We start from the raw sequence: 72,089 nt of genomic DNA on the forward strand, positions 1-72,089 counted from the left end.
TTTCAAAATTAGCAAAAGTGTTATACACGAATCGCGTTCATCTCCTCGTTCTCTATCCATTGGTATAAACAATTTTGTGATCTAAGGTATATTTAGCTAAACCCTAACTCTTGAAATCTAATTTTCATGTGAGTTTCATAGTTATGTTGTCAATTGCTCAAGTCTATACGCGTACGCCTTGAGCACAAAGGACAGAGAACCCATTCGAGTAAAAGCTATGAATATAATGATTCACACTAACCTTACTACTCAAATAAAGGAGGCGCAACAAGGAGTTTTTAAAGAGGGAAATTTAAAGGATGAAATACCCAAAGGATCGTAGAAGCATCTTAATATTCGGGAAGACGGAACCCGGTATAGGGCTGAAAGGATTTGGGTACCAAAATTTGGAGATATGAGAGAAATGGTACTTAGGGAAGTTCATAAAACCAGATACTCAATACATCCTGGAACGGGGAAGATGTACAAGGATCTCAAGAAACATTTTTGGTGGCCGGGTATAAAAGCCGATGTTGCTAAATACGTAGGAGAATGTTTGACGTGTTCTAAGGTCAAAGCTGAGCATCAGAAACCATCAGGTCTACTTCAACAACCTGAAATCCCGGAATGGAAATGGGAAAACATTACCATGGATTTCATCACTAATTTGCCAAGGACTGCAAGTGGTTTTGATACTATTTGGGTAATAGTTGATCATCTCACCAAATCAGCACACTTCCTGCCAATAAGAGAAGATGACAAGATGGAGAAGTTAGCACGACTGTATCTGAAGGAAGTCGTCTCCAGACATGGAATACCAATCTCTATTATCTCTGATAGGGATGACAGATTTATTTCAAGATTCTGGCAGACATTACAGCAAGCATTAGGAACTCGTCTAGACATGAGTACTGCCTATCATCCACAAACTGATGGGCAGAGCGAAAGGACGATACAAACGCTTGAAGACATGCTACGAGCATGTGTTATTGATTTCGGAAACAGTTGGGATCGGCATCTACCGTTAGCAGAATTTTCCTACAACAACAGCTACCATTCAAGCATTGAGATGGCGCCGTTTGAAGCACTTTATGGTAAAAAGTGCAGGTCTCCGATTTGTTGGAGTGAAGTGGGGGATAGACAGATTACGGGTCCGGAGATAATACAAGAAACTACCGAGAAGATCATCCAAATTCAACAGCGGTTGAAAACCGCAAAAGTCGACAAACGAGCTATGCCGACATTAAAAGAAAAGGTATAGAATATGAAATTGGAGAGATGGTATGCTTAAGGTTGCACCTTGGAAAGGTGTTGTTCGATTTGGTAAACGAGGGAAATTAAATTCAAGGTATATTGGACCATTCAAGATTATTGATCGTGTCGGACCATTAGCTTACCGACTTGAATTACCACAACAACTCGCGGCTGTACATAACACTTTCCACGTCTCAAATTTGAAGAAATGTTTTGCTAAAGAAGATCTCACTATTCCGTTAGACGAAATCCAAATCAACGAAAAACTTCAATTCGTCGAAGAACCCGTCGAAATAATGGATCGTGAGGTTAAAAGACTTAAGCAAAACAAGATACCAATTGTTAAAGTTTGATGGAATGCTCGTAGAGGACCCGAGTTCACCTGGGAATGAGAAGATCAGATGAAGAAGAAATACCCGCACTTATTTCCAGAAGATACGTCAACACCTCCAACTGCTTAAAATTTCGGGACGAAATTTATTTAACGGGTAGGTACTGTAGTGACCCGAACTTTTCCATGTTTATATATATTAAATGAAATTGATATTTACATGATTAAGTATTTCCAACATGTTAAGCAATCAAACTTGTTAAGACTTGATTAATTGAAATAGGTTTCATATAGACAATTGACCACCCAAGTTGACCGGTGATTCACGAATGTTAAAACTTGTAAAATCTATATGATGACATATATATGATTATATATATAGTTAACATGATATTATGATAAGTAAGTATCTCATTAGGTATTTTAACAATGAGTTATATACATAAAATTGTGTTTATTGAATTAAGAAACTCGAAACGATATATATAACGATTATCGTTATAACAACGTCTTACTAATTACATATGAATCATATTAAGATATTGTTACACTATGTTTAATCATGATAAATGATAAGTAAACATGTCATTATGTATATTAACAATGAACTACATATGTAAAACAAGACTACTAACTTAAGAATTTCGAAACGAGACATATATGTAACGATTATCGTTGTAACAACATTTAACTGTATATATATATCATACTAAGATATATTAATATATCATAATATCATGATAATGTAATAATTTAACATCTCTTTAGATATAATAAACATTGGGTTAACAACATTTAACAAGATCGTTAACTTAAAGGTTTCAAATCAACATTTACATGTAACGACTAACGATGACTTAACGACTCAGTTAAAATGTATATACATGTAGTGTTTTAATATGTATTCATACACTTTTGAAAGACTTCAATACACTTATCAAAATACTTCTACTTAACAAAAATTCTTACAATTACATCCTCGTTCAGTTTCATCAACAATTCTACTCGTATGCACCCGTATTCGTACTCGTACAATACACAGCTTCTAAATGTATGTACTATTGATATATACACTCCAATGATCAGATCTTAGTAGCCCATATGAGTCACCTAACACATGTGGGAACCATCATTTGGCAACTAGCATGAAATATCTCATAAAATTACAAAAATATTAGTAATCATTCATGACTTATTTACATGAAAATAAAATTACATATCCTTTATATCTAATCCATATAACAACGACCAAAAACACCTACAAACACTTTCATTCTTCAATTTTCTTCATCTTATTGATCTCTCTCAAGTTCCATCTTCAAGTTCTAAGTGTTCTTCATAAATTCTACAAGTTCTAGTTTCATAAAATCAAGAATACTTCCAAGTTTACTAGCTCACTTCCAATCTTGTAAAGTGATCATCCAACCTCAAGAAATCCTTGTTGTTTACAATAATATATCATTATAAATCAATGTAATACTCATATACAAACTTTGATGCAATTCCTATAACTATAACTATCTTAATTCGAGTGATAATTTTACTTGAACTTGTTTTCGTGTCATGATTCTACTTCAAGAACTTTCAAGCCATCCAAGATCCTTTGAAGCTAGATCATTTCTTGTCACTTCCAGTAGGTTTACCTACTAAACTTGAGGTAGTAATGATGTTCATAACATCATTCGATTCATACATATAAAACTATCTTATTCGAAGATTTGAACATGTAATCACTAGAACATAGTTTAGTTAATTTTAAACTTGTTCGCAAACAAAAGTTAATTCTTCTAACTTGACTTTTAAAATCAACTAAACACATGTTCTATATCTATATGATATGATAACTTAATGATTTAAAACCGAAAAACACGAAAAACACCGTAAAACCGGATATACGCCGTCGTAGTAACACCGCGGGCTGTTTTGGGTTAGTTAATTAAAAACTATGATAAACTTTGATTTAAAAGTTGTTCTTCTGGGAAAATGATTTTCTTATGAACATGAAACTATATCCAAAAATCATGGTTAAACTCAAAGTGGAAGTATGTTTTAGAAAATGGTCATCTAGACGTCGTTCTTTCGACTGAAATGACTACCTTTACAAAAACGACTTGTAACTTATTTTTCTGACTATAAACCTATACTTTTTATGTTTAGATTCATAAAATAGAGTTCAATATGAAACCATAGCAATTTTATTCACTCAAATCGGATTTAAAACGAAGAAGTTATGGGTAAAACAAGATTGGATATTTTTTGATTGTTGTAGCTACGGGAAATATTGTAATAATTCTATATAAATCATATCCTAGCTAACTTATATTGTATTATACATGTATTCTAATGTAATCTTGGGATACCATAGACACGTATGCAAATGTTTTGACATATCATATCGACCCATGTATATATTTTATTTGGAACAACCATAGACACTCTATATGCAGTAATGTTGGAGTTACCTATACAGGGTTGAGGTTGATTCCAAAAATATATATACTTTGAGTTGTGATCTAGCCTGAGACATGTATACACTGGATCGTAGATTGATTCAAGATAATATATATATATATATATATATATATATATATATATATATATATATATATATATATATATATATATATATATATATATATATATATATATATATATATATATATATATATATATCGATTTATTTCTGTACATCTAATTGTGGACAACTAGTTGTAGATTACTAACGAGGACAGCTGACTTAATAAACTTAAAACATTAAAACGTATTAAAAATGGTGTAAATATATTTTGAACATACTTTGATATATATGTACATATTTGTTATAGGTTCGTGAATCGACCAGTGGCCAAGTCTTACTTCCCGACGAAGTAAAAATCTGTGAAAGTGAGTTATAGTCCCACTTTTAAAATCTAATATTTTGGGATGAGAATACATGCAGTTTTATAAATGTTTTACGAAATAGACACAAGTAATTGAAACTACATTATATGGGTGAATGATCAAAGCCGAATATGCCCCTTTTGCTTGGTAACCTAAGAATTAGTAAACCGATCTACTAATTGACGCGAATCCTAAAGATAGATCTATTGGGCCTAACGAACCACATCCAAAGTACCGGATGCTTTAGTACTTCGAATTCGTTTATATCATGTCCGAAGGATTTCCCGGAATGATAGGGGATATTCTTATATGCATCTTGTTAATGTCGGTTACCAGGTGTTCACCATATGAATGAATTTTATCTCTATGTATGGGATGTATATTGAAATATGAAATCTTGTGGTCTATTATTATGATTTGATAATATATAGGTTAAACCTATAACTCACCAACATTTTTGTTGACGTTTTAAGCATGTTTATTCTCAGGTGATTATTAAGAGCTTCCGCTGTTGCATACTAAAATAAGGACAAGATTTGGAGTCCATGCTTGTATGATATTATGTAAAAACTGCATTCAAGAAACTTATTTTTGATGTAATATATTCTTATTGTAAACCATTATGTAATGGTCGTGTGTAAACGGTATATTTTAGATTATCATTATTTGATAATCTACGTAATGCTTTTTAAACCTTTATCGATAAAATAAAGGTTATGGTTATTTTAAAAATGAATACAATCTTTGAAAAACGTCTCATATAGAGGTCAAAACCTCGCGACGAAATCAATTAATATGAAACGTTTATAATCAATATGAACGGGACATTTCATGCTCCGCATCGGATACCTAACCATCCCGTGAACCTTTATGCATTGGATTTGGTTCATACTAACCGTAACAGGAATATTGTTGATCGTGTTAACACCGTGAGCGATATTTCTAGGACATATTAGCACCCCGATGATCTTGAGAGAATGGAGGAAAGAGTCACGGGTATAAATACTTATACGTACGAGGCTGAAGCGAGGTTCGTGGAGATGGCGAGATTGATAGCAGCCTTAACTGCCAGGGTTGCTGCGTTAGAGGCAGAACGTAATAGGCCGAGGAATGATGGACCTGCCTTCCATACCCGACAGAAGAGGAAGTGAAGGGTCGTCGACCATGAGCTTCTTTTTCTTTTTCATCCGCCATACTTTCTTTATATAAGACTTACCGGGTGTTATAAACCGGGCTATTAGCACATTATGTTTATTGTTTGGTTTACTAATTTGGAATTTGGTTTATCACTCTTGGATTTTATTTATAGTAATGGTGGATTATGCTATTAGTAACTATTATCTTTTATTGCATGCGGTAATATTCTATATTTAGTAAATTTGTATGATCATAATACTTGTGTTATGTTATACTACTACTATTGCCATTAATGTTACTACTTAGTGTTACTATCACTACATAACACTAGTACCACTACTACTACCACTAGTGTCACTACTATCACTACTATCACTACTTACACTACTTCTCACTACTAGCGAATCTTTTCGTACTATTATTTACTAGTCTTCAACACTCGTTGCTAGTATATTTTTTTTAGTAACTCTATTTTTCATTGATCTTACCTCGATGTATCGTTTGTGTAGAAGGAGACCATGTTTACTATTGAAATGCTCGAGGCTCAACTGGAAGAACTCGTTAACCATCGTGTGACGGAAGCTCTTATAGCTGCAGGTTTTGATTGAACGATTGAGAAATACTGTCCCCGACGAGAGCGGATAAGGTGGGAAAATGAACTTCTGAACCTAAGGGTCATTGGAAACAACATTGCTAGTTACACTAACCGATTCCGGGAGCTATCGTTGCTTTGCCCACATTTGGTCTCATCAGTGGAAAGAGCAATCGAGAGGTACATGTCGGGATTACCAATGGAAGTGTTTGGTTTTGTCCTTTCCCATCAACCAAAGACAATACTCGGAGTCATTAACATGGCGATAAATAGAATGAAGCAAGTTAGCCGATCGGAAGGAAAAGAGATGCCTGTTACAGGAAATGAAGTTAATGGGAAAAGGAAACGATGTGAGAATTATGTTGGAAATCTCGCACAGAACCGAGGTGAGAAGCAAGAGATGCCCCGTAACTTCGAGAAAGGATCTTTATCCAACACGAATTACAAGGGAAAACTACCATTGTGTGGAAAATGTGGAAAGCACCACCATAGGGGATGCAAAATGCTGGTTTACACCAAGTGTCAAAAGAAGGGTCACCTGGCCCAAGATTGTAAGGTCAACACCAATAAGAATAGGTGTTTTATGTGTGGCGAAGCAGGCCATTACGCGAAGGACTGCCCGAGGAAGAAGAAAGATGGACCCACTCAGGGAACTGCAACCACCCATCACCCCAGTGGGACATGCAATGACCTTAACTCAGTTAAATGTACATTCTCACCCAACTATTTTAGTGTTTATGTTTTGTTTGATACTGGCGCCGATAGAAGTTTTATATCTAAGGATATTTGTCACAATGTTAAGAAACCTGTTTCTTCCTTAGATAACGTGTATTCCATAGAACTAGGGAATGGTAACTTGATGAGAGCTGATAAGATTTATCGTGATTGTACTTTGACGTTAGAAAGTAATCCCTTTAGCATTAATGTGATACCTATTAAACTGAGAAGTTTTGACCTTGTGGTTGGAATGGACTGGTTAGCTGATAACAAAGCCGAGGTGGTCTGTGACCTAAAGGCTATTCGTATTCCTATTGCTGACGGTGAACCTATGATGATTTATGGTGAAAAGAATGGCTCATAATTACATCTCATTAACTGCTTGAAAGTCCAGAAGTACGTGAGAAAAGGATGTATCGCGTTCTTGGCTCATGTAAGCCAAATTGTACCAGAAGAAAGGAGACCCGAAGATGTTACTATAGTTAAGGAATTTCTTGAAGTTTTTCCGGAGGAATTACCTGGTCTCCCACCGCATCGAGAAATTGAGTTTCAGATAGACTTAGTGCCAGGAGCGGCACCGGTGGCTCGCGCACCGTACAGACTTGCACCCCCAGAACTTCAAGAGTTGTTTAGTCAATTGCAAGAGTTGTTAGACAAGGGGTTTATTCGACCGAGTTCTTTGCCTTGGGGAGCTCCGGTCCTATTTGTTAAGAAGAAGGATGGGTCGATGAGATTGTGTATCGACTACAAAGAATCGAACAAGCTGACAATCAAGAATCGGTATCCGCTACCGAGGATTGATTACTTATTTGATCAGCTACAGGGATCCAGTTGTTATTCAAAGATTGATTTGAGATCCGGGTATCATCAATTGAGAGTCAAAGAAGCTGATGTCCTGAAGACAGCGTTTAGAACACGTTATGGGCATTATGAGTTTACAGTGATGTCGTTTGGTTTGACAAATGCACCAGCAGTGTTCATGGACCTCATGAACCGTGTGTGTAAGCCATACCTAGATAAATTCGTCATTGTGTTCATTGATGATATATTGGTGTACTCCAAGAACAGAGAAGAGCACGAGCAGCATCTACGTTCGATATTGACTATGCTTAGAGAAGAGCAGTTGTATGCAAAGTTCTCTAAGTGTGACTTTTGGTTACCAGAAGTATAATTTCTTGGCCATGTTGTAGGGGCCAATGGAATACAGGTCGATCCAGCAAAGATTGAGTCGGTTAAGAATTGAGAAACTCCAAATACGCCAACGCAGATTAGGCAATTTTTGGGTCTAGCTGGTTACTACCAGAGATTCATTGAAGGATTCTCTAAGATCGCCCGACCATTAACCGTGTTGACTCATAAGGGCAAGAAGTTTGAGTGATCAGAACCGCAAGAGACTACCTTTAAGTTGTTGAAAGAGAAGTTAACAACTGCACCAGTATTGTCTCTACCCGAGGGAAGTGAAGATTTTGTTGTTTATTGTGATACCTCACGTCAAGGAATGGGTTGCGTGCTTATGCAATGAAACAAAGTTATTGCTTAGGGATCGCGTCAGTTAAAGATACACGAGCAGAACTACACTACGCACGATCTTGAGTTAGGAGCTGTTGTCTTTGCACTTAAAATGTGGAGACACTACCTGTTTGGAACCAAGTTCACTATCTTCACTGACCATAAGAGTTTACAGCACATATTCGATCAGAAACAGCTTAACATGAGACAACGACGTTGGATGGAACTACTTAACGATTATAACTGCGAACTTCAATACCATCCGGGCAAGGCGAATGTTGTGGCAGATGCCTTAAGCAGAAAGGAGCAAGAGAAACCTCTTAGGGTTAAAGCGCTTAACATAGTTGTCCGTACTAATCTCACATCACAAATCCGTGAAGCACAACAAGAAGCCATGAAACAAGAGAATGTTGATGTTGAATTTCTGAAAGGGATGGATAAGAAGTTTGACATCAAGGAGGACGGAACACGGTACTTTGCTAACCGAATTTGGGTACCAAATTTCGGTAGATTGAGAGAACTAGTGTTGGAGGAAGCACACAAGTCAAGATACTCAATTCATCCGGGATCAGATAAAATGTACCAGGATTTGAAGGCATTTTATTGGTGGCCAAATTTGAAAGCTGACATTGCTACCTATGTCGAGAAGTGTTTGACTTGCGCTAAAGTCAAGTCTGAGCATCAGAAGCCATCATGATTATTAACTCAACCAGAGATTCCCCAGTGGAAGTGGGAAGGTATTTCCATGGACTTCATTACGAAACTGCCGAGAACGGCGGGAGGTCACGATACTATTTGGGTTATCGTAGATCGTCTCAATAGGTCCGCACACTTCTTACCGATAAGGGAAACTGATAAAATGGAGAAGTTGGCTCAGATCTACATTAAAGAAGTCGTCTCTAGGCATGGAGTGCCTATATCCATTATATGCGACCGCGACAGTAGATTTACTTCCAGGTTTTGGCAATCATTGCAGAAAGCAATGGGAACTCGTTTAGATATGAGTACAGCATATCACCCCCAGACGGATGGCCAGAGCGAACGAACTATTCAGACTTTTGAGGACATGCTGAGAGCGTGTGTCATTGATTTCGGAAACGGATGGGATAAGTATTTACCACTAGCTGAGTTCTCATACAATAACAGCTACCATGCGAGCATTAAAGCTGCACCATTCGAAGCGTTGTATGGAAGGAAGTGTAGGTCTCCCGTTTGTTGGAGCGAGTTGGGAGATAGTCAGTTGACAGGTCCTGAGATTATTTAGGAGACAACTGAGAAAGATCTACAGATTCATGAATGATTGAGAACGGCTCGAAGTCGTCAAAAGAGTTACGTCGATGTTAGGCGGAAGGACATAGAGTTCCAAATTGGTGACAAGGTTATGCTTAAGGTATCACCTTGGAAGGGTGTTGTACGATTTGGGAAACGAGGTAAACTGAGTCCTAGATATGTTGGACCGTTTGAGATAACTGAAAGAGTTGGACTAGTAGCTTACAGATTGGAACTGCCACAAGCACTCAGCGGTATTCATGATGTTTTCCATGTATCCAATCTAAAGAAGTGCCTAGCCGATGATAATTTGATTATTCCTTTAGAGGAACTACGTATCGACGACAAACTTCATTTCATTGAGGAACCTGTTGAAATCTTGGGCCGTGAGGTCAAACAGTTGAAGCAGAGCAGAATTCCTATCGTTAAGGTTCGGTGGAACGCGAGAAGAGGACCATAGTTCACGTGGGAGCGTGAAGACCAGATGAGGCTGAAATATCCGCAACTGTTTCCCGAGGAAACTACTTCAGCGGACGATCACTAAAATTTCGGGACAAAATTTTCAATAACAGGTGGGTAATGTAACAACCCTGATTTTTCCGTTACTTCTGTTAACCTTCCGTTAGTTTATTTAACGGTGATTATTTAACTTTTATGTGTTTACGTGTATTAAATGCGTACTTGATCTTCGGAGGGTTTCAATAATTAATATGGGTTGATATTAATTCAAATAAATATTTCGGATAATGAAATACGATAAAAATGATACGATTTTGATCATAGCTTTTTGAGCAACGAAACGCTCGGGTTTATTTTAATAATTAATTTTATTAATTATTAACTTTTAAAAATATTTAATTTATAGGGTTTTTAATAAATTAAACAATTGGTTGTGTTTAACGATCGGGTTAGCGTTTCGGGCCTTCGGTACGACTAAACGGCACTTAAAACGGACCACGATTACACGGGATTGCAAAACGAGAGCCCGGGAACCCCATGAGGGCCCCATTCGGCCGAACCCCCTCCCCTCCCCCTTATTTTGTTAATTTTTGGCTAATGGAGGGACTTAAGTGCAATTAGGGGTATTTAATCCATGTATAAATTAACTAGTACTTGTATTCTTTACCCTAAACCTAATTAGAAACAAAGAACGCAGCTTTTCCCTCCTCCCTCTCCTCCCATCGTCGACCATCACCATCACCACCATACCTTCATCTTTCAAAATTAACAAAAGTGTTATACACCAATCGCGTTCATCTCCTCGTTCTCTATCCATTGGTATAAACAATTTTGTGATCTAAGGTATATTTAGCTAAACCCTAACTCTTGAAATCTGATTTTCATGTGAGTTTCATAGTTATGTTGTCAATTGCTCAAGTCTATACGCGTACGTGTTAATTGTGATCGTTATTTTGATTGTTTGATGCGCTAGGGTTTAAAAACGAATTTGTATTTGCTTGATCAGAAAAATTAAGTTTTTCAAATTTTAATTATTATGTTATAATCAGATTCCTTGCGAAAAACTATTGAGTTTAGGCTTTGGATTCGCTTGATTTCGTTTCCGTATGATTAAGTTATGTCGATTTGAATTATCGTTGTGTTTTTGTTACTTGATCAGAAATCTGGTATTGATAGAAAACGAATTGGAATGTGAGAATTATACCACTGGAAAGAAAATTTAAAAACACTCAAGTTAGACTTGGATATCGTGTCGTTTGCTTATGTATAGCCCAAGATATGCTAGAATTAGTGTAAAAGTAGTTTTGTACATCACTTGCATGAAAATAACCTTGTATAAAAATGTGTTAAATTCTGTGATTAAAGCTTTGCATATTTGAAAATTAGATAAAAAGTACTTCATATTTCATGTGGATATCATAGGCTAATTGTATGTAGATCTTCGGATAATCGTGTGCGAATGTGACTAACTAAATGAGAATCGAATCTGTAAATTGAACACGGTTTTGTACTCTGTGGATTTGGTATATTGATTGAGCATGTACGCTTCTGAAAAATGAAACTTAACATGATATGTGACTTATTGTTAGTTTATGCCAATCTCTGAAAACTTATGCATTGGGCACAATAGATCCATACTTTATGTGAATTCTGATTTGAGTTGAAAACTGAATGTTCAACTTGCACGAATAAACTGTACCAATTGGCTAAACAAAAGTTGCTAGATTTTTGATATGTGTTACTTTGATTTGTCCTTGAACTATGGCCACTGGTCTTGTATCAATTGCATGTTCCTAACTCCGGTTATAGCCAAAATGAAATTAGTGCGTGGTCAGAAACTGACCTGGCAAACCCCAAATGTATACCTTCTGATTCCTGACTTTTAATTGTCGTATGAGTCCCTGGCCAAACTTTTTGGAATTGATTTTAAGTATATTTATGATCTGGAGTTTGTCATATTTACTTGAATTTTTTACTATGAGATAATGTGCTAAGTATGCTACGTGTTCATAAATTTTGTGCATGACGATAAACTGAAATTGTGAAAATGATCATTCATGACCTAAAACGTATTGTTTGACTTAGGTTTGACATGTTGACCAATATTTGACATGAACCTACTGATGTTGACTTTAGTTGACCACATTGACCAAGTTTGACTTTTGGTTTGACTTCGGTTGACTTTGTTTGACTTGTATGATATAGTTGACTTTTACTTTGAAACGCGTCGAGTCGAGCAATAAGACAACGCACACTATGAAACCACACTTATTTAAGATACATATATTGACCAACCTACATACGTATACTTAGGTTGCATTACTCGGCTATAAACCATACAAGTTAATTGTTCACTTTTCATTCCGAGCTTATTCAAAGGTGAGTCTACAGTCCCGCTTTTTTACATTTTTCAGGAATGAGAATACACGCTATTATATCTACATTTTTAAATACTTTTATGTTGACATGAGTACTACACATATGCATAATGAGTTTGTTCAAAAAGCCTCTAGCTTGAATACTTTTAATACCATCAGTGTAAGCACAATTTAGATGGACGAATCCGTTAGGTTGACAACCTCACCCGCTATAAAAACTGTGTTGCATTTACTTTGAACATTAAATACATTTGAACAAGTATATAACATTTTACGAGGTAAGTTCGGGTATAGTGGCTTCTATACTCGGGTCATTGCTAGTATTCAGGTGCTCGGTTTATGCAAACGATAGAATCTCGTGGTCAAGGAAATTAAACTATTTTTCTGATAACTGTTTTTCAGATACTGTTACATTACTTTAAACCTGTAGATTCACCAACATTATTTGTTGACCTGTTTTTGCGTGTTGTTATTCTCAGGTCCTTAAGAGGTATGCTTCCGCTGTGTTTGCTGCATGACTGGCCGTGGAGTCAGCATTTGATTTTAAAGAACATTATTACTTTCGCATTTAAAACTTTTATATTGTTTAAATACTGTTGGCTTGTGGTTACGATCACAACAGTGTTTCTATTTTGGGATTATTGACTTGTGTTTTTGAAAGTTAATTTTTGAATAAAATTAAATGCGATTGCTTTAAACGTCTTATATAGAAGGCGTAACTGTTAACTGTGAGACCGGAATTAACACGCCGTCAGATGGTAATTTGGCGGGGTGTTATATCGACCATGTCACACACATTTTTCAACCTTGCCTAAAAGATGTTAAGCAAAATAATGTACAAGTTTAAAGTACTTTACCGGAGTACTATTTCTCTAATTTTATTCCTTGTTAAATATGTTTGGTACACGAAGATCTTATAAGGAAAATGAGATAAGTAGATGTTATAGATTCACTATTTTTGAGCATCCGTAGTGAACCATATTTTACATTGTTGTACACTATCTCATCACTCGCGACAACATTCCCATTGACATCTTGGAGCAGCGACTTCTGCTTTGTTTGATTTTTTCTTTCTTTATATTATTGGCTAAAAACTATTTTGTGACACTTTTTAAATAACGCTTAAAAATGTGACATGTAAGTTGGAATTGTGAAAATATGAAGAAGAAAAAAAATAAGTGTCGGAAAATATGGTGTCAATATTTTTAAGAGGTATTAAGTTTTTGACACATTTAAGTGTAATTGGTTTTTCCTTTTTAACACTTTTAAGTGTTAGTTTTTTTTTTGACAGACATAAGTGTCAAAAACATTTTAAAGTATTCATATTCTAAAGTGCTAACTATAATGAAAGTGTCAAAAATGAAAATTTTGTTAGCTGTTTTAACTCTACAATACGATACTTCAGCATTTATACTTCTTCAACAATGAAGTTATCCTAAAACATAATCTGATAGTCAATCACCATTTCTTTCTGCATTAAGTTTTGAAAAGTTGCTACCTTTTTGTATAAAATGTTGTGACGTGAATCAAATTAAAAGTTATAAATGATGACACAAAAGTTCATAATATTAGCTAGTAAATATATTTCACAATGTCCCCATCGCCATTTGCTAACTTATGGAGGCCCCACTTTTCTATCTTAATAGCTACATCTTTTTTAAATGTTAATAGGAACTTAATAACTTACTAACACGTACGTAACTTAATTGTTGTAACTACAACAATCATTTTCCCAGACTAGAAACTAGTAATAGTTTTCATGGCGTTAATTTTTACGTTTTGTAGATAAAATTACTCTATATTTCTAAAATTGATTTTAAAATATACTCGTATATTTTTATAAGCTATATAGTTTACAAGATGACGAGGATGATGCATATATGATATATGCTGGGCAGTGACCACCAAATGGAATCGGTGTAAATGAAAAGGAATCGTGAAAGCTTTGGTAAAGCAGCATCCATCAGCATGAGTGGGCATCACAATTCACAACAACACAAAAGATGATACTGCAAAAGTAACCCATTATCCCCCTTTTTCACTTTTACTTCCATTTTTAAAAAAATTTAAATTAATTATAATACTTAATATATGCCCCGGCCCGACTCTCAAGATGAACCCGAAACTGTAAACACATTACGGAGTAACATTTACGGAGTATTATTTATCTATTTTTTTTTTTGTTGATAGAGGTGAGCATTTTCATTTTAAGATAGCATTGCATTTTGGGAAATAAATAGTTGAATATTGAATCAATTTGTTATCTGTGCTTCAATAAATTATTAAGTCTATTTTTATTAAAATTGTGTGTCACCGGGAAAAAAAGTCATGTTATTAATTTTAAATATACTAAAGTTAAATATACTAAAAGAGGTGGCAACTTTGATCGTTTAAACCAAAGTACCACTACCCAGCGACAATGGCTACAAAAAAATAATACCTCTCAAACTTATCCATCCTTAAAACAGGGACCTTAAACATAAAATTCCTATTTTAATTAAAATACTAAAACATATTCCACCTAAACTTTAAACCGGTGATATCTTTCAGCTTGCCACCCGTTAAAATTTTCCACTTTCACCTCGAAATAATTTTACGAACACAACGAAACTTATTGTACGCAAAACAGACACTTTTTAAAAAACGCTTAATATTTCGGGTTTTTTTCATACATAACACACTCGTACCAACACGTTTTTTATTCTGTAAATACATAACGCTATTAAATATGAGTATGCAACCCGAAAGGCCCCGTCACATCGCGCGTGCCGATTCTAACTAGTATTACCTAAAGCAATCCATGTTAACAAGTATATATTACAAGTTTTAAAATTTTTTTATTCTTTCTTTGATACAATGCTACTAACTTATTAGTCACATTGGTTTTTAATTTGTACTTGAAAGTTTAATAAGAAAAAGTTTTTACTTCTTCTAAGAAAGTGTCTTTAGGTCGTTAATAACTTGTTAGTCACACCTTAAGGTTTTTTTTTTTTTTTTTTTTTTTTTGTTTTTTTTTTTTTTTTTAATAACTATTGTACTTAAGTTGTACTGTATTGTTTAGGTCCTTAATGCTTGCTTGCTGGAAAAAGTCCCATCAATTAAATATGTTTTGGAAGTTGCGATGTGGTCCAGTGGTCGGGGTCTGCCTCCTTTAGGGGAGGTCAGGAGTTCGACTCCCGTTGGTTACATATTTAAAACACAATTTCATCTCTGCCATGAAGTATCCACCCATGGCACCTTTTCCGTATCGTTTGGGGGGTAAAGGGGAAAGAGGTTTTACTTGGCCGTGCCCTTGGATCGGTTTCAAGATTTCCTCCCGGGCATCGATGGGGGCGGGGTTATTATCGCTGATCGGCATAATCGAAACGGGAGATGATCGCAACGGGTGGTTTAGTCCCCTCGAGTGATCCTATTCGTTGTCAAAAAAAAAAAAAAATTAAATATGTTTTGGAAAAGTGAACAATGACATAATCGCTTAAGGTTCAGGCCTACCAACTAATGAAAAGGAACAATGTACATGCACTTCAAGTTTTTGCAACTAAAACCAACTTTCAAAAATCACGATCTTAATGGCCCAATATCTTCACCTTTTTCGGCCCATCTCATTTTATTTGAATATGTACGTTCTAAATGGCCCAAAATTTAAGCCCTGATCAGAGTTGAACATACTCCCCGTGTCTACAAACCACCCCCAATAAATCAAAATCCAAAAAACAAATATTTCACAACTTTCATAAAAAGAAGAAAAAAAAAATCACGAAAAAACGGGAAAAGAATCTAAACGACGATCAAGTTTCTTCAATGAAAGAAGCGTTCACGCTTTTCGACACCGACGGTGACGGTAAAATAGCGCCGTCGGAGCTCGGAATCCTGATGAGATCACTCGGTGGAAACCCTACACAAGCTCAATTAAAATCTATAATCGCTGAAGAGAAACTCAATTCACCGTTCGATTTTACTCGATTTATTGATTTGATGTCGAAACATCTGAAACCTGAGCCGTTCGATCGACAATTAAGAGATGCGTTTAAAGTGATTGATAAAGATGGAACTGGATACGTCGTCGTTGCGGATCTGAAACATATATTGACGAGTATTGGGGAAAAATTAGAACCGGGTGAGTTTGATGAGTGGATCCGAGAAGTTGATGTTGGATCCGATGGTAAAATTAAGTATGAAGACTTCATTGCTAGAATGGTTGCTAAATGATTTTGTAAGTTCTGTATTTGTGTAAACTTATTATTCTTTGCTTTGTTTAGGGAGTGTTTGGGTGGGGCTTATAATGTTAGTTTATTTGCTTAATGTAACATACTGCTAAGCTAGATATTTGGTGTTTGGATAACCTTAGTTGGTTTAGGTTAATTTGCCTACTTATTTGATTTCATAAGCCCACCCAAACACCCCTTTTAGAATTTAGATACCAGGTATTGAACATCAACAAAGAATGGATGTAGTATGAAGTATGAACTTGAGTTGAGTTGTATGAACTTTTAAGTGATGGTGCATTTACAGCATTTCATAGTATCTAAGTGTCAATATATCCTCACTTAGGCACTTAGTACACCAGATTAATTGTTGAAACTGTGCATATCTTGCTTTCAAATGATTTTTAGACTCCATAAAGCTAATAAACGTATCACTGCTGTGTAGGCCGCAAGGTGATTATTAGTTCTGAAGTAGTCTTAATTGTCAAGTTGGTGTTATATGGTCTTGAACTATTTAATCAGTACTGAATTCGTCCATTTTTTGTAATAATACACTGATATTCGAGGATGACTGTTAATGATAATGTTTGTTTAAGATTGGAGAATAGATTTTAATTATTTCTTTTTTAAAATATGCTGAAATGAAAAGGATTTTATGCATTTTTTTCCCGTTCCTTGTAGTCCTATCCAATATACTCAACAAAACACACCCTTATTGCAATTGTTGGTAATGTTATTATTATAAATTATAAATACTGGAGAGAGTTCTAAGTAGAAATTTAGGAAACAAATTTCATAAAAAATAATCATAAGTTGCTTATATTTTACCTGATGTTGATGTGGTGCAAAATGCATAACTATTCTGGAAGGAATGTTTATGTTGTTAGCCACGAGGTTCAGTAGTAGTAAGTTAGCACGATTTTGGGTAAAATCTACATAGTTGTTGAAAACCTTGAAATGCTTATTCCAGAATTTATGGTGGCTGCGTTGTTATCTCTGTTTTTTTTTCTTAGTCCAGTAACTAGGGTTTATTGACCATGATGGCAAATTCTTATGCAGGCTGTTTTCATCTGATTGGAGGTGGACTGATTACTTGACTTCCTCTCAGGTTTCTCTTATTAAGCAGCCCTTTTCATGTGGTAATGTTCTACCTTTTTTATTTGAGTATCATGTTTACTAGGTTTCAAAAACAGTTTGTACTTGATGGGTAACAAATCATGGAAGGGTTATTGCCGTATCTTGAATGTTTGTGAATAGACTAAGCAGAGTATCTTGTTATCTAAAACAATTGATCTCCCTCCGTTTGTTCATATTCTAAATGTAACACGAAGAGATTAGTGCCTTTGTTTCAAGGAAATCCAGGGGAATGTGATCAAAATTGAAACTTTAACTGAGTCATGAAAGGCTTATTGCCTCATCTTTAATGTTTGTGAATACCCTAATTGGATATCTTCATATGTAAAAATTGCACATATCAAGTCCCTCATGACGCGAATTGATTATCGCCTTTGATTTTGTTTAAAGAAAAGACTTTTTTGTGTCGTTGGTCCCTCCATTATACACCAAAAAGCTAACATCATCCCTCCGTTTTTTTTGGCTAACGACATCCTTCTATTATCCCATTTAAACATATTGAGTCCCTCCGTCAACTATCCTTTTAAATTGGACGTTAAGTGCCATCATTTGCGTTGCATGTAAGGGTAAATTCGTCCTTTTAGTCTTCTTTATCTGAATCTAAATTTGAAGCCTTCTCTTGCTCAATTTGTTCTTCCCCAAAATTGCAAACCCTAATTTTTAAGAAAATATTAGACATAAATCAACACAATTAACATCTGCAACCCCTATAAAATATTCTACTGAAATGCTCCTTGTCAACAAGATATATACGCGGTAGTCTGCATTTAGCTGCAATCTCTTGAGCTCGTAAATGGATATGAATACAAAAACTAAAAGAACCATTGATGTGATGATGATGATGAATTTGTTGTAGTTGATTTTACAGTCTTCATTAAAAACCCTAACATTCTGGTTCCACTAATACACCCCCGTATCTACTACTGTATAATTTCCTCTTTATTTTTAATCCATATACGGATACAGATACAGAGTATATTTTTATATGTAGTGAGTACTTGATTAGCACGAGGGAATATGGATAACAAGTGAGTTGTGTTGTGTTGATTTATGTTTAATATTTTTTTAAAAAAATTAGGGTTTTTAATTTTGGGGAAGAACAAGTTGAGCAAGAAGAAGGCTAAAAAGATGAATTTACCCTCACATGCAACACACATGATGACACTTAACGTCCAATTTAAATGGATGGTTGACGGAGGGACTCGCTATGTTTAAATGGGATAATGGAAGGATGCTGTTAGCAAAAAAAAAAAAAAAAAAAAACACGGAGGGATGTTGTTAATTTTTTTTATGTATAATGGAGGAACCAATGGCACAAAAAAGTCTCAAGAAAATCAAGGAAATAAGGTCAACTTTGAAATTTCAGTGAATATTATGCGCATGTTCTAACACATTGTCATGAATTTATATATTGTTATATGTGATTTTTCGTAGCCTAAGTTGTTTAAAAAAAGTTGCACTTAAGTGACGAAAGAGATCAGCGATATGCTTAAGTTGTGATCTATGGATTCTTTTCATATCAAACATGACTGGACTAAATCCGAAACTACAGGATTAAGAATTGTAGAGTATTGGAATCGACCGCTTAAAAGGGTTAGTTGTTATAGACCGCAAACCTCTTATTTTGAGTGGGGGTTTGTGGTTTGAAAAATATGAATATTGTTTGAAATTTTGAAGCATTGTTATTGAAAACATATTAAACCGTGTAACTTTTATTACTATTATTTTTTTTTCCCTCAACTTTCATGAACATTACTATTTGCCGGTGTTGGTCTGGAATGATCTTGGTTCCTACAGTCAAAATCGATTGTTGCACACTATAGTGCCACTATCTTGCAAGTGTGAATGAGATCAGCAAGTTCATTTGTGGCGTAAAAATATACTTGGCAATTAAGATACATACTCTCAAATTTGGGTCAATTGGGTCTTGTTAGAAATTAGGCCTAGTAATGTAAATCAAAACTTAAAAAAAGTCCAATGAGTTTCCTTCCGATCATTGGGTCCTATACAATATATAAAGAAACATGTCTAAGGCTATTTCTAACGCAGCGTTAGATGCTTTCATCAAATGACATAGAATCCTATTTGTCACCTCTTTGTCGCCCTAATGCGGCATCAAAATTTGATGCCCAATGGCGTCACTTAGAAAGTTGACGGAAAAAAGAGGGTGTCAAATTTTGGTCAGCCAATCAGATTTTGGTAAAATATATGAAAGCATTCATGGTTATATCATTTATTATGTATTTTAATATTTCTTATATATATATAATATGTAATAATAATTAAAATAATATAATAAATGTAAAAGTATATGACCTGTTTGGAACCATTTGACCCATCTGACATGTGATCCGTTTCGACCCGATACCCAAATTGACCCATTTGGGCTCATTTAAAATTTTTATCGGTTTGAACCATGATCCATTTCAACTCAAAACCATTTTGACCTAATACTCAAAACCATTTTACCCGATACCCAAACTGACCTAACCTAACCCGTTTGTCAGATATACGTAAAACAATGTTTTGTTAAATTTGAACCTTTTGCTAACCGGCTAAGTCCCATTCAAGTCTACTTTAACTACTACAGTACTTATTTTCCAACATAGGTAGGTAGGTACGTTACGTACATACCATCAATTTGAAGTTTGAAACTGGCTTGTGGATTAACTGTAGATATTTTCCAAGCTACGAAAATTCTACATATGTAATTGGAGGGAGGTATTGTAGAAAATTTGAAAATTATTTTTTGAGGACAGATTGAAGATTATTCTTATTGCACTTTACATCGACACTATTTTAATTGGCAGGGATTAAGCTACCCCAAATTGCATTTATCTTGTAGTGATATGATAACTATATAACTATAGTATATGATTTTCGACACTATCTATTCTATGATTTAAGACATTATTCGGCTAAACTTTACAGCGGTAAATCACATTTTATTTTATTTTGACATATTATAAAAAGTTTCTCCACCGCGTAAGCACGGGTATCCTATTAGTCATATGTAATGATTATGATGTCGTATCAAATCAAATATTGCAAAAGGTAAAATAGCTCCTCTTCTATAGGAAAAAGAAAATATTGATTGATTAAGATTTTGTTGCAATGAATGTAGATTACACCCATCATTCAGGCCCATAACATCAAAATCATGATGACTCGATATTATTGAGGTTTGGCTTTAAAGTTCTTTTACCCTTCATGTATGATCCCTACTTTTATCTTCGGGGCCAAGCTTAAAATATGACCCCACATGTTTCATCGCATTCTAAACTACGTGAGATATTTTATCTGATTTAATAGTTATATAAAATATAAAATACTACTGTTTAGGTTTGATGAAAGACCGTGGTAGTCGTAGGCTATCAGCTGGCAATGATGGTTAACTTCTAGGTTGATTAGGGTGTTTCAGTGACAGGATAAGATGACCGAGAAAGTGACATGACCAAGTGAGAGGGTGAAGATGATTTTTGTGTCCGGTCACTAGCAAAAAATATGAGCTTTGTAAGGGAATATGGTAAAATCTCGAAAAATTTTAATCAATTCAAGTGTTACCCACCAAATAGCTATTACCTTATTTCATATTTCATTATGTTTGTAAGAAACCAAAACCATATTATGGTAATCTAAATTGATAGTTATGTATTGAAGTGCTTCACTAAAGAAGGTAATACAAACACTCTAACCTTCATGTTAGATACCAAGATAGAAGGAAAGTTAGGGGGTAAATTGTAAGAAATGGAATGTTAAAGGTGTGATTTGTGGCCCTGACAAAAGGTGGTGTCCATATGGGTCTGTCCTTGTTGAAAATAATTCCCCCTACAGGAAAGGTAATTGGGTCCCAAAAGTTACCTGCTTCTTGGTGTTTGGGAGGTGGAATACACGCGCCTTATCCTGTGCAGACTTTGTAGTCTATTTACTCTTCATGGACCCCAATATTCTCGCAAATATGTCTCATCCATCAACACATTATGGGAGCGCAATAGGTACCTGGTGTAAGCTCAATGGCACCGGTAATCTTAAAATTTGTATGTCTTCAAGTGAAATAGGAATAGCTACATCATCTTAAACAAAATGTTATGGAAACATCACTTAATAATAATAATAAAAAAAAAAACAGCCTCTAAGTAATTCACTGAAATACGACTAAATATGATTCCGCATTAGATGTAGTCTTGGTTAAATTCGCCGAAACACGACTAAATATGATTCCATATTAGATGTGGTGACCAGTGGCGAATCCAGGATGAAAACCTAATGGGGTCCTAATTTTTTTTTATCGAACCTAATTATATTTTAAGGGTACTTTAGTGGTTGTTTACCTTTGAAAATCATAAATTTTTAAAATATATGAGGTCCTATAGTTAAATTTAGTGGTGTCCCGTACAATTTGAAGAGTAGATAGTGTAAAAAAAAATTTATTTAATGGGGTCATGGGACCCCACTTCTCATGGAGTGGAGTCGCCACTGGTGGTGACGCCCTCAGCTTAGCATCCGAGGTGAGACGTAACTTCATTTGGCGGGAAGGCAAATTCACCTTAATCATGATCAATCCTATATTAACATTACTTAATTAAGGATTGAGTGCAATGAGATTAAAGGGGGTGAAATGGGATGTTGATGATTGTCTTGGGCCTGATGATCGTTTTTCACTTTAACAATCAAGTGATCAACCATCCCGACCCGGTCTTGATTCTTGAATAGCATAATTCACCTTAACACAATGTAAAAATTCCTTGGGCAAAGTCACAAGTGAAAATTACAAAGGCTAGAGCAAATGGTGGAGAATCAACAGCCTATAAATGAGAGGCAAAGCTCTCTATTTATAGTTTCTGGAATATTCACGGTGTGCAGATTAATCAACATCCGCGTTGTCTTGGCGGAATTAATCTGCAATGTTTTACTAACGCGCAATCTGATCCGCAAACTCTACCTTCAGCGGACTTTCCAGATCCTTTATGTAGTGACCCGAACTTTTCCATGTTTATATATATTAAATGAAATTGTTATTTACATGATTAAGTGTTTCCAACATGTTAAGCAATCAAACTTGTTAAGACTTGATTAATTGAAATAGGTTTCATATAGACAATTGACCACCTAAGTTGACCGGTGATTCGCGAACGTTAAAACTTGTAAAAACTATATGATAACATATATATGGTTATATATATAGTTAACATGATATTATGATAAGTAAGTATCTCATTAGGTATTTTAACAATGTGTTATATACATAAAAATGAGACTATTGAATTAAGAAACTCGAAAACGATATATATAACGATTATCGTTATAACAACGTCTTACTAAGTATATATGAATCATATTAAGATATTGATACACTTGGTTATTTTTGTTAAATGATAAGTAAATATATCATTAAGTGTATTAACAATGAACTACATATGTAAAAATAAGACTACTAACTTAATGATTTCGAAACGAGACATATATGTAACGATTATCGTTGTAACGACATTTAACTGTATATATAATACTAAGATATATTATATATCATAATATCATGATAATGTAACAATTTAACATCTCTTTAGATATAATAAACAATTGGTTAACAACATTTAACAAGACCGTTAACCTAAAGGTTTCAAAACAACATATACATGTAACGACTAACGATGACTTAACGATTCAGTTAAAATGTATTTACATGTAGTGTTTTAATATGTATTCATACACTTTTGAAAGACTTCAAGACACTTATCAAAGTACTTCTACTTAACAAAAATGCTTACAATTACATCCTCATTCATTTTCATCAACAATTCTACTCGTATGCACTCGTATTTGTACTCGTACAATACACAGCTTCTAAATGTATTTACTATTGGTATATACACTCCAATGATTAGCTCTTAGTAGCCCATGTGAGTCACCTAACCATATGGGAACCATCATTTAACATCTTGTATGAAATATCTCACAAAATAACAAACTAATGGAGCCTATATGACTCATGCAAGTTCACGTGAAATGAGGGGTACACAAACACATTCATTTTCAATTTTTCTTGAATCAAATTACTCTCTCTCAAGTGTTCTTACTTTGTTCTAAGTGTTCTTCATCATATTCAACAAAATCTAGCTCAATCTAGTTCATAAATCCATACATAAACCAAGTTATAAAACAACTACTCAAGAACACACCAACAACACTTCTGCTAGCTTACTTCCAATCTTGCAAATCCACTTTGAGTGATCATCCAACCTCAAGAAATTTTTCTTATTTACAGTAAGATATCTTTCTAATATAAGGTAATACTCATATTCAAACTTTGATTCATTTTCTATAACTTTAACAATCTTATTTCAAGTGGAAATCTTACTTGAATTTGTTTTCGTGTCATGATTTTGCTTCAAGAACTTTCAAGCCATCCAAGGATCCTTTGAAGCTAGATCTATTTTTCTCATTTTCAGTAGGTTTATCCACAAAACCTGAGGTAGTAATGATGTTCATAACATCATTCGATTCATATATATAAAGCTACCTTATTCGAAGGTTTAAACTTGTAATCACTAGAACATAGTTTAGTTAATTCTAAACTTATTCGCAAACAAAAGTTAATCCTTCTAACTTGACTTTTAAAATCAACTAAACACATGTTCTATATCTATATGATATGCTAACTTAATGATTTAAAACCTGAAAACACGAAAAACACCGTAAAACCGGATATACGCCGTCGTAGTAACACCGCGGGCTGTTTTGGGTTAGTTAATTAAAAACTAGGATAAACTTTGATTTAAAAGTTGTTCTTCTGGGAAAATGATTTTTCTTATGAACATGAAACTATATCCAAAAATCATGGTTAAACTCAAAGTGGAAGTATGTTTTTCAAAATGGTCATCTAGACGTCGTTCTTTCGACTGAAATGACTACCTTTACAAAAACGACTTGTAACCTGTATTTTTGACTATAAACTTATACTTTTTATATTTAGATTCATAAACTTAAGTTCATTATGAAACCATAGCAACTTGAATCACTCAAAATGGATTTAAAACGAAGAAGTTATGGGTAAAACAAGATTGGTTAATTTTTCTTGATTGTAGCTACGTGAAAATTGGTAACAAATCTATATTAATCATATCCTAGCTAACTCATATTGTATTATACATGTATTCTAATATATTATGTAATCTTGGGATACCATAGACATGAATACAATGTTTTGACATATCATATCGACCCATATATATATATATATATTTCGGAACAACCATAGACACTCTATATGCAGTAATGTTGGAGTTAACTATACAGGGTTGAGGTTGATTCCAAAATATTATATATACTTTGAGTTGTGATCTAGCCTGAGGCTTGTATACACGAGGTCGTGGATTGATTCGAGATAATATATATTACTTTATTTTCTGTACATCTAACTGTGGACAACTAGTTGTAGGTTACTAACGAGGACAACTGACTTAATAAACTTAAAACATTAAAACGTATTAATAATGTTGTAAATATATTTTGAACATACTTTGATATATATGTACATATTTGTTATAGGTTCGTGAATCGACCAGTGGTCAAGTCTTACTCCCCGACGAAGTAAAAATCTGTGAAAGTGAGTTATAGTCCCACTTTTAAAATCTAATATTTTGGGATGAGAATACATGCAGTTTTGAAAATGATTTACAAAATAGATACAAGTATTGAAACTACATTCTATGTTGAATCGTTATACCGGATATCGTCCTTGTTGAACTTGGTAACCTAAGAATTGGTGTTTATTATAATTGCCACCAATTGACGCGAATCCTAAAGATAGATCTATGGGCCATTGACAAGCCTCAGTCAGAGAATTTGAACTGCTTTAGTACTTCGATATTTATATATGGGGATATTCTAGATGCATTTGGTAATGTCGGTTACCAGGTGTTCAACCATACGAATGATTTTTATGCAGATGGCATGTTATTGAAAGATGAAATCTTGTGGTCTATTATTACAATTTGATATATAGGTTAAACCTATAACTCACTAACATTTTTGTTGACGTTTAAAGCATGTTTATTCTCAGGTGATTATTAAGAGCTTCCGCTGTTGCATGCTAATATATGGACAAGATTTGGTGTCAGCATGCTTGTATAATATTGTTTAAAACTGCATTCGAGTTTTACTTTGTTGTAACATATTAATATTGTAAACCAATATGTATTGGTAGTGTGTAAGTGTGATATTTTTAGATTATAATTTCTGATAATCTAGGTGGTGTCCTTTTAACCTTGTTGATAAAATAAAGGTTATGATTTGTTTAAAAGAACGAATGCAGTCTTTGAAAAACGTCTCATATGGAGGTCAAAACCTCGCAACGAAATCAATTAATATGGAACGTTTATAATCAATATGAACGGGACATTTCAGTTGGTATCCGAGCGTTGGTCTTAGAGAACCAGAAATTTGCATTAGTGTGTCTTATCGAGTTTGTTAGGATACATTAGTGAGTCTGGACTTCGACCGTGTTTTCTTTAAAAACGATTGCTTAACACTTTTGTTGGAAACTATATGTAATTATTATGTGATATATTAACCTCTTAATATGTTTGATATTGTGTGATAGATGTCTACCACTAGTACAAATCCCATCGACTCACCTAATAATAATGAAGAGTCGAATATACTTTGCGAAGATTCACAAATTCCCGAAGAGGAACCAGAAGAGGAGGAACCGAAAGTGGAGGAACCGGAAGAAGAGGAACCGGAAGAGGAGGAACCAGAAGAAGAAGAGGTTCCGGAGGAATAAATATTGATAGCTACAGTAAATCGATTAAATAAAAGAAAATCCTCAACCAACGGACCAACGTTAAAAATGGTCAATGGTGTTTCCGCCGAGGAAGCAAATTATTGGGAAGATTACCAATTTTTCGATGAATCGGATCCCGATGAGGATTTCGATGATGTTATAGAAATTACCTCGACCCAATTTAATAAAGCAAAAGAAAATAATAAGGGAAAAGGTATAAAAATAGAGAAACCTGATTCCAACCCCGATGAACTTTATATGTATCGGCAACGTCCGTATTTTCTAAATTGTGACAATAACCCGGGAACCTCTAAACCACCAGGTTTTTCTAAACCATTGTGGAAAACGACGGCTTGTATTAGAGGAACACCATATATCCCTAGAAAATTAGGAAAACGAACCAAGTCCGAAGAAGAAGAAACCCGTGATTCAGATTAGAGGGTTGTAATCATGTTGTGTATTATAAGTATTGTAGTGTGCTTGTACTTTTATGTTCTATGTAAAAATTGCTTGTATTGTTTGTTAATTATCTTTTACGAATCTAATCCTTGTCTATTTTACAAAATAAAAACACAAAATGGACGTTAAGGGTAGACAACTGAATATTTTAGAAGACCTACCAGAGGATATGATTGATGAAATCTTATCTAGAGTCGGTCAGAATTCATCAGCACAATTAGTTATGGCGAAATTAACTTGTCAAACATTTGAAAGACTTTCCAGAAATGCCTTAGTTTATAAAATGCTTTCCTTTGAAAGATGGAGTATATCACATTGGGGAGACTTTAAGTTACGTCAAGTTTTCTTTAAGGCATTTAGTGCGGGAAATCCAGATGCAATTTTACGCTACAGGTTACGAACCTATTTTGACTCAACATATCCCAACATAGGACTCCGTTCTTTAGAAAGATCTTCTAACGTGAAACATAAAGAAGCATGTTATGCTTACGGGTTAATAATTGGGTTGAAACTTTTAAATAAAACATTCTCACAAGTGACGGACTCAGTAGTTGGAGTAAGAAACAAGGTTTTTAGATTGCTACGAGGCTGTTGGGCATTACGAAACCCTCGTCCTTTTGACGACATTACAACATGCTGCCTAGCCAATGGTCATAACTGTTACTTTCCACAAGACCAAGGATGGGAAGTCGTCTTAGTAAAACCAGAATGCATGACTTGTTTTTGGACTTATGAATTACGTGTCTTTATTTCTTTTGCTGAACAACTTGCGTATTAACTAGAAATGCCTTTATAGCTGCCGAGTAGCAAAGTTATTATGTGCTATATTTCATCCTAAATGTATAATAACGGTATTGTAAGTTGTAAATATTATATAAAATTTGAACGCGAAATTTTATTATAATCAGTTTTTTCATATGGAATTGTAGTAGTTGAATTGTATATTAGCTGCTAAGTATGAACTTAACGGGTAGGTACTACCTGAATTAAAAACAATAAAACGCTAATATGAAGAAAAAGCTTTTATAAATGAGTTCATACTATGCTACGAAATACTATTGACTACTCTTAAAATTCTATATGATTAACTTAATTCGTTTGGCTATTTTTGAAGGAAATGGCACCGACTACTCGTCAGAATTTGAATATGAGCGAAGAAGACTTTCGTGTTTTCCTTGCTGCAAACATAGCCGCAGTGCAGGCTGCAATGCAAAATAACAACAATAACTCTGGTTCTAGTAGTGGAACTAATCCCACAAGAAATCGTGTAGGATGCTCCTACAAAGAATTCACTGCCTGCAAACCTTTGGAATTCGATGGAACCGAAGGACCAATTGGATTGAAACGGTGGACCGAGAAAGTCGAATCGGTGTTTGCCATAAGTAAGTGTACTGAAGAGGACAAAGTTAAGTACGTTACGCATACCTTCACAGGTACTGCGTTAACGTGGTGGAACACCTATCTTGAACATGTAGGACAAAATGCTGCTTACGCACTACCGTGGTCAGCATTCAAGCAACTGATGAACGAGCAGTACCGTCCTAGAAACGAAGTCAATAAGCTCAAGGTAGAGCTTAGAGAGTTACGAACACAAGGGTTCGACATTACCACATATGAACGACGATTCACAGAGTTGTGCCTATTATGTCCAGGAACGTTCGAAGATGAAGAGGAGAAGATCGACGCGTTTATAAAAGCATTACCAGTAAGGATTCAAGAAGATGTGAGTTCACACGAGCCCACTTCCATACAAAAGGCAAGTCGAATGGCTCATAAACTCATAAATCAGATTGAGGGAAGAATTAAAGAACAGGCGGCCGAAGAAGCCAACGCGAAATAACTCAAGAGGAAGTGGGAGGAAAACGGTGACAAGAATCACAAGTACAACAACAATAACAATCGCAACAACTATCCCAACAACCGCAACAACAATCGCAATAATAACCGCAATCCTAACAATAACTACAACAAACGTCCCAACAACAACCAAATCAATAACAACAATGGCAACAACAATCAGAACAATAAATGTCTAAGGTGTGGAGGGTTTCATCCAGATAAGTTCTGTGTAGTAGTGTGTACCAAGTGTAATAGAACCGGACATAGTGTAACGAAGTGTGATGTCTATGGACCAAAGGCATATAAAAATAACAGAACAAATAATTTCATTATTTGTTACGGATGCGAAAAGCCGGGCCATTTCAGCAAAGCATGCCCTAATCAAGGGAATAATAATGGGCAAGGCCGTGGACGAGTCTTCAACATTAATTCGGCAGAAGCGCAGGAAGACCCGGAGCTTGTTACGGGTACGTTTCTTATTGACGATAAATCTGCTTATGTTTTATTTGATTCGGGTGCGGATAAAAGCTATATGAGTAGAGATTTTTGTGCTAAATTAAGTTGCCCATTGACGCCTTTGGATAGTAAATTTTTACTCGAATTAGCAAACGGTAAACTAATTACAGCAGATAAAGTATGCAGGGATAGAGAAATTAAACTGGTTGATGAAAAATTTAAAATTGATTTAATACCAGTCGAGTTAGGGAGTTTTGATGTAATAATTGGCATGGACTGGTTGAAAAAGGTGAGAACAGAAGTCGTTTGTTACAAAATGAGATTCGCATTGTGCGTGAAAAAGCAAAACCTTTAATGGTGTACGGAGAAAAGAATAACGCGAAATTAAATCTTATTAGTAGTATGAAGGCGCAAAAACTAATAAGAAAAGGTTGTTACGTCATTCTAGCACACATCGAGGAAGTTAAACCTGAAGAAAAGAACATCAGTGATGTTCCCGTCGCAAAAGAATTTCTCGATGTATTTCCGAAAGAATTACCGGGACTACCTCCACATCGATCTGTTGAATTTCAAATAGATCTTGTGCCAGGAGCTGCACCAATAGCTCGTGCTCCATACAGACTCGCACCCAGCGAAATGAAAGAATTACAAAGTCAGTTACAGGAACTTTTAGAGCGTGGTTTCATTCGTCCAAGCACATCACCGTGGGGAGCTCCTGTTTTGTTTGTCAAGAAGAAGGATGGTACATTCAGGTTGTGTATCGACTACCGAGAGTTGAACAAACTTACCATCAAGAATCGGTATCCACTACCCAGAATCGACGACTTATTTGATCAACTACAAGGCTCGTCGGTTTATTCGAAGATTGATTTACGTTTCGGGTATCATCAAATGCGGGTGAAGGAGGATGATATTCCAAAGACTGCTTTTAGGACGCGTTACGGTCATTACGAGTTTATGGTTATGCCATTTGGGTTGACTAACGCACCAGCTGTGTTCATGGACCTCATGAACCGAGTGTGTGGACATACCTTGACAAGTTTGTCATTGTTTTCATCGATGACATACTTATTTACTCAAAGAATGACCAAGAGCATGAAGAACATTTGAGAAAAGTGCTAGAGTTGTTAAGGAAGGAAAAACTGTACGCTAAGTTTTCAAAGTGTGCATTTTGATTGGAAGAAGTTCAATTCCTCGGTCACATAGTGAACAAAGAAGGTATTCAGGTGGATCCAGCAAAGATTGAAACCGTTGAAAAGTGGGAAACCCCGAAAACTCCGAAGCACATACACCAATTTTTAGGGCTGGCTGGTTATTACAGGAGATTCATCCAAGATTTTTCTAAAATAGCAAAACCCTTGACTGCATTAACGCATAAAGGGAAGAAATTTGAATGGAAGGATGAACAAGAGAAAGCATTTCAATTGTTGAAGAAAAAGTTAACTACGACACCTATATTGTGATGCCCCGTACAAAACCATCGTGTACGAATCATCAACAACAGGATCATTACAAGGTTAAGTACTATATGTTGTAATAAAAGAAGTTGCATTCACGATAAAAAGATGACGTCATAACCGACGTCAAGTGTTTCACACCAACAGTATGCTTCTACGAATAGCAAGCATGAATAAATGTATGTGACCCTTAGGTCGTTACAAAACATAGTTTCAAATGTATTAAAGTTTGAATGCAAGATAAACAGTTCATGCGGTGATGACTCTAGAGCAGCGGGTGTCTACAGCAAGACTAGCACGACAGCGGAAGCAATTAACCTTAAGCACCTGAGAAAAACATGCTTAAAAACGTCAACACAAAGGTTGGTGAGCTATAGTTTAAGTATAACAGTATGTAAGGTAGGCCACGAGATTTTAGTGCTACAAAGAGCGTTTCAAAACAGTATGATAAAGTATATGTTAACCGTGGGCACTTGGTAACTAACTTAACGTTTATACCCCCTGAAAGTACACTTGGCAAGTGCGTATGTTTACGAAGTATTAAACACTCGTTAAATGCTAGCGCTACTAGCCCGAGTGGAGATGTCAAACCCTATGGATCCATATCTAAGATTCGCGTTCACCGGTTCAAAAACCAATGACTAAACGTTACCGAGCTAAAGGGAATGTTTCTGCCGTTATATAACCCACACACATATAAGTTTAAGTACTCGTGCCTAGTATGTAAAACATAAATCCGTATGTATTCTCAGTTCCCAAAATAAGTTAAAGTAAAAAGGGAATGCTATAACTCACAATGATAAAGTAGCGGTAAAGTATGACTCGGAAAGTAAGCAAGTAATGAAGGTTGTCCAAACGGGTCCTCAACCTAAGTCAAATATCACTAAGTCAGTAAATCGTCCGAATAGGTTTAAAAGTATGTAAATAAGGTCTTAAGGGTCATCATCATTCATCATCAAACAAAAGGTGTAAAGTAAGTTTCGTTCATGAAAATATTTTAAAACAAAGGCTGAGTTCGGTCGGTCACCACGGCCTCTATACCTACTGAAATAAGGTGAGACCAGTGGCCATGGATCCGTATATGAGTCCTTTAGTTGTGGTAAAATTTACAGAAGCAAACTCGTCTTCGTTTGACCGTGGCGACGGTCTAAGTGCGAGTAGGTCAGAATTTTCAGCACAACGTTAAATGGACATAGTGACGATCGGAGGGCCATAAATCCTAAACCGTAACTCGGATTAAGACGAGTCCTATATGAAAAGTTATCTACTCGAACAGAGCTATCTGAAAATCATAGTTACAGTAGCCCAGGTTGTACGGGTCAGACACAGAAACAGTAAAACAGTAGGGTTAGTAGGTTCCGGTGGTTCTTGGTGCTCGATGCTTATCATGGTTCTCATCCTTGATGCATATAGCTTCAAGTGTACAAATCGTTGATGTGTTTGCATCATTTTCACCAAGGTTTGACCATCATAACCCAAGTGTAAGTTTAAGACATGAAGCACAACTCACTTGAGTGTTGCAAGTGTTTTGATGAACCAAAGTTACATCAAAGTCTTAGATTCAACACATACATGAAATGTAAAAGTAATATTAACTAAGTTTTGACTATTAGGACACAAGTGTAGGTCTAAGACATGTAGCACAACTCACTTAAGAGTTCTATGAAGTTTGATGAACCAAAGTTACATCAAAGTCTTAGATCTAACACATACATGAACTTTAAAACTAATAAAAAGTTACAAACTTGAAAGTAAACTTATGAAATCAAGACCTTGAGTTGTAGAACATAGTTCTTAGTTTGATCTTGAAGATCCAAGACTCAAAAGTCTAGATCTAACATAAGTGTATAAATTTATAATTAAAGAAGCTTACTTACATGTTCTTGAACTTTTAAAGTTAACTTTTGTTCAAGATAAATGAGATCAAGGTTAACTAGTAACACTTGACCAATAACAACCAACAAACATGAAATTAAAGTGCATAATATGAAGAAATAAACTAAGTAAATAAGTTCATGGGTTGCATACTTTAAAGATTCAAGCCTAAGTCTTGATCTTTAGAAAGTGAAATTTAAAGTTTACTGCATGAACTTCAAGTATGATTTACAACCATGAACTTACAATCTTTTTAAAACAATAATTGTAGAACATAACTAGTAAGTTAGTTCTTGTGTGTTCTTGTTATGAACAAGATAAATGAAGAACAAACTAGTAAGTTTGATTCTTGAAATTAGTAAAGAATAACTACAACAACAAGTAAGTACTTGAACATTAAACAAGAACATGTAACAAAACAACAATGAACAACAAATAGTGATGATGTTTATGTGTAGCATATGCTACGGTTTTGGCCAAGAAAAGAAGGGAGAAAAGATGTTCATAATACTTACAAGAATTTGAGAGAAAGAGAGAAAAGTTGGAAGCAAGTAAAGTGTGTGTGAAGTGTATGAAGTTTACAAGAGTACAAGCACATAAGTCTTCAAAATTTGAAAGCCAGACACACCTCCCCATGAGGCCTAGCCGTCGGTCAGCAGAAAAAGAAGAGGGGGGGGGGGAGAAGTCCACAAGGTATTTGCATGATAAAGCTTAAAAGAGTAGTTATTAGGTGGCCATGCATGGGGATTATGATATAACTAAGTAGTAACAAGATTCCTTACTACGTAAATCATCTAGTTTCATATTAAATGATACTTACATGAAAGAGTTGGGCTAGTAAGTCCATATAAGATGTAGGGTGGGCTCTTAAAGTCCATTAACCATTAATCAAGGCCCAAGTTCAAGTAACTAGCAAGTAATCCAATTAAAGCCCAAGTAATTAACATGTAACCTTAGTTAATTAAAATGATTAATAAAACTGATCATGAATGTAAATAATACTTGAAAATATTATTCGTGCAAGTTTCGTGTGTCACAAAGACGTTTCGGGCAATTAAAGTCAAGTACGGGCAATCATGGCTACATGTAAATGTAATAACATACATTCGTTTAATCACACGTATTAATAATAATAATTATTAATAAATAAACGTTGGAAAATCCAGGGTCGTTACATTATCCACCTGTTAAAGAAAATTTCGTCCCGAAATTTAAGCTGAGGTAGATGGAGGAGTTGGGAAAAGGTGAGGATACTTCTGCATCATTTGATCCTCTCGTTCCCAAGTAAACTCAGGTCCTCGTTTGGCATTCCATCGTACTCGGACGATCGGAATCTTGTTGCGTTTCAAAGTTTTGATCTCACGATCCATAATTTCAACAGGCTCTTCCACGAAGTGGAGTTTATCATCAATCGTAAGTTCCTCCAGTGGTATGATAAGTTCGGGTGCAGCAAGACACTTCTTCAAGTTTGACACGAGGAAGGTAGGATGAACTGAGCTCAACTGTGCTGGTAGATCCAAATGGTAAGCAACGGGTCCAACACGTTCCAAGATTTCAAAAGGACCAATGTATCGTGGGTTTAACTTTCCACGTTTTCCAAAATGGATCACACCTTTCTAAGGTGCAACATTTAACATTTCACGATCGCCCACGTTGAATTCAAAGTCCTTACGTTTAAGATCGGCATAACTCTTTTGACGATCGCAGGCAGTCTGAAGTCTTGCTTGAATCTGAGCAATCTTCTCCGTTGTTTCATGGACTACCTCGGGTCCGGTGATTTGCTTTTTGTAACGACCCGGATTTTTCCAATTGTTTTATACTTATGAGATTAATATTTACATAAATTAAACCTTACCAACATTATATGCAATCCAAATTGTTGAGACTTGTGTTTTTGAAAAGAGTTTTACACAACGTTTGACCGTCTAATTTAACCGATGATATCACGAACTATATAACATACGATAATTATAGGTTTGTGTATATATATGTATTTATATATATTTAACATGATCTAAGGATGGTTTAACATCTCATTGTGTACTAATGACAATGAGTTATAAGTATATTTTGAAACTACTAACTTAAGTTTTCAAAACGATAACTATACATAACATTCTTTGATATATATACTTATAACCTATAATGCTTATACATGTATCGTATATATAATGTATTTAATCACTTTTTAAGGACTTAAATACATAAAACAATATAAGTATATTCACAAAAGATAGCTATATTTGAATTCTCATTCCGTTTCCTCAAGATTTCTATACGTATATCTAGGGTATATGTACCCGTATCATACCCAGCTTCTATATGTATTTACTATTGGTATATACACATCAAATCAACATCCTAATCAACATTATTACTGCCCTAGATATGAGGTAACTAGGATTTGTCAAGTAGCATGAATTATTAGTAAGAAAACAAAATTAGGAATCCTTTTCTTTCTTTATAAACTAAAAACGTTTTTATGAATGAACACCATTTCTTCACTCCATTTTCTCATACCTACACCCTCATTTCTCTCTCAAAATACTCCTAACTTCATACTTGATCATCTCCAAGCATTTTCCCCATCATTTAGCTTCAATTACAAGCCTTAAACACCATAAGAAAACTCTTTCAAGAACATATCAAAATAACCACCCATTTGAAGAAGTATACTTCCAACCTTTTGATCTAACTCCACCACTCTTTGATTCCAAGATTTTTTCTTATCTCTTACAGTAACTTTGTCCAAGTAACTTGAGGTAGTAACCTTGTTCATAATCTTGTTCGATTCATAATTATATAGCTATCTTATTTTATGTTGTAAAATTTTAATAACAAGAACATAGTTTGAATGATTTCAAACTTGTTTGCAAACTAAATAGATCCTTCTAACTTAACTTTTAAAACACTTCAAGACCTGTAATATATCATAATGATATGCTAACTTAACAAGATATAACTTGGTTTTACAAAGAACACCTTAAAAACTGAATCTACGTCGTCGGAGTGCAACCGGGGGCTGTTTTGGGTTGGATAATTAAAAACCATCTTGAACTTTGAATTGAAAGTTCATGTTCTGGAAAAATGATATTTCTTATGAATATGTTAACACATAAAAATTTTATGGTTTAACTCAAAGTGTAAGTATTTTTAGAAAAATGATCATTAAATGTTGTTTTTATGATGGAAAATGATCACTTTCATAAGTTTTACCAAAGTTTGACCTATAACCTGTGATTTCGAATACAAACTAAGGTATTTTCAGTTCATATTCTTAAAATTTGACTCGATCCAAGGAAGTGGCAAGTTGAACCAACAAAAACGGAGTTGTAATGAAGAAACTACGACTAAAACAAGATTGGGTATCCGAAGCTAGTTTAGCTACGAAAATATTTGGAGATAAAGTAAATTAATCATATCTTTTCTAATTAATATGATATTTTATATATAATTACTTATGATTTGATTTTATATATTTCAGGACCATCCGTAAACAACACGAGAAGATTAATCATAAGACCTCATGATTGTACGCAACACGTCATTTGACAACACGGTACTTTATGTACGCAACACGTCATTTGACAACATGGTACCATGGGTCGAGATTAATTCTAATCAATACGAATACGATGGGACTTTATTTATTTTATTGAGCAACTAATTGTGGACCACTAACATCGGACTGCTAACTACGGACTAAGAAAATATTAAAAGTATTATAAGTATATATATATATATATATATATATATATATATATATATATATATATATATATATATATATATATATATATATATATATATATATATATATATATATATATATATATATATATATATATATATATATATGTAACGATTACTTGAAAAGAAAATATGTTGATATATTATATATATATATATGGTTAGGTTCGTGATATCTATCGGAGACCAAGTCGAGTTAAATACCTTCAAGGCAAAAGTGAGTATATAGTCCCACTTTTAAACTCTAAATATTTCGGGATGAGAATACATGCATTTTATGATTTACGTTATGGACACAAGTGATAAAAAAATATATTCTACGTTGAGTTGTACCACTGGCATACTTCCCTGTAGCTTGGTAACTACTATTTACATGTGGTATTGTAAACGCGAATCCTGTTGATAGATCTATCGGGCCTGACAACCCCAACCGGACTGGACGACCAGTATTCAACGGTTACACAGTACTTCGTTTCGGTGACTACACTTGGTACAGTGTAGTGAGATTTCATAATAAAGGGAATATGCGACGTTGATTAAATGTTAAGTATGGTTATCAAGTGCTCAACCACTTAGAATATTTTTATTAAAATGTTTATGTATATGAAATCTTGTGGTCTATATTTATAACGATGCTAGCATTAAACCTATATCTCACCAACTTTATGTTGACGTTTAAAGCATGTTTATTCTCAGGTTCCTAGAAGTCTTCCGCTGTTTGAATATATGTTAGAGAAACCATGTGCATGGAGTCATACATGTTTTATTCGAGGAAGCATTGCATTCACAAAATCATCACCGTGTATTTATTTTGACTTCATCGTCAACGGAAGTATTCTTGTAAACTGTTATTTATGGTGATTGTCTACATGTAGAAATCATCAGATGTCGAAAACATTGAATTTTAAATATTCATTTATGGTATATCTTTTCAAAAGAATGCAATGTTTATAAAACGTATCATATAGAGGTCAAATGCCTCGCGATGTAATCATATGTTATTGTATTCGTCCCTATGGATTGGGTCGGGTCGTTTCATGTGGTATCAGAGCGGTGGTCTTAGCGAACCAGGTCTGCATTAATGTGTCTAATTGATAAGTCGTTAGGTTGCATTAGTGAGTCTGGACTTCGACCGTGTCTGCATGTCAAAATTTTGCTTATCATTTTGTGTCGAAAATCATCTACTTATCATCCGTAGGAAATTACCTGCTTATCATCTTAAGTCTAAACGCGTCTTACTGCATTCATTGCATGAATGGTGTATAGACAAAATTCATATCTTAGCGTATTTGCTAATTCATATCTATGCGTATCTGTTACTGTAAACTTAGTCTGACATATTCCGTAAATCCCTCTGTAATCTATGAGATCTTTTGTTCTATATATATGGATATTCTATATAATTAGAATACCACCCGATAGCCGAAAAATCATTTCATATCGAAAAATCCTTTATTCAATCATACGAAATGGAACTCGTCACTAGTTCAAGTCCCTCGGATTCCGATATGGAATACCACTCAAGCTCCGAAAGCAGTGTGACCGGAATGGATCAACCAATCAGTCATCATCTATTTTGGATGGATTGGGGATGGGTTCGTAGCCTCCTCAATCATTGGAGACAAGAAGAAGGTGATCCCTTCCATCCACCAAATTGCCCTCTTGACGATGAGCCTGAAGCACTTACCGGCGAACCTGTTCGAGAAACCATTTTCTCTCTCATTTCCAGAGTATCTCGTCACGATTATATACTACATCAAATTCTAGATTTTATTTATCCGCTCGTCCGAATCGACAATCACCCCGGTGTAATAGAAGAAGTCAACGAGCTTCGCACTCGGGTAGTGGCTTTGGAGAATACGGTACGAAGGTTACAAACACCATCAGCAGCATCAGCAGCATAACCAGTACCGTCAATAACATCAACATCGCAAGCCTCAATACCCTAAGCACCAGCAGCATCACCAGCATCAACATTATCACCATCATCAACATCAACAGGATCATTACCACCACCAACAATCACATCCGCATCACACGCCTCAATATCACCATCCGTACCTCGGATATCAACGTCACACGCACCATAGATACCAAGAAGTACCAACAACAACAAATGATGAAGTATTGATTCATAACTTCATCGGAGAAACATTCTATGGTGATTATGTAATCTCTAAAGACATAGAGATTACCTATTTCGGCCTTAACCATAAATCAGATGAGTGGACAAAAATGATAAAAGGAAGAGTAGAAACCCTGACAAGAATGATGCGTAAGGTACAAGCTAGACTTGTTTTACCAACAGCATCAACAGTACCCTTAGCCTCATAAACACAGTCAGTGCTGTCAACATCATTAGAATCGTCAGCAACTTTAACATCACAAGCTCCACCAGTTCAAGAATCACCGTGGACATCATCAATAACGCGTATATTGCATCAACGAGTTATGAAATATTAACTCATTCTTCTGAAGAATTTATATAAATATTTTATATATATGAATTCGGAAACTAAAATAAATCTTTTCGTACTAAGCTATTAAGTATGAATTGAAAAAGGGTAGATACTACTCGTTTAAATTCATACTACAAATATGCCATGATGTACGTCCTTCGTCAGCAACTTAATCATCGTTAACTACAATCCCTGTTTCAATTCAATGAATTTCGTTTTATAATAAACCAAGTGTATTATTCAATAATATGTTTGATTTTACACTTTCATCTTCAATGTACTCGAAGCTTACTGGGAAACAACATTCATATCTTGCAAAGTTAGCAAGAGTTCAATGAGTATCAGCATGATTCACTAAGGAAATATATATAAGAATAAATAATGAAGTATTGATCCATAACTTCATTAATATTATGTGAAGAATATGTGGTTCCTAATCGTTTTAGAGATTACTTATTCTAGCTCAAACCGAAAATCAAATGAGTCTAATATTATATTGACTTATTAAATTCATGATTACATCTGAAGAAGATATATATGTACATATATTTTCATAAAGATTGTAATAAAATTCTCTGGTACAAAACATTACTTGTGAAATTTTTTTTAACGGGTAGGTAATACCTGAGAGATATATAAATTCACAATTAATATGATAATATTCTTCGACTCTGATTCAACAATCATCAACTATACTCACTACCTTCACAATAATATACATTCTTTCATAGAAATCAAAACAACCATTCTCATCCAAATTTGATTACGACAAAACGAAATCCAAGTCAAGACTTAACAGAAGACATCACTCTTAGGACTCTTACATCTTTCAAAACTGTACTTTGACTTCAAAACTATGCTAGAACATCATTCGATTCTTGGAACCCAGAAAAATATTTGTATCATTCAAAGTCCTAAAACATCATATGTATATTAACGATTACAATCTATGATCAAACCCTTCGAAATTCCTGAAGACACTTCAAATAATGGACAATCGAGATGATGATCTAACCACACATTACCCGCAGTCTTGCACCTGAAAAGCTCTCGAAACCAAGGACATAATTTAACACGTATCCGCGTTAAATCTTTTAGCATTTATTAGCAAAAATAACTTTGCGATTCCTTTTCAAAATAGCAAATTTTGTCACAGTTTCAGCAAGTCAACCTCGACTTTCCATTCGAAGTAGCCTTATTATAACCTGTAATACATATGATTACCCTTTTGTTACCAGGGAACCTTTTATATTCCACGACATTATCAGCAGATGTACCAGCAACTCGTTACCCCTTTGGCGGAATCAACAATTGGTATTTTGAAATCTCGCAGCATTTCTATTTCAGCAGTTATATATATATATACAATGTCTATCCCCAAGAATTACATATTTCAAATGTGAAGTTTCTGAAAAATGCTCCAGTCTACGAATTAGTGCTATTAAGTTTTGGAAAAGACTGATAAAGTGGTAAAGACAGTAGAAAACAATTACGGTCAGAAGTTTGACAATAAAGAATAATAGATTGGAAAAGCTCGAACGAAAAATTTGGTACTGGAAAACGGATTGAGCAAAGTATAAAGGAGGTCGTGGACAAATCACAATGACGAAATCTACCTTCAAAGGATTCAAATGATTCAGTGTCTGCTGAAACCGTTAGTAAACCTTACTCCTTATTCTAAACCTTCACAGATAGATTTTCCGCGTCATTCCCTGATCTTAGATATTCTAAGATATCATCGTATTTTTCATTATAAATATCTCCGATATTCCTGAAGATATATTCCCAACTATCCTCATCAAAAATCATTTATCTCTTCACAATATTTGCGTTACAACATAAAAGAAACTGTGTTAGTTTCTAAATTCTGAAAAATTCGAGTTTAAAATATGAATGTTTTGAAGTAGTGTTAGAAACTGAAGCATGAATTAGTATAATATAATGACACTTGATCAACGTGATTATATTACAGTAATTCATGCTGAGTTTCTAAATGGAACATAATGATTCACAGATCATAACGTCGTCATGTGCCACGTTACACAACTCTTACATTCTACCCAATCTCCAAACATATTAAGAACATATCTCCTTGATAATTCTATCTTTTTGGACATTCTGGTAACTTACCAAATCAAGATCGTGCAATTACTATTTCCTTCTTAGAACATTAACTATGTTTATTTCAAAATCCATACCTACGAATTCCGGACCATTATTCGCTTGACTCGAAGTCGGGAAGAGGAAACAGAAGTATGGAACTGTTGAATATAAAAGAAAATATAAAGCTCGACAACAACAAATAAATTACAAACCGTGTATATCAATACGTATTGCAACGTAAAGGCACGGGAGAATTAACAATACTATAACCCCAAGGTAATAGTAGAAATAAATAAAATCCTCCGGAGGTAGATGAAAAAGAAGAATGACAGAGATGAAAGTTAAGAGTATATCCAGGATCAGTACTGGATGAAGCATACTGATAAATGTTTTAAAGTATGAATTGAGGGAGGAAGAATAGAAGGTATGAGTTGTAAGGAAATGAAGGGAGGTGGATTTATAGTAAAAGATCCGACAGAGCAATCAAAATAGATGATCGCATTTAAAGCGGATTCTAATTTTCTTGATTATCGAAGAATCAAATCTCATTATGAAGATTTTACTCCAAATCTCTTGAACTTGGAAATCAATCCTATCTACGTCAAAAGATACGACGAATCTATACCTACTCATTTCACCCTTTGGTGATAGCCTCACTCGTACTCTTCACAAAAATCAAATTGCTTTATCAATATTACTTAATGATAATAAAACTCTAATTTCCAACTCGTATACGTCATGAAAACATACTTATTGTCAGCCATGACCATCCCATTCAAATTTCGGGACGAAATTTATTTAACGGGTAGGTACTGTAACGATCCGAATTTTTCCAATTGTTTTATACTTATGAGATTAATATTTACATAAATTAAACCTTACCAACATGATAAGCAATCCAAATTGTTGAGACTTGTGTTTTTGAAAAGAGTTTTACACAACGTTTGACCGTCTAATTTAACCGATGATATCACGAACTATATAACATACGATAATTATAGGTTTGTGTATATATATGTATTTATATATATTTAACATGATCTAAGGATGGTTTAACATCTCATTGTGTACTAATGACAATGAGTTATAAGTATATTTTGAAACTACTAACTTAAGTTTTCAAAACGATAACTATACGTAACATTCTTTTTTATATATACTTATAACCTATAATGCTTATACATGTATCGTATATATAATGTATTTAATCACTTTTTAAGGACTTAAATACATAAAACAATATAAGTATATTCACAAAAGATAGCTATATTTGAATTCTCATTCCGTTTCCTCAAGATTTCTATACGTATATCTAGGGTATATGTACCCGTATCATACCCAGCTTCTATATGTATTTACTATTGGTATATACACATCAAATCAACATCCTAATCAACATTATTACTGCCCTAGATATGAGGTAACTAGGATTTATCAAGTAGCATGAATTATTAGTAAGAAAACAAAATTAGGAATCCTTTTCTTTCTTTATAAACTAAAAACATTTTTATGAATGAACACCATTTCTTCACTCCATTTTCTCATACCTACACCCTCATTTCTCTCTCAAAATACTCCTAACTTCATACTTGATCATCTCCAAGCATTTTCCCCATCATTTAGCTTCAATTACAAGCCTTAAACACCATAAGAAAACTCTTTCAAGAACATATCAAAATAACCACCCATTTGAAGAAGTATACTTCCAACCTTTTGATCTAACTCCACCACTCTTTGATTCCAAGATTTTTTCTTATCTCTTACAGTAACTTTGTCCCAGTAACTTGAGGTAGTAACCTTGTTCATAATCTTGTTCGATTCATAATTATATAGCTATCTTATTTTATGTTGTAAAATTTTAATAACAAGAACATAGTTTGAATGATTTCAAACTTGTTTGCAAACTAAATAGATCCTTCTAACTTAACTTTTAAAACACTTCAAGACCTGTAATATATCATAATTATATGCTAACTTAACAAGATATAACTTGGTTTTACAAAGAACACCTTAAAAACTGAATCTACGTCGTCGGAGTGCAACCGGGGGCTGTTTTGGGTTGGATAATTAAAAACCATCTTGAACGTTGAATTGAAAGTTCATGTTCTGGAAAAATGATATTTCTTATGAATATTTCTTATAAAAGTATTATAAGTATATATATATATATATATATATATATATATATATATATATATATATATATATATATATATATATATATATATATATATAACGATTACTTGAAAAGAAAATATGTTGATATATTATATATATATGGTTAGGTTCGTGATATCTATCGGAGATCAAGTCGAGTTAAATACCTTCAAGGCAAAAGTGAGTATATAGTCCCACTTTTAAACTCTAAATATTTCGGGATGAGAATACATGCATTTTATGATTTACGTTATGGACACAAGTGATAAAAAAATATATTCTACGTTGAGTTGTACCACTGGCATACTTCCCTGTAGCTTGGTAACTACTATTTACATGTGGTATTGTAAACGCGAATCCTGTTGATAGATCTATCGGGCCTGACAACCCCAACCGGACTGGACGACCAGTATTCAACGGTTGCACAGTACTTCGTTTCGGTGACTACACTTGGTACAGTGTAGTGAGATTTCATAATAAAGGGAATATGCGACGTTGATTAAATGTTAAGTATGGTTATCAAGTGCTCAACCACTTAGAATATTTTTATTAAAACGTTTATGTATATGAAATCTTGTGGTCTATATTTATAACGATGCTAGCATTAAACCTATATCTCACCAACTTTATGTTGACGTTTAAAGCATGTTTATTCTCAGGTTCCTAGAAGTCTTCCGCTGTTTGAATATATGTTAGAGAAACCATGTGCATGGAGTCATACATGTTTTATTTGAGGAAGCATTGCATTCACAAAATCATCACCGTGTATTTATTTTGACTTCATTGTCAACGGAAGTATTCTTGTAAACTGTTATTTACGGTGATTGTCTACATGTAGAAATCATCAGATGTCGAAAACATTGAATTTTAAATATTCATTTATGGTATATCTTTTCAAAAGAATGCAATGTTTATAAAACGTATCATATAGAGGTCAAATGCCTCGCGATGTAATCATATGTTATTGTATTCGTCCCTATTGATTGGGTCGGGTCGTTTCACTTTTCGCCTACTTCGGCCCAACAAATAGGAGATCAGCACTTACATCTATACAATGCTTCAAAAGGTGCGGCATTAATGCTTGAGTGATAACTGTTATTGTACTAGAATTCGGCTAACGGCAAATGCCTTTCCTAAGCCTTTCCAAAATCAATGACACATGCACGCAGCATGTCCTCCAAAGTCTGAATTGTGCGTTCACTTTGCCCGTCGGTCTGTGGATGATAAGCAGTACTCATGTCGAGACGGGTTCCCATGGCTTCTTGTAAAGAACGCCAAAATCTAGAAGCAAAACGGGGATCGCGATCTGAGATGATCGATAAAGGTACACCATGACGAGATACAACCTCCTTGATGTATAGTTGAGCAAGTCTCTCCATTGTATCTGTTTCCTTCATCGCTAGGAAGTGTGCAGCTTTGGTAAGGCGGTCAACAATAACCCAAATAGTATCGTATCCGCTCACCGTCTTTGGTAGCTTAGTAATGAAATCCATTGTGATCCTTTCCCACTTCCATTGCGGGATTTCCGGCTGTTGAAGTAAACCAGAAGGTCTCTGATGCTCGGCTTTAACCTTCGAGAAAGTCAAACACTTACCAACATAAGTCGCAACGTCCTTCTTAAGATTCGGCCACCAATACTGTTCTTTAAGGTCGTGGTACATTTTTCCTGCTCCAGGATGAATCGAATATCTCGATTTGTGTGCTTCGTCAAGTATAAGATTCCGTAGATCTCCATAAAGAGGTACCCAAATTCTTCCGGCATAACACCGGAGTCCAGACTCCCTAACCTCGAATCGAGAGACAAGTATGTTCAAATGTTCATGAGATATATTCTCCTCCTTGAGAGCCTCATCTTGGGCTACTCGGATCTGACTGTTGAGGTTCGAATGGATGGTGATGTTCAGAGCCCTAACAAGAAGAGGTTCCGTCCTTTCCTTTCAGCTCAAATTGTCAGCTACAACATTGGCCTTTCCAGGATGATAACGGAGTTCACAATCATAGTCGTTGAGCGTCTCGATCCATCGACGCTGTCTCATATTCAGTTGTTTCTGATCGAAGATGTGCTGGAGACTCTTGTGATCGGTGAAGATAGTACTCTTAGTTCCAAACAAATAGTGTCTCCACAATTTGAGCGCAAAGACAACGGCTCCAAGTTCAAGATCATGAGTAGTGTAGTTCCGCTCGTGAATCTTCAATTGGCGGGAGGCATAGGCAATAACCTTTGATCGTTGCATCAGTACACAACCAAAACCACTTTTCGATGCATCACAATAAACGACGAAATCGTCACTCCCATCAGGAAGCGATAGGATAGGTGCGGTGGTTAACTTCTTCTTCAAAGTTTGAAATGCTGATTCGTGTGCGGGTTCCCAAATGAACTTCTTAGCCTTGTGAGTCAGTGCGGTCAAAGGACGCGCAATCAGAGAAAATCCTTCAATGAACCTTCGGTAGTAACCGGCGAGACCTAGGAATTGGAGAATGTGGGTCGGAGTAGTGGGAGTCTCCCACTTGCTGATAGCTTCAATCTTGGCGGGGTCAACTTTGATACCCTGGTCGCTCACAACATGACCCAGAAACTGGACTTCCTTCAACCAAAATTCACACTTGGAGAATTTGGCGTAAAATTGCTCTTGTCTTAGGAGTTCAAGTACTAGTCGGAGGTGTTGCTCATACTCTTCTTCGATCTTAGAGTAGATGAGGATATCATCTATGAAGACGATAACGAACTTATCCAAGTACGGCTTGCAGACACGATTCATGAGATCCATAAACACAGCAGGTGCATTTGTCAAACCGAATGGCATCACGAGAAACTCATAATGACCATAACGGGTCCTGAATGCGGTTTTCATTACGTCACTTTCCTTTACTCTCAACTGGTGATAACCGGATCGCAAATCGATCTTTGAGTAAACGCGCGATCCTTGTAGTTGATCAAAAAGGTCGTCAATGCGGGGAAGAGGATACCGATTCTTGATAGTCAATTTGTTGAGTTCACGGTAGTCGATACACATACGGAAGGATCCATCCTTCTTCTTCACAAATAAAACAGGTGCGCCCCAAGGCGAGAAGCTTGGCTGGATAAATCCTCGATCAAGTAGTTCTTGTAGTTGGCTTTGTAATTCTTGCATCTCGGAAGGTGCGAGTCTATAAGGTGCGCGAGCTACAGGTGCAGATCCTGGCACTAAGTCGATCTGAAACTCTACGGCTCTCGACGGAGGTAGTCCAAGCAATTCTTCAGGGAAGACATCGGAAAATTTGTTCACAATTCGAACGTCGTTCACTCTCTTCACCTCGGTTTCTACCGCTTTCACATGTGCTAGGACAGCAAAACGTCCCTTCTTCATAATCTTTTGCGCTTTTACGCAACTAATGAGGTTCAGCTTCGAGGTACATCTCTCTCCGTAGATGATCAGTGTCTCACCGTCTCCTTGTGGTATACGAAGAGCTTTATCTCTACAGATAATATCGGCCCTTATCTTGCTCAACCATTCCATACCGACGATCACGTCAAAACTTCCCAATTTGATGGGTATCAAATCAACTTCGAAATTTGCACCAGCTATGTTGATGATAGCTCCTCGACTGATATGGTCAACTTTCTCAAGTTTTTCGTTGGCGACCTCGACAAGCATACTTTCTTTTAAAGGGACTAACGACCAATTAATCTTATCGCAAAAATGTCTACATACATAACTTCTATCTGCACCAGTATCAAATAAGACAGAAGCTAAAAGATTGTTGATTATGAATATACCTGTCACCAAGTCGGGGTTTTCGCGTGCGTCCCTTGCATTAACATTGAAAGCTCTAGCGCGCGGTGGTCCGCCATCTTTTCGCTTGTTTGGACACGCATTTCTGAAATGGCCCGTCTGTCCGCATTCATAACACTTTTTCGGTCCATTGGTGTTCGGCTTCCCATTCAAAGTGGTGACCTTGCAGTCTTTCCCGATATGCCCAGTCCGTTGGCACTTTTTGCAAACAACATTACAATATCCAGTATGGTGCTTGTAGCACCGCTGTCATTATGGTATGGTTCCCTTGTAGTTCGGGTTGGAGTTGGTGTTGTTGTTGGGGTTGGGGTTTCCACCGTTGTTGTTTCCTCTGAAACCCTCATGTCGTTTCGCCGGGTTCTGATCATAGGTCCTTCCCCTGTTGTTATCCCATTTGCGCTTCTCGCTAGTACCCGCTTCAGATTTAGTTTTCTCCGGTTCATCGATGGTTATTTGATTCATTAAATTATGCGCCATGCGCATCGCTTCGGGAACATTTGGTGGCTTGGACGAGGTGACGTTTCCTTTAATGCTCTTAGGGAGTCCCCAGAAGTACCTTTCCATTTGCTTGAATTCCGGAGTGACCATTGTCGGACACATCAAGGCTAATTCTAAAAATCTCCTGTTGTAACCATCAAGGTCGTTCCCAACGGCCTTTAACTGCATGAATTCCATTTTCATCTTTTGTATCTCGGTTCTTGGACAATACTCCTCAATCATGGCACACTTAAATTCTTCCCATGGCGTAGCATACGCCTCATCAATGCCTTGTGCCTGTGCCATTGTGTTCCACCACGTGAGCGCACCGTCAGACAGCGTGCAAGAAGCAAATTTGGTTTTGCTGTCCTCCGAACAGTTGCTAACTCGGAATACTGATTCTAGCTTTTCGAACCATCTAGTGAGACCAACCGGTCCCTCAGTTCTGCTGAAGTTATGTGGTTTACAGCTCTGGAATTCCTTGTAAGTACACCCATTTCGAACGGGTTGAATAACCGGTGGTGGTGGCGGTGGCGGTGGAGCTTGGGGTTGCATTTCCGCAATGGCTGCGACTACACGTTCTTGGATCATCTCTTCAATTTGAGCAGCAGTAGGTGTGGATCGACCGTTAGCCATGGTGTTCTAAACAAAAATTTGACTCAAGTCAAAATCCAGCATTCAATATATAATAATACAGTATATAGTAACCAACATGGAATCAAAACATTACATGTTATTAAATAACGCATCTAGGTATAAATACAACAGAATCATCGTACAGTAATGTAAATAGAACATCGTGCAAGAAGTAAATAACGCAAAGTTCCATTAATAATAATAAGTTGCATACATCTGAATAAGTTCGTACAATACATAAGTGAAACATAAAACTACAACTAGATTACATAATGAAATCTAAATACAAAAGCCCTACGGTGAAGGTGGGTGAAGGATGTCCATAACATGGGACATCTGGTCCTCTAGCTCAGCTACCCAAGCACGGAGGGTTTCCACCTCCCTTGTCAATTCCTCGACAGTGGGAGCTGGTGGGGCGGGTGGTGCTGGGGGTGCCGGTGGTGCGGGTGGTCCCGGTGGTGCAGACATTACATAACGGGGTGCAGATGTTCCGGCTCCAGAAATAGTCAGTATATAACGGGGTGCCTTACGCACTTGTAGGTCGGCAGGGTACGGCACAAGCCGCTTACGAGCAGTAACCCTACGACGTCGACCAAACGCGTCAGTGAAGGCTCGTCCTCCGTTGATCCCCGGAATGATGGTACCGTCGAAGCGATACCGCTTCTTCGGCGGGGTGGAGGGTGGCTGAATAGGTACATCAGCAGGGTCCTCATCATCACTAGAGTCGTCTGAGGAGGTGTCATCGGATAAAGAATCAGTGGATGACGGGTCGTTCGAATCATGTGGTGGCTGTACGGGTGGCTGAACTGGTCGTCCTTAAGGGGCCATCATCTATCTATACCTAGCGGGTCCGATCGGAATGAGACGTCCATCAGGGGCGCGTCGGCACCAATGGCGATACCTGTTACGGAATGGACCTTCCCCGAACTCTGCGGGAATCACAATCTCATCGGAGCGGGGCTGTGATCCTGAGGGTCCGGGGGCAGATGGAGCTGAAATCTCTGAAGGGTCCTGGGCTCCGCTAGAAGTAACCACTGGGGCAGGCGCCTGGCTGCTAGTCCCGGAAGATGAAGCGCCGGGGTCACTCGTGGGTAGCGGGATCGGTGTGTCGGCAGCAGCAGCAGGTGGGGTGGCTGACGAGTTTGAACTGCCCAAAATGATAGCAGGTGGAATATCCGACATCTGAACAAGGAAAAATAAATTTTTCCATGTCAGTAAGTCATAAAGCAAGCACGTATTAGGCCAACAGTTTAAATCATGTATAACAACAAGTAGCATGGCAATAATAACGAATCGTACAGAAGTAGCATGCAATCGAAAGCAAGTAATATCATACGGTAGTGAAATCATGTAGTAGCATACGGCATATAGCAGTAAAAGTAAGCAGCATCATGCAGTAAGTTCAGCGGAAACAAGTAAACTAGCAAGTTGTAGATTAGTCCTATTAGTGAATCCTACTCGAGTCGGTCTTAGACTCACTAATGCAACCTAATTCCCTACAACCAATGCTATGATACCAAATGTGATGCCTCGTACAAAACCATCGTGTACGAATCATCAACAACAGGATCATTACAAGGTTAAGTACTATATGCTGTAATAAAAGAAGTTGCATTCACGATAAAAAAGATGACGTCATAACCGACGTCAAGTGTTTTACACCAACAGTATGCTTCTACGAATAGCAGGCATGAATAAATGTATGTGACCCTTAGGTCGTTACAAAACATAGTTTCAAATGTATTAAAGTTTGAATGCAAGATAAACAGTTCATGCGGTGATGACTCTAGAGCAGCGGGTGTCTACAGCAAGACTAGCACGACAGCGGAAGCAATTAACCTTAAGCACCTGAGAAAAACATGCTTAAAAATGTCAACACAAAGGTTGGTGAGCTATAGTTTAAGTATAACAGTATGTAAGGTAGGCCACGAGATTTCAGTGCTACAAAGAGCGTTTCAAAATAGTATGATAAAGTATATGTTAACCGTGGGCACTTGGTAACTAACTTAACGTTTATACCCCCTGAAAGTACACTTGGCAAGTGCGTATGTTTAGGAAGTATTAAACACTCATTAAATGCTAGCGCTACTAGCCCGAGTGGGGATGTCAAACCCTATGAATCCATATCTAAGATTCGCGTTCACCGGTTCAAAAACCAATGACTAAACGTTACCGAGCTAAAGGGAATGTTTCTGCCGTTATATAACCCACACATATATAAGTTTAAGTACTCGTGCCTAGTATGTAAAACATAAATCCGCATGTATTCTCAGTTCCCAAAATAAGTTAAAGTAAAAAGGGAATACTATAACTCACAATGATAAAGTAGCGGTAAAGTATGACTCGGAAAGTAAGCAAGTAATGAAGGTTGTCCAAACGGGTCCTCAACCTAAGTCAAATATCACTAAGTCAGTAAATCGTCCGAGTAGGTTTAAAAGTATGTAAATAAGGTCTTACGGGTCATCATCATTCATCATCAAACAAAAGGTATAAAGTAAGTTTCGTTCATGAAAGTAGTTTAAAATAAAGGCTGAGTTCGGTCAGTCACCACGGCCCCTATTCCTACTGAAATAAGGTGAGACCAGTGGCCATGGCTCCGTATATGAGTCCTTTAGTTGTGGTAAAAATTACAGAAGCAAACTCGTCTTGTTTGACCGTGGCGACAGTCTAAGTGCGAGTAGGTCAGAATTTTCAGCACAACGTTAAATGGACATAGTGACGATCGGAGGGCCATAAATCCTAAACCGTAACTCGGATTAAGACGAGTCCTATATGAAAAGTTATCTAATCGAACAGAGATATCTGAAAATAATAATTACAGTAGCCTAGGTTATACGGGTCAGACACAGAAACAGTAAAACAGTAGGGTCAGTAGGTTCCGGTGGTTCTTGGTGCTCGATGCTTATCATGGTTCTCATCCTTGATGCATATAGCTTCAAGTGTACAACTCGTTGATGTGTTTGCATCATTTTCACCAAGGTATGACCATCATAACCCAAGTGTAAGTCTAAGACATGAAGCACAACTCACTTAAGTGTTGCAAGTGTTTTGATGAACCAAAGTTACATCAAAGTCTTAGATTCAACACATACATGAAATGTAAAGTAATATTAACCAAGTTTTGACTATTAGGACACAAGTGTAGGTCTAAGACATGTAGCACAACTCACTTAAGAGTTGTATGAAGTTTGATGAACCAAAGTTACATCAAAGTCTTAGATCTAACACATACATGAACTTTAAAACTAATAATAAGTTACAAACTTGAAAGTAAACTTATGAAATCAAGACCTTGAGTTGTAGAACATAGTTCTTAGTTTGATCTTGAAGATCCAAGACTCAAAAGTCTAGATCTAACATAAGTGTATAAAGTTATAATTAAATAAGCTTACTTACATGTTCTTGAACTTTTAAAGTTAACTTTTGTTCAAGATAAATGAGATCAAGGTTAACTAGTAACACTTGACCAATAACAACCAACAAACATGAAATTAAAGTGCATAATATGAAGAAATAAATTAAGTAAACAAGTAAATAAGTTCATGGGTTGCATACTTTAAAGATTCAAGCCTAAGTCTTGATCTTTAGAAAGTGAACTTTAAAGTTTACTTCATGAACTTCAAGTATGATTTACAACCATGAACTTACAATCTTTTTAAAACAATAATTGTAGAACATAACTAGTAAGTTAGTTCTTGTGTGTTCTTGTTATGAACAAGATAAATGAAGAACAAACTAGTAAGTTTGATTCTTGAAATTAGTAAAGAATAACTACAACAACAAGTAAGTACTTGAACATTAAACAAGAACATGTAACAAAACAACAATGAACAACAAATGATGATGATGTTTATGTGTAGCATATGCTACGGTTTTGGCCAAGAAAAGAAGGGAGAAAAGATGTTCATAATACTTACAAGAATTTGAGAGAAAGAGAGAAAAGTTGGAAGCAAGTAAAGTGTGTGTGAAGTGTATGAAGTTTACAAGAGTACAAGCACATAAGTCTTCAAAATTTGAAAGCCAAATACACCTCCCCATGAGGCCTAGCCGCCGGTCAGCAGAAAAAGAAGAGGGGGGGGGGGGGGGGGAGAAGTCCACAAGGTATTTGCATGATAAAGCTTAAAAGAGTGGTTATTAGGTGGCCATGCATGGGGATTATGATATAACTAAGTAGTAACAAGATTCCTTGCTACATAAATCATCTAGTTTCATATTAAATGATACTTACATGAAAGAGTTGGGCTAGTAAGTCCATATAAGATGTAGGGTGGGCTCTTAAAGTCCATTAACCATTAATCAAGGCCCAAGTTCAAGTAACTAGCAAGTAATCCAATTAAAGCCCAAGTAATTAACATGTAACCTTAGTTAATTAAAATGATTAATAAAACTAATCATGAATGTAAATAATACATGAAAATATTATTCGTGCAAGTTTTGTGTGTCACAAAGACGTTTCGGGCAATTAAAGTCAAGTACGGGCAATCATGGCAACATGTAAATGTAATAACATACATTCGTTTAATCACACGTATTAATAATAATAATTATTAATAAATAAACTTTGGAAAATCCAGGTCGTTACATATATTGTCATTACCTGAAGGGAATGATGATTTTGTGATATATTGTGACGCCTCAAAGCAAGGTCTCGATTGTGTATTAATGCAACGAACGAAGGTAATTGCTTATGCATCTAGACAATTGAAGATTCACGAGCAAAATTATACGACGCATGATTTGGAATTATGGGCGGTTGTTTTTGCATTAAAGACTTGGAGACACTACTTATATGGGGTCAAAAGTATTATATATACCGACCACAAAGGTCTTCAACACATATTTAATCAGAAACAACTGAACATGAGGCAGCACAGATGGATTGAATTGTTGAATGATTACGACTTTGAGATTCGTTATCACCCTGGGAAGGCAATTGTGGTAGCCGACGCCTTGAGCAGAAAGGACAGAGAACCCATTCGAGTAAAATCTATGAATATAATGATTCACAATAACCTTACTACTCAAATAAAGGAGGCGCAACAAGGAGTTTTAAAAGAAGGAAATTTTACGAATGAAATACCCAAAGGATCGGAGAAGCATCTTAATATTCGGGAAGACAGAACCCGGTATAGGGCTGAAAGAATTTGGGTACCAAAATTTGGAGATATGAGAGAAATGGTACTTAGAGAAGCTCATAAAACCAGATACTCAATACACCCTAGAACGGGGAAGATGTACAACGATCTCAAGAAACATTTTTGGTGACCGGGTATGAAAGCCGATGTTGCTAAATACGTAGGAGAATGTTTGACGTGTTCTAAGGTCAAGGCGGAGCATCAGAAACCATCAGGTCTACTTCAACAACCCGAAATCCCGGAATGGAAATGGAAAAACATTACCATGGATTTCATTACTAAATTGCCAAGGACTGCCAGTGGTTTTGATACTATTTGGGTAATAGTTGATCGTCTCACTAAATCAGCACACTTCCTGCCAATAAGAGAAGATGACAAGATGGAGAAGTTAACACGATTGTATTTGAAGGAAGTCGTCTCCAGACATGGAATACTGAAGCGTCCCGTTCATATCGAATATAAATGTCACGTATTCATTGGTGTCATTGCGAGGTATTGACCTCTATATGTGACATTTTTAAAATCTGCATACGTTTTTATGATACAAACCATAATATTTATTATAACCAAAGGCTTAAACAACATAATAATGATTATCGTTTAGCGATAATCTTAGTCTTACAAACTTTACATTTGATAATAACAATACGATTTCCAACATATTTCACATTACAAATCTTTCGATATGCAGTTTTATTTTTGACACAAATATGCATACTCCAAATCTTGCTTAAATTCAACATAATGCAGCGGAAGCTTTTATTTATCACCTGAGAATAAACATGCTTAAAACGTCAACATAAAGTTGGTGAGATATGGGTTTAATGCTAGCAGCGTTATAAATATAGACCACAAGATTTCATATACATAAACGTTTTAATAAAAATATTCTAAGTGGTTGAGCACTTGATAACCATACTTAACATTTAATCAACGTCGCATATTCCCTTTATTATGAAATCTCACTACACCGTACCAAGTGTAGTCACCGAAACGAAGTACTGTGCAACCGTTGAATACTGGTCGTCCAGTCCGGTTGGGGTTGTCAGGCCCGATAGATCTATCAACAGGATTCGCGTTTACAATACCGCATGTAAATAGTAGTTACCAAGTTACAGGGAAGTATGCCAGTGGTACAACTCAACTTAGAATATATATTTTTAATCACTTGTGTCCATAACGTAAATCATAAAATGCATGTATTCTCATCCCCAAATATTTAGAGTTTAAAAGTGGGACTATATACTCACTTTTGCCTTGAAGATATTTAACACGACTTGGTCTCCGATAGATATCACGAACCTAACCATATATAATATATCAACATATTTTCTTTTCAAATAATCGTTACATGTATACTTATAATACTTTAAATATCTAATAGTCCGTAGTTAGCAGTCCAATGTTAGTAGTCCACAATTAGTTGTTCAATAAAATAAATAAAGACCCCATCGTATTCGTATTGATCGGAATTAATCTCGACCCATGGTACCATATTGTCAAATGACGTGTTGCGTACATAAAGTACCGTGTTGTCAAATGACGTGTTGCGTACAATCATAAGGTCTTATAATTAATCTTCTCGTGTTGTTTACGGGTGGTCCTGAAATATGTAAAATCAAATCATGATTAAATATATATAAAATATCATATTAATTAGCAAAGATATGATTAGTTTAGTTTTACTCAAAATATTTTCGTAGCTAAACTAGCTTCGGATACCCGATTTTGTTTTAGCCGTAGTTTCTTCAATACAACTCCGTTTTTGTTGGTTCAACTTGCCACTTCCTTGGATCGAGCCATTATTTATGAATATGAACTGTAAATACCTTAGTTTGCATTCGAAATCACAGGTTATAGGTCAAACTTGTTTGAATCTTATGAAAGTGATCATTTCCGTCATAAAAACAACATCTAGATGATCATTTTTATTAAAATACTTACATTTTGAGTTATTCCATGAGATTTTTATATATTAACATATTCATAAGAAATATCATTTTTTCAGAATATAAACTTCCAATTCAAAGTTTAAGATGGTTTTTAATTATCCAACCCAAAACAGCCCCAGGTTGCACTGCAACGATGTAGATTCAGTTTTAAGGTGTTCTTTGTAAAATCAAGTTGTATCTTGTTAAGTTAGCATATCATTATGATATATTACAGGTCTTGAAGTGTTTTAAAAGTCAAGTTAGAAGGATCTATTTAGTTTGCGAACAAGTTTGAAATCATTCAAACTATGTTCTTGTTGTTATGATTTGTATATTCTTAATAAGATAGTTATAATTGAACAAGATGATGAACAAAGGTTATACCTCAAGTATGATGAAGAAAGTTACTGAATAAACAAGATACGAACTTTTTCTTGATGACTTGGAAGATTAATAAGTGAAATCATGAAAGAAACAAAGGTTGTAAGTAAGTTTATATCTTGATTTAAGATAATTAACTTACATGAATTGAATCAAAGTTTAAACATAGTTTTACCTTGATTATGAAGCTAGAAACTTATGAAGACCTTAAAGAACACTTGAAGGTTGAATATGAGAGAGTTTAGAAGATCATCTAACTTGAAAAAAAGTTGATATGAAAGTGTATGTGTGTGTATATAGGCGTGAATGTATATGTATAAATAAGGATTTTATGTTTTGATTTCTAGCTCATAAGTCTTCCTAGATGTTAACACTTGATCCCACATGTTGTTGACTAATAAAGGCTGCTATGAGCAGATAATTGAGGTCTAATAATTGGTATTTATCAATAGTAAATACATCTAGAAGCTGCGTACAATACGGGTACATATACCCTAGGTATACGTGTAGAAATCTTGAGGAAACGGAACGAGAACTCAAATATAACTATCTTTTGTGAATATACTTATATTGTTTTATGTATTTAAGCCCTTTAAAAGTGATTAAATACGTATTTATATGATACTTGTATAAGCATTATAGGTAATAGGTATATATGTCAAAGAACGTTACGTATAGTTACCGTTTTGAAAACTTAAGTTAGTAGTCTCAAAGTATACTTATAACTCATTGTTATTAGTACACAATGATATGTTAAACCATCCTTAGATCATGTTAAATATGTATAAATACGTATATGTACACAATCATATAATTATCGTATGTTATATAGTTCGTGATATCATCGGTCAAATTGGACGGTCAAACGTTGTGTAAAACTCTTTTCAAAAACACAAGACTCAACAATTTGGATTGCTTATCATGTTGGTAATGTTTAATTTATGTAAATATTAATCTCATATGTATAAAACGATTGGAAAAATCCGGGTCATTACAGTACCTACCCGTTAAATAAATTTCGTCCCGAAATTTTAAAGTTGTACCTATTTTGCGTTCTCGGGAAACAAATGTGGGTACTTTTGTTTCATCTTATCCTCTCGTTCCCAAGTAAACTCGGGACCCCTTCGAGCATTGCAACGAACCTTAACAATTGGTATGTTGCTCTGCTTGAGCTGTTTAACTTCACTGTTCATGATTTCGACTGGTTCTTCTATGAATTGTAGTTTCTCATCGACTTGGATTTCTTCAAGAGAAATGGTGAGGTCTTCCTTTGCAAGACACTTCTTAAGGTTTGAGACGTGGAATGTATTATGTACTCCGGCGAGTTGTTGTGGTAACTTAAGTCGATAAGCTACCGGTCCAATGCGTTCGATGATCTTGAACGGGCCTACATACCTTGGGTTTAGTTTACCCCTTTTGCCGAAACGTACTACAACTTTCCAAGGTGACACCTTTAGCATAACCATGTCACTGATCTGAAACTCTAATGGTTTCCTTCGGACATCGGCGTAGCTCTTTTGGCAACTACGGGCTGTTTTCAATCTCTCCTTGATTTGTACTATCTTCTCAGTAGTTTCGTGTATGATCTCGGGACCAGTTAATCGTCGATCTCCTAATTCATTCCAACAGATAGGGGATCTACACTTCCTTCCATACAGTGCTTCTAATGGTGCAGCTTTAATGCTCGCATGATAACTATTATTATACGAGAATTCTGCTAATGGTATATATTTATCCCATCCGTTTCCAAAATCGATCACACATGCTCTGAGCATGTCTTCAAGAGTCTGAATTGTTCTTTCACTCTGCCCGTCAGTTTGCGGATGATATGCGGTGCTCATATCCAACTGAGTTCCCAGGGCCTCCTGTAGTGATTGCCAAAACTTTGATGTAAATCTACTATCACGATCAGATATAATGGAAATAGGTATTCCATGCCTTGAAACAATTTCCTTTATGTATAATCGTAATAGTTTCTCCATTCTATCTGTTTCCTTTATAGGCAAGAAATGTGCAGATTTGGTGAGACGATCAACTATTACCCAAATGGTGTCATAACCCCATGCAGTCTTGGGTAACTTCGTGATAAAATCCATGGTAATACCGTCCCACTTCCATTCTGGGATTTCTGGTTGTTGAAGTAACCCTGACGGCTTCTGGTATTCTGCTTTGACTTTGGAACAAGTTAAACATTCTTCAACATATATTGCAACGTCTGTCTTTAAATTAGGCCACCAATAATGCGTCTTAAGATCTTGATACATCTTTCCAACTCCAGGATGTATCGAGTATCTTGTCTTATGTGCCTCGTTCAATATCAATTTCCTTAATCCACCCAACTTTGGTACCCAAATACGTTTTGCAAAATATCGAATTCCGTCTTCTCGCATAACGAGTTGCTTCTCATACTTTTTCATTACTTCATTTCCTATGTTTTCTTTAGTAAGGGCTTCTCGTTGAGCCTCTTTGATTTGTGAGTTGAGATTCATGCGAATTTTTATGTTCATTGCTCGTACTCGAATTGGCTCTCGTTCCTTTCTGCTTAGAGCATCGGCCACCACATTCGCTTTCCCTGGATGATAGCTAATTTCACAATCATAGTCGTTTATCAGCTCGACCCACCTACGCTGCCTCATGTTCAGCTGTTTTTGATCGAAAATATGTTGAAGGCTTTTATGATCGGTAAACACAGTGCATTTAACCCCATATAAGTAGTGTCTACATATCTTCAATGCAAACACTACTGCTCCCAGTTCTAGATCATGCGTCGTATAATTTCGCTCATGAATCTTCAATTGTCGGGATGCGTACTCAATAACTTTCTTTCGTTGCATAAGGACACAACCAAAACCTTGTCGCGAAGCGTCACAATATATCTCAAAATCATCGTTTCCTTCAGGTAACGATAAAATAGGCGCCGTAGTGAACTTCTTCTTCAGTAATTGAAATGCACTCTCCTGCTCAGAGGTCCATTCGTACTTCTTTCCTTTTTACGTTAACGCCGTCAATGGTTTAGCTATTAGGAAAAAATCTTGAATAAACCTTCTATAATAACCGGCTAAGCCCAAAAATTGACGTATTTGTGTTGGTGTCTTAGGAGTCTCCCATTTTTCAATGGCCTCAATTTTAGCTGGATCAACCTGAATTCCTTTGCTACTAACAACGTGGCCAAGAAATTGCACTTCTTTCAACCAAAACGCACACTTAGAAAATTTGGCATATAACTGTTCTTTTCTTAATAATTCTAATACCAACCTTAAATGCTGCTCATGCTCTTGCTCATTCTTGGAATAGATGAGAATATCGTCAATGAAAACGATAACAAACTTATCTAAATACGGACTACAAACTCGATTCAAGAGGTCCATGAATACAGCTGGCGCATTCGTCAACCCAAACGGCATGACCAAAAATTCGTAATGACCGTAGCGTGTCCGGAAAGCAGTTTTCAGAATATCTTCTTCTTTGACACGTAGTTGATGATAGCCCGATCTTAGGTCGATTTTCGAGTAAACACATGATCCTTGTAGTTGATCATATAAGTCATCAATTCTCGGTAGTGGATACCGATTCTTGATAGTTAACTTATTTAATTCACGGTAATCTATACACATTCGAAAGGATCCATATTTCTTCTTGACGAATAAAATCGGAGCTCCCCACGGTGAAGTGCTCGGTCGAATGAAACCACAGTCCAATAATTCTTGTAACTGGATTTGTAACTCTTTCATCTCAGATGGTGCAAGTCTGTATGGAGCACGAGCCACTGGTGCAGCTCCTGGTACTAAATCTATTTGAAATTCTACAGATCTAAATGGAGGTAATCCCGGCAACTCTTCCGGAAAGACTTCAGGAAAATCTCTTGCCACAGGCACGTCGTTGATGCACTTCTCTTTTTCTTTCGTTTTGACTTTATTAACATGTGCTAGGATAGCATAGCACCCTTTCTTCAAGCACTTTTGAGCTTTCAAACAGCTAATGAGTTTTAGTTTTGAGTTACCCTTCTCTCCATAAATCATTACTGGCGTTTTATCCTTATGAGGAATGCGAATTGCCTTCTTGGCACACACAATTTCAGCTCCTATTTTGGACATCCAGTCCATGCCGACTATTACATCAAAACTTCCTAATTCTACGGGTATCAAATCAATTTTAAACGTTTCTCCGGCTAAATTTATTTTACAATCACGGCAAATTTTATCGGCTTTAATTAGTTTACCATTAGCTAACTCAATCATGTACTTAGCATCTAGAGGTAATGATGAACAATTCAATTTAGCGTAAAAGTCTCTACACACGTAACTTCTATCGACACCAGTATCAAATATAATAGATGCTGAGAAGTTATTAATGGTAAACGTACCCGTAACAAGCTCCGGGTCTTCACACGCCTCTCTAGCATTAATAATAAATGCTCTTCCACGTGCAGGTCCGTTATTCTTCTCTAGATTCGGGCACTGACTCTTAAAATGACCCTGTTTCCCACACCCATAACAAGTAACAGTGGCTAGGGTAGTTCTATTTGCGTTGGTGGCAGGAGTCTTGGTGCCATTTGTATTTGTAACGGGAATCCTACAATCTTCAGCAAGATGACCCCTTCGATTACAATTATCGCACACCACATTACAATAACCTGAGTGATGTTTGTGGCATCTGTTACATAAAGGATTTCGTCCTTTGTAACCTGAGCTTGAACCACTACCCGCACCTTGCGTGATTTCTTGTTTCTTGTTGGATTGTTGATGATTACCTTCCCACTTTCTTTTGTTTTCCGATGTCTTGACATCGGTGTTCTTATCCAGAATAATCTGGTCCATCAACTCGTTTGCCATGGTGATGGCTTCATGAATAGTCTTGGGTTTCGATGCTGTAACATTTGCCTTGACATTTTTAGGCAAACCATCTTTGTACAGTTCTATCTTCCGTTCTTCGGTTGGCACCAATTCGGGACATAGCAAAGCTAATTCCATGAATCGCTGATTGTAGTTGGTGAGTTCAGTACCAACAACTTTCAGGCTTCGTAATTCAGCTTCCAACTTCCTAACCTCATTCCTTGGACAATACTCATTGATTAGCATTGTTTTGAATTCTTCCCATGGAGTATCATAAGCTACATCTCCTCCTACGGCCTTCACATAGTTTTTCCACCACGTGAGTGCACTATCTTGTAAGGTGCACGATGCATACTTGGTCATGTTCTTCTCAATACAACCACTGATTTTAAACACAGACTCAATCTTTTCGATCCACCGGGTTAAACCGACCGGTCCTTCTGTTCCACTGAATGATGAGGGCTTGCAACCTTGAAAAGTTTTGTAGGTGCATCCCACACGAGGATTTGGGTTAACTGCAGCACCTCTTGCAGCCTCGACCCATAACATTCTGTCATTCACTCGCTGATTGATGAGTTCCTCGATTTCTTGTTCCGTCATTCGGTTCAATCGCGCCATATTCTTCAATAAGAATGAAAAAAAATAATTATTCACATAGAATATTATGGATGTAGTGTGTATTTACAGTACATCGTAGCTTATTAATAATATGAACCAGTTATTATTATAAAAGCCTTTTCTTCCTATTAGCATTTTATAATTATATCTAGGGTAGTACCTACCCGTTAAAGTTCATACTTAATAGCTTAGTACGGAAATTAATTACTACCATCCAAATAATACTCCACCATGGAAAATTATTGCATTTCACACTTCACTATTTTACATATGCTTATCTTACATCAAACATTAAGCAAACCACAATAGTAATATTATACAAAACGTTATATGATCCCATGGTTTAAAACAACAGCGCATCATTTAACCCAAAACGTTTGTGTTCAAAAAAATCGCTTAACGCTTATCCTGGTTATCTCCCTGCGTTTTGGCTGAGGGGCCAAAGAACTAGATGCCGGGATAGAACTAATAGGAATAGCGAGAATAGGGGTGGAAGTGTCTGGTGGAGTTGGTGCCACAACATCCTCACCAAACTCGAGATTTGGATTTTCTAATTCAGTAGCCTTTCGTTTCTTTTCTCTTTCGAACTTGTCTTTCGTAATTTCCTGTATTTCTTCCTCCTCGGGATCACTTTCTGGTTCCTCTTCAATTGATTCATCCGAAAATTTTGAGACTTCCCCAAAGGTGTCATTTTCATCGTCGGATAGGTTAATGACTGGAACACTATCTGGGGATTCTGGTTCGGAGTCGCTGAATGTGATAACAAGTTCTAAGCCAGACATCTATCACACAACAACTAGCACGTTAGTACCACATAATATTTACATATTAATTTTTAACCAATAAAGATAAGCAATAGTTTTCAAAATCAAACACGGTCAAAGTTCAGACTCACTAATGCATCCTAACAAACTCGATAAGACACACTAATGCAAATTTTCTGGTTCTCTAAGACCAACGCTCTGATACCACCTGAAGCGTCCCGTTCATATCGAATATAAACGTCACGTACTCATTGGTGTCATTGCGAGGTATTGACCTCTATATGTGACATTTTTAAAATCTGCATACGTTTTTATGATACAAACCATAATATTTATTATAACCAAAGGCTTAAACAACATAATAATGATTATCGTTTAGCGATAATCTTAGTCTTACAAACTTTACATTTGATAATAACAATACCATTTCCAACATATTTCACATTACAAATCTTCCGATATGTAGTTTTATTTTTGACACAAATATGCATACTCCAAATCTTGCTTAAATTCAACATAATGCAGCGGAAGCTTTTATTTATCATCTGAGAATAAAAATGCTTAAAACGTCAACATAAAGTTGATGAGATATGGGTTTAATGCTAGCAGCGTTATAAATATAGACCACAAGATTTCATATACATAAACGTTTTAATAAAAATATTCTAAGTGGTTGAGCACTTGATAACCATACATAACATTTAATCAACGTCGCATATTCCCTTTATTATGAAATCTCACTACACCGTACCAAGTGTAGTCACCGAAACAAAGTACTGTGCAACCGTTGAATACTGGTCGTCCAGTCCGGTTGGGGTTGTCAGGCCCGATAGATCTATCAACAGGATTCGCGTTTACAATACCGCATGTAAATAGTAGTTACCAAGTTACAGGGAAGTATGCCAGTGGTACAACTCAAAGTAGAATATATATTTTTAATCACTTGTGTCCATAACGTAAATCATAAAACGCATGTATTCTCATCCCGAAATATTTAGAGTTTAAAAGTGGGACTATATACTCACTTTTGACTTGAAGATATTTAACACGACTTGGTCTCCGATAGATATCACGAACCTAACCATATATAATATATCAACATATTTTCTTTTCAAATAATCGTTACATGTATACTTATAATACTTTCAATATCTAATAGTCCGTAGTTAGCAGTCCGATGTTAGTTGTCCACAATTAGTTGTTCAATAAAATAAATAAAGACCCCATCGTATTCGTATTGATCGGAATTAATCTCGACCCATGGTACCATGTTGTCAAATGACGTGTTGCGTACATAAAGTACCGTGTTGTCAAATGACGTGTTGCGTACAATCATGAGGTCTTATAATTAATCTTCTCGTGTTGTTTACGGGTGGTCCTGAAATATGTAAAATCAAATCATGATTAAATATATATAAAATATCATATTAATTAGCAAAGATATGATTAGTTTAGTTTTACTCAAAATATTTTCGTAGCTAAACTAGTTTCGGATACCCGATTTTGTTTTAGCCGTAGTTTCTTCAATACAACTCCGTTTTTGTTGGTTCAACTTGCCACTTCCTTGGATCGAGCCATTATTTATGAATATGAACTGTAAATACCTTAGTTTTCATTTGAAATCACAGGTTATAGGTCAAACTTGGGTGAATCTTATGAAAGTGATCATTTACATCATAAAAACAACATCTAGATGATCATTTTTATAAAAATACTTACATTTTGAGTTATTCCATGAGATTTTTATATATTAACATATTCATACGAAATATCATTTTTCCAGAATATAAACTTCCAATTCAAAGTTTAAGATGGTTTTAATTATCCAACCCAAAACAGCCCCCGGTTGCACTCCAACGATGTAGATTCAGTTTTAAGGTGTTCTTTGTAAAATCAAGTTGTATCTTGTTAAGTTAGCATATCATTATGATATATTACAGGTCTTGAAGTGTTTTAAAAGTCAAGTTAGAAGGATCTATTTAGTTTGCGAACAAGTTTGAAATCATTCAAACTATGTTCTTGTTGTTATGATTTGTATATTCTTAATAAGATAGTTATAATTGAACAAGATGATGAACAAAGGTTATACCTCAAGTATGATGAAGAAAGTTACTGAATAAACAAGATATGAACTTGTTCTTGATGACTTGGAAGATTAAGAAGTAAAATCATGAAAAAAACAAAGGTTGTAAGTAAGTTTATATCTTGATTTAAGATAATTAACTTACATGAATTGAATCAAAGTTTAAACATAGTTTTACCTTGATTATGAAGCTAGAAACTTATGAAGACCTTGAAGAACACTTGAAGGTTGAAGATGAGAGAGTTTAGAAGATCATCTAACTTGAAAGAAAGTTGATATGAAAGTGTATGTGTGTGTATATAGGCGTGAATGTATATGTATATATAAGGATTTTATGTTTTGATTTCTAGCTCATAAGTCTTCCTAGATGTTAACACTTGATCCCACATGTTGTTGACTAACAAAGTCTGCTATGAGCAGATAATTGAGGTCTAATAATTGGTATTTATCAATAGTAAATACATCTAGAATCTGCGTACAATACGGGTACATATACCCTAGGTATACGTGTAGAAATCTTGAGGAAACGGAACGAGAACTCAAATATAACTATCTTTTGTGAATATACTTATATTGTTTTATGTATTTAAGCCCTTTAAAAGTGATTAAATACGTATTTATACGATACTTGTATAAGCATTATAGGTTATAGGTATATATGTCAAAGAACGTTACGTATAGTTACCGTTTTGAAAACTTAAGTTAGCAGTCTCAAAGTATACTTATAACTCATTGTTATTAGTACACAATGATATGTTAAACCATCCTTAGATCATGTTAAATATGCATAAATATGTATATGTGTATACACAATCGTATAATTATCGTATGTTATATAGTTCGTGATATCATCGGTCAAATTGGACGTTCAAACGTTGTGTAAAACTCTTTTCAAAAACACAAGACTCAACAATTTGGATTGCTTATCATGTTGGTAATGTTTAATTTATGTAAATATTAATCTCATATGTATAAAACGATCGGAAAAATCCGGGTCGTTACAAATACCAATCTCTATTATCTCTGATAGGGGTGGCAGATTTATTTCAAGATTCTGGCAGACATTACAGCAGGCATTAGGAACTCGTCTAGACATGAGTACTGCTTATCATCCTCAAACTGATGGACAGAGCAAAAGGACTATACAAACGCTTGAAGACATGCTAAGAGCATGTGTTATTGATTTCGGAAACAGTTGAGATCGACACCTTCCGTTAGCAGAATTTTCCTACAACAACAACTACCATTCAAGCATTGAGATGGCGCCGTTTGAAGCACTTTATGTTAGAAAGTGCAGGTCTCCGATTTGTTGGAGTGAAGTGGGGGATAGACAGATTACGGGTCCAGAGATAATATAAGAAACTACCGAGAAGATCATCCAAATTCAACAACGGTTGAAAACTGCCCAAAGTAGACAAAAGAGCTACGCTGAAATTAAAAGAAAAGATATAGAATTTGAAATTTGAGAGATGGTCATGCTTAAAGTTGCACCTTGGAAAGGCGTTGTTCGATTTGGTAAACGAGAGAAATTAAACCCAAGGTATATTGGACCATTCAAGGTTATTGATCGCGTCAGACCAGTAGCTTACCGACTTGAGTTACCTCAACAACTCGCGGCTGTACATAACACTTTCCACGTCTCGAATTTGAAGAAATGTTTTGCTAAAGAAGATCTCACTATTCCGTTAGACGAAATCAAAATCAACGAGAAACTTCAATTTATCGAAGAACCCGTCGAAATAATGGATCGTGAGGTTAAAAGACTTAAGCAAAATAAGATACCAATTGTTAAGGTTCGATGGAATGCTCGTAGAGGACCTGAGTTCACCTGGGAACGAGAAGATCAGATGAAGAAGATATACCCGCACTTATTTCCAGAAGATACAACAACACCTCCAACTACTTAAAATTTAAGGACGAAATTTATTTAACGGGTAGGTACTGTAGTGACCCGAACATTTCCATGTTTATATATATTAAATGAAATTTTTATTTACATGATTAAGTGTTTCCAACATGTTAAGCAATCAAACTTGTTAAGACTTGATTAATTGAAATAGGTTTCATATAGACAATTGACCACCTAAGTTGACCGGTGATTCACGAACGTTAAAACTTGTAAAAACTATATGATGAAATATATATGGTTATATATATATATTTAACATGATATTATGATAAGTAAGTATCTCATTGGGTATTTTAACAATGTGTTATATACATAAAAATGAGACTATTGAATTAAGAAACTCGAAAATGATATATATAACGATTATCGTTATAACAACGTCTTACTAAGTACATATGAATCATATTAAGATATTGATACACTTGGTTATTTATGTTAAATGATAAGTAAATATATCATTAAGTGTATTAACAATGAACTACATATGTAAAAATAAGACTACTAACTTAATGATTTCGAAACGAGACATATATGTAACGATTATCGTTGTAACGACATTTAACTGTATATATATCATACTAAGATATATTATATATCATAATATCATGATAATATAACAATTTAACATCTCTTTAGATATAATAAATAATGGGTTAACAATATTTAACAAGACCGTTAACCTAAAGGTTTCAAAACAACATATACATGTAACGACTAACGATGACTTAACGACTCAGTTAAAATGTATTTACATGTAGTGTTTTAATATGTATTCATACACTTTTGAAAGACTTCAAGACACTTATCAAAGTACTTCTACTTAACAAAAATGCTTACAATTACATCCTCGTTCATTTTCATCAACAATTCTACTCGTATGCACTCGTATTTGTACTCGTATAATACACAGCTTCTAAATGTATTTACTATTGGTATATACACTCCAATGATCCGCTCTTAGTAGCCCATGTGAGTCACCTAACCATGTGGGAACCATAATTTAACATCTAGTATGAAATATCTCACAAAATAACAAACTAATGGAGCCTATATGACTCATGCAAGTTCACGTGAAATGAGGGGTACACACACACATTCATTTTTCAATTTTTCTTGAATCAAATTACTCTCTCTCAAGTGTTCTTACTTTGTTCTAAGTGTTCTTCATCATCTTCAACAAAATCTAGCTCAATCTAGTTCATAAATCCATACATAAACCAAGTTATAAAACAACTACTCAAGAACACACCAACAACACTTCAGCTAGCTTACTTCCAATCTTGCAAATCCACTTTGAGTGATCATACAACCTCAAGAAATCTTTCTTATTTACAGTAAGATATCTTTCTAATATAAGGTAATACTCATATTCAAACTTTGATTCATTTTCTATAACTTTAACAATCTTATTTCAAGTGGAAATCTTACTTGAATTTGTTTTCGTGTCATGATTTTGCTTCAAGAACTTTCAAGCCATCCAAGGATCCTTTGAAGCTAGATCTATTTTTCTCATTTCCAGTAGGTTTATCCACAAAACCTGAGGTAGTAATGATGTTCATAACATCATTCGATTCATATATATAAAGCTACCTTATTCGAAGGTTTAAACTTGTAATCACTAGAACATAGTTTAGTTAATTCTAAACTTGTTCGCAAATAAAAGTTAATCCTTCTAACTTGACTTTTAAAATTAACTAAACACATGTTCTATATCTATATGATATGCTAACTTAATGATTTAAAACCTGAAAACACGAAAAATACCGTAAAACTGGATATACGCCGTCGTAGTAACACCGCGGGCTGTTTTGGGTTAGTTAATTAAAAACTAGGATAAACTTTGATTTAAAATTTGTTCTTCTGGGAAAATGATTTTTCTTATGAACATGAAACTATATCCAAAAATCATGGTTAAACTCAAAGTGGAAGTATGTTTTCCAAAATGGTCATCTAGACGTCGTTCTTTCGACTGAAATGACTACCTTTACAAAAATTCTGACTATAAACTTATACTTTTTCTGTTTAGATTCATAAACTTAAGTTCATTATGAAACCATAACAACTTGAATCACTCAAAACGGATTTAAAACGAAGAAGTTATGGGTAAAACAAGATTGGTTAATTTTTCTTGATTGTAGCTACGTGAAAATTGGTAACAAATATATATTAATCATATCCTAGCTAACTCATATTGTATTATACATGTATTCTAATATATTATGTAATCTTGGGATACCATAGACAATACAATGTTTTGACATATCATATCGACCCATCTATATATATATTTCGGAACAACCATAGACACTCTATATGCAGTAATGTTGGAGTTAGTTATACAGGGTTGAGGTTGATTCCAAAATATTATATATACTTTGAGTTGTGATCTAGCCTGAGGCTTGTATACATGAGGTCGTGGATTAATTCGATATAATATATATTGCTTTATTTTCTGTGCATCTAACTGTGGACAACTAGTTGTAGGTTACTAACGAGGACAGTTGACTTAATAAACTTAAAACATTAAAACGTATTAATAATGTTGTAATTATATTTTGAACATACTTTGATATATATGTACATATTTGTTATAGGTTCGTGAATCGACCAGTGGCCAAGTCTTACTTCCCGACGAAGTAAAAATCTGTGAAAGTGAGTTATACTCTCACTTTTAAAATCTAATATTTTGGGATGAAAATACATGCAGTTTTGAAAATGATTTACAAAATAGACACAAGTATTGAAACTACATTCTATGTTGAATCGTTATACCGGATATCGCCCTTGTTGAACTTGGTAACCTAAGAATTGGTGTTTATTATAATTGCCACCAATTGACACGAATCCTAAAGATAGATCTATGGGCCATTGACAAGCCCCAGTCAGAGAATTTGAACTGCTTTAGTACTTCGATATTTATATATGGGGATATTCTAGATGCATTTGGTAATGTCGGTTACCAGGTGTTCAACCATACGAATGATTTTAATGCAGATTGCATGTTATTGAAAGATGAAATCTTGTGGTCTATTATTATAATTTGATATATAGGTTAAACCTATAACTCACCAACATTTTTGTTGACGTTTAAAGCATGTTTATTCTCAGGTGATTATTAAGAGCTTCCGCTGTTGCATGCTAATATATGGACAAGATTTGGTGTCAGTATGCTTGTATAATATTGTTTAAAACTGCATTCGAGTTTTACTTTGTTGTAACATATTAATATTGTAAACCAATATGTATTGGTAGTGTGTAAGTGTGAAATTTTTAGATTATCATTTCTGATAATCTAGGTGGTGTCCTTTTACCCTTGTCGATAAAATAAAGGTTATGGTTTGTTTAAAAGAACGAATGCAGTCTTTGAAAAACGTCTCATATAGAGGTCAAAACCTCGCAACGAAATCAATTAATATGGAACGTTTATAATCAATATGAACGGGACATTTCACTTTAAGTATACTTCGCGCAATTTCTGTTTTAAGCCTTTAACACTTAAAATGTACATATACAATGCTATGTATATGATCAAGTCCCCCCAGTTTATCAGGGCACATTTTTCATTAAAAATGCAGCATGATAAACTCTAAAAACAAAGTTCGCAGTTACTCATTGTTGTAACCCGTTATGAATCATTTCGCAATGTCTTTGTTACCGTTAGATAAATAAAGTTACCGTTTCCAACCGTTTGTGAAAAATATTATTGTTGAAACAACATGATTAAGAGTGAAACATAATCGATTGACATTCTCAATGTTCCTATATATATGTATACCAACATTAGGAATCACAAAATCCTCGCCCTTATTCGATTCAAACTACTCTTCATCAATCATTTTTTCAACTAACCTTAAATTCACTTTAAATTTGCACACATCTCTTTTCACTTCAAGATGTTGATCGAGGAAGTCGACCGTAAACTAAACCCAAAAACTTTGATCACAAACCTACTAACAAGCCCTTAAGCAAAGTCAACAACATCCTCGGGAAAGAAAGAGCGTCCCGTACCAGTTGTTGATTTAACAACAACACCACGGCTCATCACAACTGATTCTACCAAACGACCATACGAGACACCGTCATCTTCTCAAAAGAAGAAATCGAAGCAGAGCGAAACAAATTTCTTTGAGAACCCGGTGATATCAAATTATGATCCGGAGCAACAGATAGGTAAGACTAGAATATAACCCTCTTAACATAGTCTCAACATGTATTAATTCTTTTTATTAATCTGTAATTTTAATTTTATTGCAGGCGACTCAACCAATGACCCATGCTTTTCGAGTCCTAATACCGTGAAAAAGATCACCGAACTATTCCGCACTCCGCCCAATTCCTATGGGGTAACAGTCGACGGATTATCAGAGTACACATGTACCTCTTCATCTGCTGCATTAGATCAAAGCCAACAGATGAAATTGGCGATACCGGATGAGCTTCGCCATGAATTTGCGAAACTTCCCGCCGCAGAAGCGCACAACTACTTTGTGCAGAATTTCTATATGGCCTTCAACTCAGCCTACGACATGATGGTCCGTTAAAGGAAAATTTTTCCAAGTTCTCGAGGTTGAAAGAGCTAAATTTTTCACTGAAAAAGCCAAACTTGCAGAGAGCGAAAAGCGCTGCACTGAGTTAATCGCTGAACTCACCGCAGCAAAAACTGCTGTTGAGGATTTTGAAATAACAACTTTTTGCTGCGGCAGATAAAGAAAACAACTTGCAGACAACCAATAAAGCTTTAGCGGAGGATGCTGCTAAATTAGTATTAGAGAGGGACAACGCTCTAGCCGCCAAATCCTCCGCGGAGCTTGAATTTGCAAAGCTCCGCCAACATTTACCTGAATTTTCAAGAAAAGTGCTTAACTCCCTACCTGTTTCGCAGAAGTTTTCCACATATGCTGCCGAAATGCGGCTACGCGAAAGGGTTGAGTTCATGGATCAGGTTACCACCAGCTGCCACTTATCAGAGCCGTTACCAACTATTGTAACAGATCGCTTATGCTCCCTGGCAGACGATCAAGCAGCGTTTGTTGTTGCCAAGGAAGCTATAGTCGAAATTCCCATCCCCAAGATTATCGCGATAAGTGAACAAGATGATGCCACTGCAGATGACATCATCAAACTCGATTTATCTAAAGAATAGGGATGTAATTTTACGCATGTAATATTAGCGCGCAGCTACCTCTGCGATTTAATAATAAAGTTTCATTATTTATCATTTTGCAAGTACTTTTATTTATATAGCGCTATATCATCATATTCATAATCTAGACTTGTCATTTGCAATTTCCAACTTTTATTATCGTGCACATAATAAGTATGTACTTTTGCGAAACAATATGTACTTGTATAAATTTATACATTATGAATCTTCCAAGTCCGCCGAAACGATCCTTAGGTAATTATTAGCATTGTGAAGCATCTAAGTACAGCAGAATCAAATACTTAGGAAATTAATACCCTTTCGCAATATTTAATTCCTGCGTAAGCGGGAAATGTCATCACTACGCGTTTAAGCCTTTGCGAAACATACTAGTATGGTGAAATCAATTGTTTATTAAAAATTTCATTAACTGTAATTATGCCGCAAAGTTTTATGAAGTTTAACAATATAAGTGAGCTTTTCCATCACTTATGCAATTCGCGCGTTTATTCATTACATTTTCACAAGTGTGATCAAGACTTGCAAATATAAAAAGCACATAGAAAAATAGACATCGCATTCTGTTATTTCATTTAACATTGTTAATACATAAATGCTTTGGTTAATACATTTTTCCAGAAATTTATGCATAATATCGCTTCAACAAAGCAGCATGCCACGCATTAGGAAGACTTCGCCCTTCTATGTCTGCGAGTTTGTATGAACCTGCCGCGTTAATAGCAACAACTTGATAAGGACCCTCCCAGTTGGGTCCTAACTTACCAAGTTTTTCTGCACGACTTGCGTCATTATTCAGCAATGCCCATTCGCCAACATCAAAGGACAATGCGCGCACTCTTTTGTTATAATATTTAGCGATTTGCTATTTATTATTTGCTTCTCTGATAGCAACCATTAGTCTGCGCTCCTCAATTAAATTCAAGTTTTCACATAAAGTCTCATTGTTTGCTTCTTCATCAAAGTTAACAACTCGATGTGTTGCCACAAGAATTTCAGCGGGTATTATTGCCTCAGAACCATATACCAAGCTAAAAAGTGTTTCGCCTGTACTTTTCTTGAAAGTAGTACGATGCGCCCATAAAACATTGGGTAACTCATCCACCTAACCAGTGCGTTTTTCATATAAGCGCTTTTTGATTCCGCTTACAATGTCACGGTTAGTTACTTTGCACAGGCCATTAGCTTGCGGGTGCACTACCGAC

General features: G+C 35.5%; 1 protein-coding gene across 1 annotated transcript; it reads left to right on the forward strand.

Annotated features, from left to right (window-relative positions):
- The first annotated feature begins 6,432 nt into the window (after nucleotides 1–6,432).
- On the forward strand, nucleotides 6,433–19,099 carry LOC139863149 (uncharacterized). The gene is made up of 3 exons (XM_071851798.1): nucleotides 6,433–6,880; nucleotides 16,239–16,718; nucleotides 17,770–19,099. The coding sequence occupies exons 1-2, from the start codon at nucleotides 6,433–6,435 to the stop codon at nucleotides 16,712–16,714; spliced, it is 924 nt and encodes a 307-aa protein (XP_071707899.1). The 3' UTR covers nucleotides 16,715–16,718; nucleotides 17,770–19,099.
- Nucleotides 19,100–72,089: the final 52,990 nt, after the last annotated feature.

The sequence above is a fragment of the Rutidosis leptorrhynchoides genome, chromosome 8, assembly GCF_046630445.1.
Source record: "Rutidosis leptorrhynchoides isolate AG116_Rl617_1_P2 chromosome 8, CSIRO_AGI_Rlap_v1, whole genome shotgun sequence".
Lineage (NCBI taxonomy): Eukaryota > Viridiplantae > Streptophyta > Magnoliopsida > Asterales > Asteraceae > Rutidosis > Rutidosis leptorrhynchoides.

What these genes read in the sequence shown, in the direction of transcription:
- LOC139863149 (XM_071851798.1), top strand. Translation starts at nt 6,433, where the DNA reads ATGGCGATAAATAGAATGAAGCAAGTTAGCCGATCGGAAGGAAAAGAG. An exon ending in TGACCTTAACTCAGTTAAAT is followed by an intron (nt 6,881 to 16,238) that starts GTACATTCTCAC and finishes TTCACAACTTTC; the next exon opens with ATAAAAAGAAGAAAAAAAAA.